Below are 72,089 nucleotides of genomic sequence, written 5' to 3'. Positions count from 1 at the left end.
AAAATGGCGCCCTCCAGCTTACCCCAGAGAGTAAGAAGGTCCTCGCATGCGCATGCGCAAAGAGGGAGGACCGCCTATTTTTTCCTATTGGCCAGAGCTGCTGTGGGCGGGATTCGCCCTGCCTCCGTCACGTGGTTTAACGTGACTCAATTTTTACACCATGGTTCAGCTGGATTTAAAGCTTTTGTTTGGGGATTGCTTATAGTGCGGTGATGGCTTTCATCAATATTTTTTAAAAATTTTTGCAGTCTAAAGGCTGTTGCAATTGCACTTTCTGTAAAGTTGAAAGGATGCAGCTCTCTTGCAACACGGAATGATGGGGAAAGCCTTTGGTTTTCCAGCATGTCCGCAAACTGCAAAAAATATAGATGTTTCTGTCAATGGAAGGAGTCAGAAAGTTTTAAAAAAATGCTTTTTAATTTATCATAGAAAATAAAATACAAAATTTTCAATTCTATTCCATTCCATTTCATATTTCCTATTCTATTCTACATTCTGTTCTATTCCATTCCATTCCATTCCATTTCATATCTCCTGTCCTTTCCTGTCCTGTTCCCTTCTGTTTCATATCTTCTATTCCATTCCATTTCATATCTCCTGTCCTGTTCTGTTCCGTTCCGTTCCGTATCTTCTATTCTATTCCATTCCATTCCATCCCATTCCTATTCCTATTCCATTTTATATCTTCTATTCCTATTCCTTTCTATTCTATTCTGTTCCATTCCATATCTTCTATTCTATTCTATTCTATTCTATTCTATTCTATTCTATTCCAATATTCAAATTAGTCTAGTTTAGTTAGTCCAGTCCATTCTATTCTTTATTCCATTCCATATTCCATTCCACTCAACTTCACTCCCTTCTAACAGGCATAGAACCAAAATCATATGAAGTATTAGTACTGCTTTATAAGGCCTTCGTAAGGCCACACCTGGAATACTGCATCCATTTTTAACCACCGCATTACAGAAAAGATGTTGAGACTTTGTAAAAAGTGCAGAAAAGAGCAACTAAGATGATCCAAGGCCTGGAGACTAAAACATAGGAAGAATGGCTGCAGGATTGGAGTATGGCTAGTCTAGAGAAAAGAAGGACCCAGGGTGACATGATTTGAGTATTTGAGGGGTTGCCACAAAGAGGAGGGGCTCAAATTATTCTCCAAAGCACTTGAAGGCAGGACAAGAAGCAACGGATAGCAACCAGCCAAGGAGAGAAGCAACCTAGAACTAAGAAGAAATTTCCAGACAGTGAGAACAATTAACCAGTGGAACAGCTTGCCACTGGACTTTGTGGGGGCTCCATCACTGGAGGCTTTCAAGAAGAGACTGGGCAGCCACTTGTCTGAAATGGTATAGGGCTGTGATGGCAAACCTATGGCACATGTGCCACAGGTGGCACGCGGAGCCATATTGGGTGGCATGCCAGCTGTTAGCTCCGGCAAGCATGCACACACCAGCCAGCTGATTTTTCACATTTCCAGAGGGCCTGGGGAGGCTGTTTTTCGCCTTCCCCAGCCTTCAGAAAAGCCTCCTGAGCCTGGGGAGGGTTTGCGTATACGCATGTGTGGGAGGAGGTCAAGCACGATTGCACAGTTGGGTGGGGAGATTGGGCACGCGCGGGTGCAATTTTGGCACACCATAAGAAAAAGGTTAGCCACCACTGGTATAGGTTCTCCTGCTTGAGGAGGGGTCTGGACTAGAAGACCTCCAAGCTCCCTTCCAGCTCTGTTCTGATTAATATTCTAAGGTTCTAAACTCCAGATGATAAACCTAAAGACGTGCATGGAGCACCGTGAATTCTAGCCAGGGGCTGATGCGATGTGCAAGTGATAGAAAAGACTTGGCACTTTCCAGGAAGAGGGTCATGAGAGACTTTTGTGAGATGGGTTTGGCTTGGTGCTGCAGGAGGCCTTTATGATGCGCTCAGAAGACATCATATTAAGGCCCTGTTCATGTTAAAAACAGCCCAGAGCCTATTCGGGGTTTCTCCCAAGATGGAGCTGTCAGCTCCATGTCTTGGGTGTTTGGCTCTTGAGAAGTATATTATACTTCTCGGCAAAAATGCCCCCTTGATCTTAGTCTTCTTTATTATCTGGAAGATCCTGAAAACATTCACAGTGGTACAGGTGACTTTCGGATGGCTCCAAAGAAGCTTGAGTTACCTCTTCAACCCCTTTAAATGGTTCTCCAAGGCAGAACCGGTAAGTTTTTTGTATCCCAGAGGGAACAAATCGTAGGGAGGGAAAATGGGACTTTCCTTTCTTTTTTTAAGCAAGGTTTTTATTAGGTAAACGTTAAAAATGTTGGACATAGTGCGACATTTCTGGCATAGTCATTTCCATAGAGGTTTTTTGATCTTACAACAAGAACAATTTATATTCGTTACATAGGTAGGTGTAATCAGTCAAATTACCTACCCATTAATTCCTTTCGTTATATAGTTACTATCAGTACATATAGTTATCCAATTCCTACCTATCGTACAATATTAACACCACATTTTCCAGTTCTTATCCGTGTTTTTCTGTCCCAAATTTTTTCCCTCGTCTCTAACCATCGGTATCATTTTGTCCCAGATTTCGTGGTATTCCGATGTGACTTTTCTTAATAAGGTGAATTCAAGACCTGAGCTTTGGGACATTAATTCAGTCTGATGAAGAAACTTGGTTTTTAACAGAAGAATAGAGTTGGAAGGGGCCTTAGAGGTCTTCTAGTCCAGCCCCCTGCTCAAGCAGGAGACCCAATATCAGTTCAGACAAATGGCTGCCCAGTCTCTTCTTAAAAGCCTTCAGTGATGGAGCACATACCACTTCTGAAGGAAAACCATTCTACTAGTCAATTAGCAGAGTAATGGAATAACAGAGTTATAAGGGGCCTTGGAGGTCTTCTAGTCCAACCCCCTGATCAAGCAGGAGACCCTATACCAATGGTTATCCAATCTCTTATTTAAAACTTCCAGTGTTGGTGCATTCACAACTTCTGTAGGCAACTTCTGTTCCACTGATTAATTGTTCTAACTGTCAGGAAGTTTCTCCTCAGTTCTAAGTTGCTTCTCTCCTTGATTAGTTTCCACCCATTGCTTCTTGTTCCACCCTCAGTTGCCTTGGAGAATAGCTTGACTCCCTCTTCTTTGTGGCAACCCCTGAGATATTGGAACACTGCTATCATGTCTCCCCTGGTCCTTCTTCTCATTAAACTAGCCATGCCTACTTCCTGCAACCGTTCTTTATATCTCACTTAGCAAAAGAAATTTTGGGCTCATTTGTGTCCGGAAGTCGAGGACTACCTCTACTTGACATATATGCCTAGCAAGAAAGATCTTAGAAAATGATTGTGAAGTTTGGAGGCCAGCTTGTCCAGCCGTCGGGGTCTGGATGGGGGACAACAGACTCAAACTCAACCCCTCCAAGACTGAGTGGCTGTGGCTACCGGCACCTCGGTTCAGTCAGCTAATTCCAACGCTGGCCATAGGGGGCGAGCAGCTGCCCCCTGTGGAACGGGCGCGCAATTTGGGCGTCCTCCTAGATGCCCGGCTGTCAATGGATGATCATGTGGCAGCCGTGGCAAGGGGGGCGTTCCACCAGGTTCGCCTGGTGCGCCAATTGCGCCCCCTCCTGGACCGGGATGCCCTACGCACGGTCACTCATGCACTGGTGACGTCTCGCCTGGACTACTGTAACGCTCTCTACATGGGGCTTCCCTTGGGACGCGCCCGAAGACTGCAGCTAGTCCAGAACGCAGCCGCGCGGGCGGTCATGGGGAGTACCAGGTACTCCCATGTGACACCGCTCCTGCGTGAGCTGCACTGGCTGCCTGTGGTCTTTCGGGTGCGTTTTAAGGTTTTGACCACCATCTTTAAAGCGCTCCATGGCATAGGGCCCAGTTACCTGCGGGATCGCATCCTCCCACATACATCCCTGCGGCCAATTCGCTCTCACAGAGAGGGGCTTCTCCTGGTGCCGTCCGCCAGGCAATGCCAGCGGGCGACGCCAAGGAGTAGGGCCTTCTCTGTGATGGGCCCAACCCTCTGGAATGACCTCCCCCCCGACATTAGAACCACCACCGACTTCCGCTCCTTCCGGCAGAAACTAAAGACTCACCTGTTTCGACTGGCTGGCCTGGCATAATTTCAACACCTATCTCCTGGCATTTATATTTTACTGGTTTTTAAGGGTATTATTCTATAGTCTTAATTTTATTGGGTATTGGGATCTTAATGTCTGTTTATTTTAATTATTTATTAGCAATACAGTCCTGCACATCTTTTATCCTCCTCTTATCCATCCATGCATTTTATATTTGTATATATATATTCCCCATGTAGTAATTTTAACTGTTTTAATTGTGTTCTTTGACATGGACTGTACACCGCCCCGAGTCCCTTTTGGGAGAGGGGGCGGTCTATAAGCGCTAATAAATTGAAATTGAATTGAAATTGAATGACATTGGGGGCCATAGCCATCTATTTAAATCATTAAAAATAAAAGATATAATACCATCTGATCAGAACAATACTGGATAGCTGGACTGCATTTATGTAGGGCAGAAACTTGGCCAATCTTCCTTGTGAAATAGGAAATGGTAGAAACTTGGAACATTCCATTAGCTTTGTTGTCCAGTGTATTGTATGAGCTTGGTAACGTTCTCCAGGATGAAGACAACCGCAGAGGCCTTTGGTGTGTGGCTGTTGTGAGAGACAAGTCAAAAGAGTATCAAATGAACATCACCTCTTGGACAAAAAATATTCCTTTTTCTTTTTTCTGTCTCTGCAGGTCCAGCAGAAAAGTGAGATCGGCTCACAGGAAACCATTAAAACCATTGGAAAAGGTTTTAAGTCTTTCCAAGCATTTAATCCACCAATTTGTACTTTTTCTGTCATCTACCTACCTACCTTCCTACCTACCTACCTACCTACCTACCTACCTACCCAATCTACTATCCAATCTACCTATTTATCTATCTACCTACCTACCTTATCTATCTATCTATCTATCTATCTATCTATCTATCTATCTATCTATCTATCTATCTAATCTAACTAACTAACTATATCTGTCTGTGTGGCTACCTCTCTAATCATCCTACCTACCTACCTACCTACCTTACCTATCTAACCTAATCTAATTTAATCTAATCTCTCTCTCCCTCTCCCTCTCCCTCTCCCTCTCCCTCCCTCTCTCTCTCTCTCTCTCTCTCTCTCTCTCTCTCTCTCTGTGTCTACCTACCTAATCTATCTATCTATATCTATCTATCTGTCTGTCTACTTCTCTAATCTACCTACCTACCTACCCCCACACACCAACACACCCATCAATCTAATCTAATCTAATCTAATCTAATCTAATCTAATCTAATCATATTATATCATATCATATCATATCATCTATCTATCTATCATCTATCTATCTATCTATCTATCTATCTATCATCTATCTATCTATCTATCTATCTATCTATCTATCTATCATCTATCTATCTATCTATCTATCTATCTATCTATCTATCTATCTATCTATCTATCTATCACCTATTGTATCTGTCATCTTTCTCTATCTATCAACAGTATATCATAGAAGTGAGTACACCCCCTCACATTTTGTAAATATTTAAGGATATCTTTTCGTGTGACAACAGTGAAGAAATGACACTTGGCTACAATGTTAAGTAGTGAGTAAACAGCTTGTAAATGTCCTGTCCCCTCAAAATAAGGCAACACACAGCCATTAATGTCTAAACTGCTGGCAACAAAAGTGAGTATACCCCTAAGTGATAATGTTCTGTTTCAGCCTACAGCGCTGCCCTGACAAATGAACGGTGCTAGATGAAATGAAACGACAGACAGACCAAGAAAGGCAATAATTTAATGGTCTTTTCCCAATGCAGACCATGGTGATTTCCATGGTTCCGATTTGCTGCCCTCCATTCATTCATTCATTCATTCATTCATTCATTCATTCATTTTCTATAGTCAATGACTCTGGGTAGCTTACAATTTTTGGTGATCTCTGGTTGGTTTTTTTCCTTACAGAGATTTCATGACCCAACTAGCTAATGTCATCAGTGCTAGAAGGGAGTGGGCTGTGTGTGGTGAGGAGGAAGGACTGTGGGGTTCTCGGTCCTCTTTGAACTTAGTTGTTTTCTTTTTTTAAAAGAGATTTTTTATTGTTTTTTCCATCTATGAAAACTTTCAATCATCACATTAACATTGTTGCATCATCATACCTATATATATATATCGATCTTATATCGCTTCCATATTTATATACATTCATTTACAGTTCTATAAATTTCTCTATTGCTTCTTGGCTAAATTAATTTTATTTCTGCTATACAACCATTTATGCCAATTATCCCAAATTTCATAGTATTCAGACTCTTTTTTTTGTCCTTTAATCTTAATGTTAGTTTATCCATTTCTGCGCAATCTAGAATTTTCTGAATCACTAATTCATCTGGGGGAATATTACTCTGTTTCCAACGTTGGGCAAACATTATTCTGGCTGCCGTCAACAAGTATATTAATATATATTTAGTTTTCTTTCTATGTTTCCCCTTAGTTATCCCCAGCAGAAAAAGTTCCGGTTTATATTCAATTGGTTGTTCTATAATTGGTTGTATCCATTTCCAAATTTTAATCCAATACTTTGGCTTGGTTGTTTTCTCACACACATTTCGTGACCCATCTAGGTAACATCACCAATGCTAGAAGGAGAAGGAGGTCTAATGTTAGAACGATTTTTCTCCTCTGCAGGGAGCACCGAAGATGCTGCCCACCAGATGGCCTACCAGCGTCTTTGTCAACTGCTCCGCAATGAATTATCCTGCCAGGCATGCAGGCGGGCCGCTCAGGAGGCCTGTCCGCTGGTTTATGGGCAGTGCGCAGAGGACGGTCGCTATGCCAAGCCCGGGTCCTTGCTTTCCTCACGGTCCTGCCAGGAAACCCAAGTCTCCACCGCCACATCAAGCGAAGACGAACAGGAGTCCTACGTCTGGACCTCCAGTGTGACTTCAGAATCCTTCAGCTCAGAGGACACTGAGTCCACCATCTCAAGTTGGTCATCCAGCACGTATGAGACCTCTTCCCTCAGTACCTGGACAGACTCTTCTAGCGACTCCTCCCTCGTCTTCAGCAGCTTGAAGAGCCACCGGTCCAAATACCAGAAGCAGAAGAGCAGCAGAGGCTCATCTGAGCGAGCTTCTCCTGAGGCTGCCAAGGTAGAGGAGATGTGCTTTCTGCCTGTGCCCGTCCCCTTCATGAAGGAAGCCATGATTCAGGGCTTAGAGTCTCACTGGGTAGCCAAGAGGCTCCAGCATCTTCTGGGGATGCCCTGGGTTCTTCTCAGGTTCCTCAAGAGCTTCATGCCCTCTGCTCCCGCTTCCACCTCAGACAGGCCCCTGGGGGTCACAGTTATGGTGAGGAGGCCTCGAGTCCTCGCCTTTATGGCCGCCGAGACCAAAAAGAAGCTGGAGCTTCACATGAAGAAGAGAGTCCAACTGAAACGTTGGCAGCTGCCCTGGAAGGTCCAAGAAGCTCTCAGACACATGAAGTCATCTCCTCCTCCTGCTGCTCCTGCTCCTGCTCCTCCTCCTCTGCCCAAGATTGAAACTTCTCTGGTGCAGAAACCGGAAAAGGCCAAAAGTTCAGTGGTCACAGGTCCACCGTTGCTCCAGAGATCTCTGCAGGCTTTTGCGCCAGTCCCTTCTGAGGCTCTGAGAAGTCAAGAGGCAAAGGACTGCCTGGAGTATCATGTGAGCCATCAGATCCGGGAACACACGTGGGGCCTTCCTCTACTGATCCAAGATTCGTTGAGAGCAATGGTCCCTCCACATCAGGTCCCTGTCGAAAAGGCCCACCGTGAACGTCGTGTGGGATTCCACCTGCGAGAGGGAGTTCATGCTTCCCATTCCAGAAGAGAAGGACCACCCTGGTCGACCTCATCCTGGAAAGAAGCCACCATCAAGCCGGTGAAGAACATCCACCAGAGGAAACCAGAGGCAAGATCTAGTTCCAGCTTCCCAGCGGCTGCCGTCAGATCCCCTGAGGTCAGGCTGCTTTCCTATATCCATACGTCCTGGAACCTTCTGGAGTTTCACGTCATCCAGAAGAAGATCCAGCATGCCTGGGGCCTGCCATCTGGCATCTTGAAATCTCTGGACATTTTTGCTCCCTTTCCACTCAACCTAGAGAAGCACACTGGAAGTAGACCCCAGAGGCTTCCTGGAGACAAGGCAGATGTGGAAACGAAGGCCCAGCAGCTTTGGTTCCTCGACACAAACATACGGCAACATCTGGAAAGCAGTGTGAAGACTATGGTCACAAAGCATAGATTGGAGATTCCAAAACGGATTCAACACCTGTTTCATCCATTCCCCCCTCCTCAGCCCTCTTCCCAGGTTCCAGAACGACTTCTCTGGTCTCGCAGGTATAGACGGCCTCAGGACACATCACTTGCTCCCCAAGTTTTGGCACCATTGCAAAAGGCAAAGCGCCATTTGGGGGCAATGGAGACACCCCAAAGAGCATTACAGGTTAAGGCAGGGGAGACTACTGAAACAATGAGGTTCTTTTGTCCCAAAATGATGCCCTCTTTCCTCCCTGTTGAGGAGAGGGATCTTCTGGAATTCCATATGCAACACAAGAAAATCCAGCCCGCGTGGGCTCTACCGTTGATGGTGCTTAGATCTCTCCATGTCTTTGCCCCGTATCTTCAAGCAGAGAGGATTCGTAGGATGACCAACTCTAGGAAACCCAGAAGGGAGACAAGGGACGTGCAAATCCTCACTCAAGACCTCATTTTCCTCAGCGCTGAGATGAAGGAACGCTTGAAGGCCCACCTGAGACATCGTACCTCAGAGCACAGATGGGGCCTTCCGGGAAGAATCCGGCGATCTCTGAGGGCCTTCCTGCCACCCGGATCTCCTTCTCATCCTGGGGTGACTGGATCCCACCCTCTTTTGCCTTTGCCACCCAAATCGTTGCCGACAACGGAAGACGTCTATGAACCGGTGATTTTTAAGCCCAAGCCCAAGCAGAAGACTTTTGTAAAATGGAGTGTTGGTGGTAAGAGACAGAGAGCAACAGGCAGATCTCAGCAAACTAAAGCTCAGACTTGCTCAGGGACCAAGACGGGACTCTCTTTCCCCCCAGAGGGCATCCAGAACATTCTGGAATTCCACATCCAGTGGAAAAGGATCCGGCACGCATGGGGTTTGCTGTCAACGGAGCTACAGTCATTGCAAGCTTTTGCCCACCATCTCTTTAAAGCTGAGAAGTGCACTAGAGGGATGATGGCCAAGGGTTCCCCATGGGATGGAGAAGTGCAAATCATTAGTCAAGACCTCGATTTCCTTAGCGTTGAGGAAAAGGAACGCTTGGAGGCCCACCCGAGACATCTTACATTGAAGCACCGATGGGGACTTCCCGAAAGGGTTCAGAAATCTCTGAGGGCCTTCCTGCCACCCATATTGCCTCCTCCTCCCTCTGAGATGACTGGATCCCTGCTGCTCTCACCCTATCGACCCACAGCCACCTACATGCAGCCTTTGTGGACTTCTAAGGAGACGGAAGATCCTCAAATCCTGCCACCTTCCTCTCCTTCTTTATACGCCACCAGGAATGATGTGTCGAATGTTGGTAAGCCTGAAAGGAGAGCCAGCTTCCAAAAAGTGACGTTTGCAAATGGAGGGACCACGCCGAGGGGGAAAAACAGGATGCCTCTTCCAGGCGTTAACGCAAAGATGGTCAGCTGGCAGATGGAAGACAGTTCTCCAAGGACAACCAAGCAGAGAGACACTCTAGAAGGACTGGATTCTCCTCCAAAACCTTCAGCGGCTACCAGGGAACTGAAAAGGTCTCCTAAGATACCCATCAGTCTCTCCTACCATTCACCAGCCCCAAAGAAAAGCTCCATGGCCTCGTCAAAATGGCCAGAGGAGAAGAAGAAAAAGAAGAAGGAGAAAGTCCGATGGAAGCTAGAGGTAGATCTGGTAGATGATTCCTCTCTGCTAGCAGAAGACAACGAAGCCCAGGATTCTTCTTGGTCCTCAGGAGACAACATGGAAGGGTCAGAAGGATCCTCAGGAGATGTCACGAGCAGTTCTTCTCTCCAAGAGCCAGAAGCTGCCAAGATGTCTTGCAGGCCTTGGGAGGGCCAACCATATCATGCTTCCATCCCTCAACAAACCTCCTATTTCTTCCCACACTGTGTTCATGTTCCCAATTCCTCCTACGAGGATGTTGTAACGAGACATTACGGACAAGTCAAGAGGGAGCATCATGCAACATGGAGCAGCAGGCTACAAAGGAGAGGAAGGAGGCTTATGTGGAACGAGTTCCTTGGTCACTCTCTGGGAGAAGCAACCAGGTGCCAAGCCTTTTGTAGGACCCAATTGCCAGAACAGTGGTCTTCTGAATGCGAGAGATTCCTCTGCCTGCCACATCCTTCATCCTCTAGACAAAGCAGGTCCCCCACGGGAGGCCATGATGTTCAATCTCCCAAGGAGAGTAGAAGGGGCCCACTTCAAAAGCAAGATGTTGAACTTCAGGTCCATCATGAAAGTTGTACCTTGACCCTGAAGACGGACAGTGAGGAAGAGGGGAGAAAGGAGAGTGTCACCTTTTCCATTGCTAAGGAGCAGAGCCTTTTGTCCCTGGAGACCAAGTCCCAAGGCGGCCCAGAAGGCATGAGGGGAGATGATTGGGACCAGGGGAGAAGGTCGGAGGTGAAGTGGGAAGACCAGAACAAGGAGGCAGGAGAGTCCCTCAGAGAAGAGATGGGCAGCTGGAGATGGGCTAACTCCTCAGCAACGAGACAACCCCCAAATTTAGCTGCCCTTTCCTTGGTGGCCCCCTTGGAAAAAACAAGTGATCAGATCTACAGCACAGTGGTGGGATCTGGAGATCATGGCATCCTAAAGCCAAGTGAGATTCCAGACCGTAAGGACAAGGTTCTCTGGCTGAAAAGACAGGCTCCAGTAGACCTTACGGAAGCAGGAGATATGGGGCAGGGCGGTGGGGCCCAACGTCCTCATCCTAGAGGGAGGAGGCCTATCGACCGTTCCCCAGGAAGGCCCCCAGAAGCTGGGAAGAAGAAACAGACGCCCCAGGAACAGAGGTCTCCAGAGAGCGAGAAGATGGCCACTTTAGGGAACATCCTGGAGAAGAAATTGAATCTCCAAGAGGGACTGTTCATTTGGAGGCAGAGCTCCAGACCTAAAGAAAAAGAAGGAAGGGGGCAAAAGAGAGACAAAAGGGAAGGAGGAGGAGGAGGAGGAGGAGGAGGAGGAGGAGGAGGAGGAGGAGGAGGAGGAGGAGGAGGAGGAGGAGGAAGAGGAGGAGGAGGAGGAGGACAGGCAGGGAGACTACCACAACCATTGTCGTCACCCATGGACAAGCAGAGCTCCGCCCTCTGCACCATCCTGCAGGGGAAGCTCCATCTCTGCAGAGAGATCCTGAAAGGAAAGCTTTGTTTCTGGAGGAAGAGCCAGGAAAAGCCAGGAGGGGTTCCCAAAACCAGGAGAACTGGGAAATCCGGTGGGGCGAATGGAATAAAATCAGGGGCGGTGAAGTAGGAGATCTGTATTCTGCAGTACCTTTTCACTAATAAATCTTCATTTTTGGCAGCGTTGTGTCCAGGGTCTGCCTGAAAGAACATAGAATAACAGGATTGGAAGAGACCTTGGAGATCTTCTAGTCCAACCTCTTAAGTAATTAAGCTCCCCATTAGAAGAGAGAGTATGCAGAGAAGCGTAATGAGAGTGATATGGAATAACACACACAAACCAGCATACAGAGACACTGAATAGTATAAAAATATAGTCGTTTATTATGTAGCAATATAGAGGTATTCAGAGTCCGGTTAACAGTCCAAGACATACACGGTTCAGTAATTCAGTTATCAAAATAGTCAGTCTAACACACAAAGTATAGCTAAACAGTAGCAAACCACAATACCTCAAAATACACCGATCAGCTTCTAACAAAACAGAGAGCTAACAGCCATTCTGACTCCCTCTTATGGCTGCTTGAGGTAACAAACCAAGTACATCTCTTTAGCATTTAAAGTAACAGTAAAGTAATCATAGCTTATATACATTGCCAAGCCTAGGGTTACATCCCTAACACACAGGCTAGCTGGTCTTCCGGTTTCTGGAGCTCCGGTGCGCATATGCACACATGCACATCAGGCGTGGCTTCCAGCAGAAGGAGATCTTATACCATTCTGGACAAACAGCTGTCCAGTTTGTTTTTGAAAGGCGAGCCATTCCACTGATTAATTAACAAAATAGCAGAATGGGAAGGGACCTTAGAGATCCTCTAGTCCAACTCCCAGCTCAAGCAAGAAACATGTATCATTCTGGAGAAATAGCTGTCCAGTTTCTTCTTGAAAACCTCCAGGGGTGGAGCATCCATGACTTCTCGAGGCAAGCTGTTCCCCTGATCAATTAACAGAACAGCGGGATTGGAATTGCCCCTAGAGGTCCTGTAGCCCAACCCCCTGTCTGAGCAGGAGACCTTATACCAATGATGGTGAACCTTTTCGGCAACAAGTGCCCAAACCAAAATACGTGTCCATGTGCACACGTCGGAGTGCCGGAAACCCTAAGACCAACTGGTCAGTGAACGCATGCCTGTTTTTTGGCCATTTTTGAGCCTTTTCCAGGCTGTTTTGGGGCTGTTTTGGGGGCATTTTCAGGCAGGTTTTCAGCTTGAAAACAGCCCAAAAAACACCCCCCAAAAGATCTGTTTTTTAAACCAGAAGAGCAGCTGGCGACAGAGAGTGCCCTGCGTGCCATAGGTTGACCCTCACAGCCTTATACCACCCTGGACCAAGGGCTGCCCAGTCTCCCCTTGAAAAGCCTCCAGAGAGGAGCAACTGGTCGCTCATCTGCTGCTCAAAAAAGGGAGGTCATTTTTTTTACCGCTGGTTGGGGCTGGTTTAGGTAGTCCTCGACTTACGATCACAACTGGGACCAGAATTTAGTTGCTAAGCAAGGTGGTTGTTTAGGGAATCATGTGGTCATTAAGCGAATTGGCTTTCCCCATTGACTTTGCTTGTCGGAATCTGGCTGGGATGTTTGCAAAAGGTGACCCCAGGATGTTGTGAGTCCATGGCGAAATCTGTGTGCCCAAATTTCACCCACATCCCTACCCCTTGTGCAGCCTCCATTCCTCCCTCTACCTCTTGAGCCTCTGGAGGCGCCTGTCCCTGTTCTCTAACTCCCCAACCCAGAAGCCACAGCCCACTACTGGGCCACGAGCTGTTCACAACCAGGCTGTCTGAAGCGACAGGCAAAGACGTGTGTGTTTCCCAAGAGCATGAAGCAAATTCCTTGTCCCGGCAAAAACTCCAAGTCTTTCGAGGGAGGATTTACAGTCACAGACCTTCTCCGGCTTGGAGAGCCACCAGGCTGATATCTGCAGAATTAGGCAAGGAGCCTCGGAAAGTCCCGAACCAATGAAGTGAACTCATGGTCTCCTGCAAACTCCACTCCCCTTTTGCTCCTCTTTTATTCCCTATGGGAGGGACCATTCATCGTCCTCCTGTGGCCTTACTCCCAAGTCGACCCCTGTTCTCTAGCTGTTCCCTTTGTCTGGCAACTCTGTGCATGCGCACACCGGGAACAGGCTCCAGCTGTTCTTCTGCCCCACTGATGTTTGACTCTGAAGGCAGCTGATAACTGGCATACGGCCCTGGCCCCCTCTCTTCCTCCGACACAGAGCCAGCGTGGAGCAACTGGACCAGAGATGTTCTCAAAATGTCTTCTTGGCTGATGATTGGACTCTGTTAGCCTGACTACTGGGGCTATTTTCAATTTGTCTTTTTCGTGTGCATTTGCTTCAGACCTTCCCTGACTTTTGCTGAATTCAGTTCTTTCTTAGTAAAAGCACCTTTTATCTGAATCTATGGAGTTCAGGGTTTTCATTCCTAGAAATTGATTGGAGGCAGCCCTGACACAGCCTCTCCACTCAGATCAGAGGCTACCTCTGCTAATAAAATCGAGATTTTCAGCCTGCCTTGAAAGGGAGTGGCAGATTCGTAAGGCTGATGTCAATCCCACTAGATCAGGGGTGCTAAACTCATGGGCCGGGGGCCAGATCCAGCCCACAGGGGGCCGGGGGCCACCCTGGAAGCAGCAAAGGACTGGCCCACGGTGCCTCTGCCAGTGAAAATGGAGCTTGGGAGGGTCACGTTGCCCCACAGCTCCGTTTTCACTAGCAGAGAGCTGCAGGAGGCCATCACGGCTAAAAAACTGGCTTGTGTGTGTGTGTGTGTGTGTGTGTGTGTGTGTGTGTGTGTGTGTGAGCACCCCTGAGTTCCATTTTTGCTGGCAGAGGGTTAGCAAAACAAACGAAAAACAAAACCGAAGGAGAAAGGTTTCCCCTTTTGCATTTGAGCATGCAAGAAGGGAGAGGAAGAAGGGAGAAAGGGAAAGAGGAAAGAGAACAAGGAAAAATAAGGAAATGGAGGAAGAAGAAAGGAGAATGAAGAGGAAAAGAAAAAGAAGGGAGGAAGGAAAGAAGGAAGGAGGGAATAACAATAGCACTTAGACTTATATCCTGCTTCACAGGGCTTTTACAGCCCTCTCTAAGCGGTTTACAGAGTCAACCTCTTGCCCTCAACAATCTGGGCCCTCATTTGACCCACCTCGGAAGGATGGAAGGCTGAGTCAACCTGGAGCCAGTGAGATTTGAACTGCCGAACTGCAGCTAGCAGTCAGCTGAAGTAGCCTTCAGTACTGCGCTCTAACCACTGCACCACCTAGGTAGGTAGGTAGGTAGGTAGTAGGTAGGAAGGAAGGAGATTATAATGAGAATGAGGGAGGGTCTGAGGGAAGTCCTGCCTTAGTACTTGGCAATCACAGGTGCCCCCGGCATGAGAGATATCAAGCTGGCTACACCCCCTCCCGAGGTCAAACACAATCCTGATGCAGCCCTCAATGAAATCGAGTTTGACACCCCTGCACTAGATAGATTCTACCGAAGGAGACCATCAACTGCAGGAGATCCAGAAACATTTCTTTATGGCGAATAACTGAAATAGCTCCGTCATGACCACTGGGCCAAAGTTTATTAAAACTGAGACGTCACCCAAGAAACTTCTATCAAAATGAAAATTTGGGAAGCCAAAAGGCATTGGAAAGAACCAACTCAAGCCATATAGACCGCAGGGGGTGTCTCCCCCCAAATTAAGACCGGCTACTATAGCAACATAACCTTGCAAATCTGATTGTGATGCATCTCTTCCTCCTCCTTACAGTCCAGTGAAATGTTACTCAATCTCAGCAACTTTTAAGATGTGGGGAACTTTCAGAATTCTGCAGCCGGCAAAGCTGGGAGTTGTAGTCCACACATTTTAAAGTTGCTGAGCTTAAGAAGCATCGATTCGAGTAATAATGGAGGAGTTTGCATGACCAGCCAGATGGAATTCCTTGACCGATGGAGTCCACACCATGCCCCTTCTGCTAGAAAGAGTGGGGCAGGCCGAGGCTGTTGGGGTGAGATGGCTCCTCATAATTTTGCCTAGTGTACCAGCTTCATTCCTATTGGTCCAAAAAACCTTGGCAAGAGTAACTTAACGGTTTGCGTGGCCCACAAGCTGGACTACTGCAATGTATTCTACATAGCAATAGACTTATCACTTTTCAATGCTTTACAGCCCTCTCTAAGCAGGGTCATCATATTGCCCCCAACTATTTGGGTTCCCATTTTAATGACCTTGGAAGGATGAAAAGCTGAGTCAACTTTGAGCCTGGTGAGATTCGAACTGCCAAATTTCAGGCAGCCAGCAGTAAGCAGAAGTAGCTTGCAATACTGCGCTCTAACCACCGTGCCACTGTGGCTCATAGGACAGTCTTTGGAGGTGACCCAGGAACTCTTCAGGAACTACCGAATTTTTCTGATTATAAGACGCACCTAAATTTAGAAGAGGAAAACAACAAAAAAAGGTTTTTGGCCTCTGTGAGCTGCATTTTCAGCCCTTTTTTGGGGGGGCTTTCTTTGTCCCCTTTCCACCCTTTTTTCCTACCCATTTTCAAGACTTTTGGGGGGCATTTTAAAGGCTCCTTTGGGCCATTTTTTCCAAAATAAACCAAGCCAAAAAAAGCCTCAAAATGGGCCAAAAATAGCCCTGAAAACAGTCCAAGAAAAGCCTTGAAAACAGTCCAAAAAAGCCTTTAAATAAGGTGACCAACTGTCCTCCTTTAGGGAGGACAGTCCTTCTTTTTTAAGTTCTGTCCTCCCTCGAAAAGTGTCCTCCTACATGTCCTCCTTTTCGATATTTGAAGACTAATCTGTTGCGCGTTATGTGACGTATTTGCATTTGACATGACAATTTGTCAAGACTCGGTATAGTGTGGTATAAGACGCGATTATGAGACGCATGCGCTCCGCACAGGAGACCTTGAGAGAGAGCGCCGCGTGCAAGTGGCTTTGTTTACTTCTTACCGAAACACAACACGGCACATACGCACGCAGTAGACTCATGGCACATCGGCAATTGAATGACTCACAGTAATTATTTCTTTCTCAGTGAATATTCAATTATACAGAGGTAAGTACAATTCACGTTTTATTAAACAGTTTTAATGGTGTTTTTTTACTTCATCACAAGTATATTGAACAGATATTGAATCTTGTGTTGAATTTTTATCTAAAGAAATGCTAGACATTAAAATAGACGACAATTATCTCTTTGAAGAAATTAGAAGACTGAATGTATATTTAAATTCTGAAAAATTAATACAATGGGAAAATCAACATGTTGAAATTGATAAAAGATGGGTGGATATTTTCAGCCATTTCAAAAATGAACATATTCCATGTGAACATTTATTTATACTTGTTCAATTTACGTTGCGCTGCCCTGGAACTAATGCAGCAATTGAAAGAGTTTTTTTCAATTGCCAATGATTTTTCGACAAGTGAGAAATAGAGATTGAATGTTGATACTCTAGCTGCAGCACTTGCCGTAAAATTCAATATGAAGGATATTTCTTGTTCAGATATTTCCAATATATTGTTAGAAGATGATACATTGACAAAACATATTAATTCAATGGAAAAGTACTCATTTAAATAATAATTAACAGGCATGTAAGCATAATTACAATATAAAATGTTACAAATGTTTTTATTATGCATATATCATATTTTAGTGTATTGTTGCAATGAATAAAATATTTCTTTTATTTACGATATTTTTTTCCAATTTATTTGTCCTCCTTTTCATTGTAAAAAAGTTGGTCACCTTACTTTAAAAGACCTGAAAAAGCCCCCCAAAAGCGTCAAAAACAGTCCAAAAAAAGCTCTGAAAACAGGCAGAAAAAAGCCTGAAAAACGGCCTGAAAAAAGCCCCGAAAATGGTTTGCAAACAGTCCTAAAAACAGGGCATGCAGAGGCCAAAAAATGTCTGGCAGGTGGGCGGGGCTTCAGCAATATTCGGTCTATAAGACACACAGCCATTTTCACCCCCTTTGAGGAGACAAAAAGGTGTGTCAATATAAGGTTGAAAATATTCATTTTAGTGGACAGCATAATTGACAGCCAGGCTGGAATTGATTAAATCATGCAAATAATAGCAAACAGGGAAAATCCCTTATAATACGAATTTCCCTGATTGTATGGATGTGGCACCCCAGAATACGCATATAGACACATACCAAAGAAAAGATATTTGCAAATCAAGCTAAGGGCATCCTACTGGAGCTACCTGTCCACCAAATTAAATATTGCAAAAGGCACATTTACGCACACCTCACCAAGGACCGTCGTTCTTATAAATATTCCCAACCTCTATACCCAAAATTGTTGCTACTCCAAGGGCTGTTTCTATGCTTTCAAATAACAGAATAGCAGAATTGGAAGGGCCCTTAGAGGTCTTCTAGTCCAACCCCCTTGCTCAAGCAGTCCTCTCAAGTCCGATGGAAGCTAGAGGAAGATCTGGTAGATGATTCCTCTCTGCTAGCAGAAGACAACGAAGCCCAGGATTCTTCTTGGTCCTCAGGAGACGACATGGAAGGGTCAGAAGGGTCCTCAGGAGATGTCACGAGCAGTTCTTCTCTCCAAAAGCCAGAAGCTGCCAAGATGTCTTGTAGACCTTGGGAGGGCCAACCATGAATGTCCATGAATGACATTGGGGGCCATAGCCATCTATTTAAATAATTAAAAATAAAAGATATAATACCATTTGATCAGAACAATACTGGATAGCTGGACTGTATTTATGTAGGGCAGAAACTTGGCCAATCTTCCTTGTGAAATAGGAAATTTCCGAGCTGGCCCAGAAAGATGTGAACACGGCCCCGGCCGCTCTTCGCCTCACCACCGGTCTCCCTAGGCATCGGGCACCCACTCCCATCATCCCCAGCCCGCAACTTCCCCCACTCACCGATCGCCATCGATGCCGGTGCGCAGCAACCAAAATGGCGCCCTCCAGCTTACCTCAGAGGGTAAGAAGGTTCCCGCATGCGCCACAACGCGCATGCGCAAAGAGGGAGGGCCGCCTATTTTTTCCAAATGGCCAGAGCTGCTGTGGGCGGGATTCGCCCTGCCTCCGTCACGTGGTTTAACGTGACTCAATTTTTACCCCATGGTTCAGCTGGATTTAAAGCTTTTGTTTGGGGATTGCATATAGTGCGGTGATGGCTTTCATAAGGTGACCAACTTTTTTACAATGAAAAGGAGGGCAAATAAATTGGAAAAAATATATCGTAAATAAAAGAAATATTTTATTCATTGCAACAATAATACACTAAAATATGATATATGCATAATAAAAACATTTGCAATATTTTATATTGTAATTATGCTTACATGCCTGTTAATTATTATTTAAATGAGTACTTTTCCATTGAATTAATATTTTTTGTCAATGTATCATCTTCTAACAATATATTGGAAATATCTGAACAAGAAATATCCTTCAAATTGAATTTTACGGCAAGTGTTGCAGCTAGAGTATCAACATTCAATCTCGATTTCTCACGTGTCCAAAAATCATTGGCAATTGAAAAAAACTCTTTCAACTGCTGCATTAGTTCCAGGGCAGCACAACGTAAATTGAACAAGTATAAATAAATGTTCACATGGAATATGTTCATTTTTGAAATGGCTGAAAATATCCACCCATCTTTTATCAATTTCAACATGTTGATTTTCCCATTGTATTAATTTTTCAGAATTTAAATATACATTCAGTCTTCTAATTTCTTCAAAGAGACAATTGTCGTCTATTTTAATGTCTAGCATTTCTTTAGATAAAAATTCAACACAAGATTCAATATCTGTTCAATATACTAGGGATGAAGTAAAAAAACACCATTAAAACTGTTTAATAAAATACGTCACATAACGCGCAATAGATTAGCCTTCAAATATCAAAAAGGAGGACATGTAGGAGGACACTTTTTGAGGGAGGACAGAACTTACAAAAGAAGGACTGTCCTCCCTAAAGGAGGACGGTTGGTCACCTTAATAACAGGACTAAGATATGTGGGACTTCCAGATGCCAAGTAGAGGCAATCTATTGAACATTGTGATTGCAGAAAAAAAGGAGTAATAGCTATAACAATGCCAAGCGACAAAAGTATCAGGAAGAAGTATGAAAAACTGGAGAAGTACCAAGGCCTGAAGGAGGAACTAGAGAGGATGTGGAAAATAAAGGCCAAAAAGGTCCCAGTGGTGGTAGGAACATTCGGGGCCATGACTCCTAAGATGGAAGAGTTGCTCCAATAGATCCCAGGACTGATATCGGAGCTCTCCATCTAGAAGAGTGCAGTGCTAGCAACTGCTCGGATACCGTGCAGAACCCTCAAATTACTAGGCCCCTAGCAGAGGCCTTGGAATTTGAGGAAGATACATATCACCCGTGGGGGAACTTTGCAGATTTTAGGACAGCTTCATATTTTTTTCTCTAGATTCTTTTCACTACCCTTAGTTAAAATGTATCATATGTAATTAATTAATATGTAATCTTTGGATGTTTTTAAATTACAACATTTCCCTTACGTCCATTTTAGAATAAAGGCAGCATTCCACGAAAAACATTTTTGGATGTCTTCTATTATTATGCAACGGAGGATGATCTATCTCTCCTGTCTTCTGCTGCTATGCTCTCTCCATAAGACAACTGTCAGAGGCAGATGAGCAGTGACCTTTTCCTTTCAGAATTTGCTCAGTTCCCACTGCTACCAATAATACCTCTAATTTCACAAATAGGTTTCCTGGTTGTTTAGGAGCTGCAGAAATGTATCATTTAACCCTCTTGGTTGGGAGTTTTGGAATTCACAGTCTCAGTACATCTGGAGCTTCTGATTTGCATGTGTGTGTTACTCTTGTGTGTTGCTGCCAGATAAATGGTGCATTTGCCTGTCTCTCAGTTAGGATCTATGGTACGGTGGGGGAAAGTTACTCAGTTAAGCAGAAAGATGATTTATCAACAGTGGAGGAAGTGGAAAATGGCTAGATGAGGCAGACAATTAAAATGCTTTGTTGTCTTGTCAACAAAATGAGAATTGGACACATGGGTTGTAGGCAATAGGCAAGGACCAGAAGTGCTGCTTGATTTATAAAGAAGACAAAGAACAGTTCATAAAGCCCTTTCTCTGAGTGGGATTGGTGCTGTCTAGAGAATTTTGGATTTCTACAGAAAGAGCTTCTGGCAAGAAATCAGCTGCACCTCACAAGGACTGGGAAGAATGTGTTTGAAAAACAACTGGCTCAGCTCATCCCAAGGACTTTAAGCTAAAAAGAGGAAAGTGATCAATCTTTCAGACAAAACCCTAAGCAAAAATCCCAATGCAACAAATCAGACAATGTGGAAAGGAATGGTAAGAAGGAAGAGAAGCTCAACTATAAATCAGGGGATGTAGGAAGCAAATGCAGGGTCAGCCATATGTAGGATGCCTATATACTTTGAAGAACAAACAAGGAGAACTTGAAGTCCTAGTACGTGAGGGCAGATGTGATATTGTTGACATTATTGAAATTTGGTGGAATGGAATCCATGACTAGAACATTGTCTTAAAAGGATATAGACTGTTTTTTAAAAATCGGACCCAATAAAAGGGGTGGGGGAATGCATTGTATGTAAGGAATTACTATACCTCTACAGAAATACACAATCCCAGGGATGAAAGCCCTCTTGAATCCATTATGGTGAATATTAAAGAAAAAAGAAATGGCATTGCTATAGATGTCAGTGGTGGGATTCAATTTTTTTTACTACCGGTTCTGTGGGTGTGGCTTGGTGGGCATGGTGTGGCTTGGTGGGCGTGGCAGGAGAAGGTTACTGCAAAATCCCCATTCCCTTCCGATCAGCAGGGACTCAGGAGGCAACGAATAGATGGGGGCGGGGCCAGTCAGACGTGGTATTTACTGGTTCTCCGAACGACTCAAAATTTCCACTACCAATTCTCCAAAACTGGTCAAAACCTGCTGAATACCACCTCTGATAGATATATTATATGCCACATAACCAGACAGAGGAAATAGTCAGCTAGAATGGACTTAATTCTTATCAATAGAGATGAAATGATAGAAATGATAGATATGCAAGATAATTCAACACCTTGCTTCTACTTGGCAAGACTTGCTGGGTGTTCCCAATGGGGTTTCCATTGGCATGGAAAACAGACTTGGAGAATTTGCCTGATTGCTGATAAACTGTCACTACCATTGTCTAGATGGGTAAATTAATCGAGGATCGTACCCTGCCTGAGCACTCCCCCTGAATTGTGCTTCACCCATGTGCCCAACTGTACTGCCCTTGCTCCCTGATGGTTCCAGATGAATTTCACCAGCTTATCAGAGGTCCAAATCCAGCCCTTCCAGGTCTCCCTTTTCCCTTGAAGCCGGGATTTCTGCAGACTCCAGAGCAGGGAGCTCCAGCATCAGAGGGAGTGAGGACAGTGCAACCAGCCAGGCTGGTGAAGCACAATCCCTTGGGATCGCTCAGGCAGGGTATAATCCTTGATTAATTATCCCATATAGGCAGCAGTGGCAGCTTATCAGCTCTGGCATCACTTCTCAGACCGCAGTGGGAGGGGATGGGGGTTCAGTGCTTTCCCACTGCTTCGGCATGGCCAGGACTCTTGGGGTGATCTGGTAGGGTATGGGGGAATTTCAAGGCAGAGATAGCCCTGGAGTCTCGGCAACCCCCCTCCCGGGACCCAATGCCTATGGGGTTGGGGGGTTTCTGTGGAAAAGAAGACCAAATGCTTCAAGCATATTTTCCATGCAAGTCTTGTCAGGAAAAGCAAGGAGTTGAATTATCCCACTGGATAATAATTATCCAATTATCCCATGGAATTCTCCTGTGGTGAATTTCCAATGGCGAGTTTTCTGTGATGAGTTGTCCTGTGACAAGTTGGCTGTGGTGACATGGCCATGGCGATATGGCCACAGCAAATTGTCTAGACACCCCTCCCCAAAAAGAGTGCAGAGAAGAGCAACAAAGGTGATTAAAAAGTCTAGAGGCTAAATCATATGATGAATGGTTAAGAGGATTAGGTATGTGTAACCTAGAGTTAGGGATGATATGATACCAGTCCTCTAGTACAGAGATCCCCAACACCTGGACCGCAGCCCACTACCAGGCTGCAGCCCATTCAGAACCGGACTGTACAAACACTGGGCAGGTGCACATGCGTGTGAAGCTCCACTTGTACAAGCAGCAGGCACTAAACAAATACCTGTCCTAGACTCTCCTATACCAAATTATACAGATTTTGGAAGAAGAGGGACTAAAAGATTGGAAGGTTTATTTAATCCAGAAGGGTCAATCTTTGGTGTCATGCATTCCCTCCTCTTTACTGGCTCTAGTGGAGCATGATGGTGAACCTTTTTTGGCTCGCGTGCCATAAGTGGGGGAAGCACAAGGGGGTCGTGCACGGGCATGCCACATCCATAATGCATGCACACATGAGAGGCACTCCCCCCATTTTTTGCATGCTTTTTTTGCCCTCCCCAGGCTCCAGAGGGTTTATAGGAGTCTGGAGAGGGCAAAAAGAGTCCCCCTGTCCCACCAGAAGCCCTCCGGAGGCTTCCCAGAACCTCCAGAGGGCTTAAACAGACCCTACGAGCAAACCGGACTTCCAGTTTGCTTGTAGGGCTGTTTTCAGTCCTCCAGAGGCTTCAGGGAAAGTCCTAAAGTCTCCAGAGGGCTTAAACCAACTCTACAAGCAAACCGGAAATGATTTCCAGTTTGCTCGTAGGGTTGTTTTTACTCCCCAGGCTCCAGAGGCTTTATAGGAGCCTGGGGAGGGCAAAAACCGACCCTACAAGCAAACCGGAAGTCCGTTCCTGAACTTCCGGTTTGCCCATAGAGTTGGGTTTTTGTGCTCTCGAGGGCTTCTGGGGGTGGTGGGGAGGCTCTTTTCGCCCTTCCCAGGCTCCTGTAAAGCCTCTGGAGCCCGAGAAGGGCAAAAAATGGGCCAGCTGACAGGGCAATGCCTCGTGTACCCTGACAAATGGCTCCGCGTGCCATCTGTGGCATACGTGCCGTAGGTTCGCCATCCCGGCTCTATCAAACTCTTCTATGGCAAACATCAAAGATCTTGGAATGTTCTGCCCATCTTTTACATTCAGCAGAACAGTCTTTCTTGCAGCTGGAATTTACCCAGCAGAGGAGAAATTAAAAAAACATGCTGTCATCGAGAAATCGATCTTTTGTATCCATGGAAACAGCATATCAAAATGGTTTAAGGGTATGGGTAAGGATGTGCACATGCAAATACATTTGTGTGCAAACTCACCAGCAGGCATCACAGAGACAGATGCAAAGAGGCTAGTTAAAATTCTGCCCACAATGAAGCTGTTTAAATGTCACTGAGGTACTGTGAGTTTCCCCCGTTTTGCTCAAGAAGCTCTTGATACACAAAACATAAACATAAAGTATAAACCAGGGACGTGCGGTCAGGGGAGGCAGGGGAGGCAGAGCCTCACCACTCTCATCATGAAAAAAAAAGGGGAAAGGGAAAAGGCGCTGAGGAGCCTTGGGGAATGGGACTGCGCGAGCTACGGTCCCCTTCATGTTGACTCAGGAAGGCGGGGAATGGGACCACATGTGCGGGACAGAGGGAGGTGCAGGAGGCTTCTCTAGCCTCAGCCTCCCTCCTGCACACGTGGTCCCATTCCCCGCCTTCTGTCGGGTTCTGACGCTGGAGCTCATGTTCCAGGGCGAATGCACATGCGCGAGCAGCTCCCTTCCTCGCACTGAGCAATGGCAGGTTTACGGGAAGTTGCTCGCGAAAGCAGAAAGTGCGACGGAGTTTTCGGACTGTCGGCTACTGTTTCCCTGCCAGCTCACTCACGAAAGGACCCTGGAAACCGAGTTGTAGCCAGTGCCTTGTTAAGAATTTCCCACCTTTCTGATGACGTCACCAGCCTCACCAGCCATAAACCTCACCACACGTCACTGGTATAAACTATCTTCCAGACAGAAAGCTCATGCAACTTATTATTAGATGTCATTCTCATAGGATGGGCCCCATTATAGACAAGGCCCTCCTTTGGGCCAGTGATTGGCAAATTGCAGTATCAGCAGCAGCTCCTCCTTGAAGATGTTTTGCAGTTGCTCTTCAAGGTAATCTGACCCTGAATTGTTCAGACGTTCTACATACTAATGTAAGAATAAGAAAATTTTAGCATGATTGTGGAGGTTTTCATGGTTTGAACTCTTATTTCATGAAATACATGAAATGGTATCCCCAGTAGATTGAGGTGATTGTGTGTGGGGGGGGGGGTGAAATTTTGGTGAATTTTTCTGTTTTTGAGTTACTGCCAACATGAAAGGCCTGCAACTCCAGCAGGGGAAAAAGAACCTATAGGTTATGCTGGACGTGAGGGCAATTGGCTCTATAGCACCTGACACACCATTAATTAATTGCCAGGGTTGATTCAGCTGATTTGGTAGCACTCATGGATTTTTTAAAGGCAGGCACAATCAGCATGCAGATTGCCAAGTCATGCTTTGTTGAATTGTGGTTTGTTGAATAAGCCCCAAATTACTGGGTTTACACATCATCTAATTCATCCACTGTTAACTAACAATCACAATGCAGTTGTGTTCAAAAATATCAAAATAAACAGTGTTCCAAGCATATATATATATAAATCAGGTTGTCTTCCTAAATATTAACAAACTAAATAATGGGGAAGAATGCTGAAGGACATTTTGAGTCATCTAGTTGAAAGTGATCAGAACAAAGCTGCATCTGAAGATCAAATTTCAGTCTGTGGAGGGAAAAACCTAAACCCAGGCATTTCCTACTCAGTGAGTTGTTGCCAGATCTATAGTAAGCTCTTGGCACCACCTTTGTTTCATGCAGTCTAGTCCTTTATAACTCTGGCATAAAAAGACAACAGGACTTGTCAATAATTAAAGTAAATTGCAGAAGAGCAACAGCCTCAGCCTGTTGCTGCAAGAATTATAGTCCCTTCCCTTCTCATTTAACCAGCAAATTTCTAATTGCATACATTTTGGATGTAAAATATTGTCTTCAACTAATAGAGAGTGCAGAAGAAAACTGCAGTATTGGCAATCTATAAAGACAAAGGAATAAGATAACTGAAATTTGGGAGATCTTGGTATTTGGAATTTTGAAAGAAAAGCTGCTTAATAAGCACGTTATATCTGGTTAATAGTTGGAAATATCAAGAATAGATTACATCAAGCAAGTGATAAAAACAACTTAAGGGCAGCAACAGCAAGCCACTTCTGTACTGTTGGTCAAAGAATCCTTGATATCATTGGACCTGGAGTCCCACTCAAAAGAGAATTTAACTATTTAAAACAGGGATGTCAAATTTGCAGCCTGCAAGCTGGATGCATTATGCATTTACCACACCCACCCCAGTTTAGTAAAGGGGGGAGTTGCGATACATCACATGACGACAACATGACAACACAAGTTTGACACCCCTGATTTAAAACAATAGAAAGGATATTTTTACATTGGGACTACACATGTGCCTGAAATGTTGAAAGTGAAGAGTAGTGGAGAAAGTTTTACTCCTTTGATTCTTGTATGTAATTAAATACATAAGAATATTGGCAATTTATAACTCATTAAGATGTCTGAGGAACAAAAAGGTTTTGTTACACAGCTACACAGCCAAAGGGCAAAGGAAAATAAAAAGTAAGAAGTAAGAAAATAGCTGGTTCCTTTCTTCCTATTTTTCACACTGATACTCCAGAAAGACAAGGAACCATTCAACCAGCCTTTCAAAACTGATGCCTTTAAGAAGAGCAGTGACCATCCTGCTTGGTAGCAATCCCAACACTTTGGAAGGGGACCAACTTGGAAAAGAATGGACTACATATCTTACATACCAGCTATTTTACCTCCTCACAGGCTTGCCCAAAGAACAAAACAACCCTCTCAATAGAGTTGTTTCCATTCACTAAGCAGGAATACTTTTGTGTGGAAATTATCATCCACAATACAAAGAATGCCATCTTAGTACCCATGAATTTATAACTCACAAACTTGGGCTAAAGTTCCTAGGAATCCTATTCCAGATAAACTCACAACATACTGAACTATAAATGCTGCTCTTTCACCTATTGTGTTTATTCAGATCAACCATGGTGCAAAAAATCCACACTTTTGAAATAAACACTGGTTGAATATTATGTGCAATCTGCACTTCCTGCAGATTGCTCAACGTCTGCCTCAACCAGATATCTCACAACTTCAACATGGAAAACCATCTTGTTATTTTGCCTTGAAATGGGGACCAACCAGGGACATCTGTGGAAGGTAAGAAAAGTCAAGATTGAAATAGGAGCCACATAACTGAAGCCTTGCCCCTTTTGCATGTGTTGCATCCAAGATGCACATAAAAGACCAGTGTCAGGGCAAAGCATCCCTGACTTGCTCTCAAATTGCCAACCAGTTGGCTTTGTGCATATAATGGTAGACACTACTCTAATGGGAAGTAGGAATAATCTTGAAGACTGAGAGGAAGAGCCACAACCAGACAACAATCAAATAATCTGTAATATGAATCTGGGGCAGAAATGTAATTTGAGAAAGTAATCTCAGACTTTACCCCCTTAAGTTCTCATGAAGATAAAAGAAACAAAAGAGGAAGAAGCATTTTTAGACTTGCAAGATTCTGTTACTGTAGCCATGCAATAAAAAAAGTACCAGCATCCATAACTTGGTTTTCTAATCTGGTCAACCTTGAAGAGCTCAGCCCTTCTATTCTGCCCACCCTCTCCAGTGGATGCTTTTGAGACTGCTCTGCCAAAGCACAGTGCTTTTTTTTAATGTCTGAAGCTTCTGAGCTTATATCCTTTGAGCTGCAAAGTGTGCAGCAGGGCCAATCTTTACTTCCAAAAGGACGTGATATTTTATGGTTTTCTCAGTCCTTTGATGAAGCGAAGCGCCCTTTTAAAATTCCACACAACTCTTAATATGTTGGGAAATAGGCATATTGTTGCAGAAAATCAGGAGACTCGGATTGCGAGATCAAGAAAAGCTTTATTTGGCCAAATGGCTCAGACAGTGTAAACCGACATTTGATGTCTGGGCAAGGTTCTTAGGGAGAAGCGTGTTCTTATAACTTCCTCGAAACAGCTAACACGAAAATGTGCTAAATCATTTCTATTGGCTAAATTCCTTATTTCTAACCAAAGAAGCAGATTATACCGTATTGCCCTTTCATGTCTAGGCTGCAGTTGGCATGCAGGAAGCACTAGTTACATACTGACATGGGGTTAAGCTATAACGTTTGACTCGCAAGCGAGACCTCCAACTGACCCAATCTACTTACACAGATGTTGTGGTTTGACATTCAAGTTTCCTGAGTTGAAACTTCCTGTTTTACTTCAAGACTCAGTAAATGTATAACAAAATAGAAGGGATAGACGCCCCCCTCCCAGGAGATCTTATAGTCTAACCCCTTTTCATGTTATGTCCAAATCTCGCTTTATGTCCTTAATATGGTTGTTTAAGCCTCAAACAGTTATCAAGAAGCATGATAAGCCCCATTAGAAGAACACAGGTAGACTTGGGTTAAGGTTGCATTTGACATTGGAATTGCAATAGCTAGTCATACATGTCTGAATGATGTCCAAACACTGATACAATAATACAATACAATAGTAGAGTTGGAAGGGACCTTGGAGGTCTTCTAGTCCAACCCCCTGCCTAGGCAGGAAACCCTATACCGTTTCAGACAAATAGCTATCCAACATCTTCTTAAAGACTTCCAGTGTTGGGGCATTCACAACTTCTGGAGGCAAGCTGTTCCACTGATTAATTGTTCTCACTGTCAGGAAATTTCTCCTCATTTCTAAGTTGCTTCTCTCCTTGATTAGTTTCCACCCATTGCTTCTTGTTCTACCCTCAGGTGCTTTGGAGAATAGTTTGACTCCCTCTTCTTTGTGGCAACCTCTGAGATATTGGAATAATGCTATCATGTCTCCCCTAGTCCTTCTTTCTCTTAAGCTAAACATACCCAGTTCCTGCAACCGTTCTTCATATGTTTTAGTCTCCAGTCCCCTAATCATCTTTGTTGCTCTTCTCTGCACTCTTTCTAGAGTCTCCACATCTTTTTTACATCGTGGCGACCAGAACTGAATGCAGTATTCCAAGTGTGGCCTTACCAAGGCATTATAAAGTGGTATTAACACTTCACGTGATCTTGATTCTATCCCTCTGTTGATGCAGCCTAGAACTGTGTTGGCTTTTTTGGCAGCTGCTGCACACTGCTGGCTCATATTTAAATGGTTGTCCACTAGGACTCCAAGATCCCTTTCACAGTTACTACTACTGAGTAAGGTATCACCTATACTGTACCTGTGCATTCCGTTTTTGTTGCCTAAATGTAGAACCTTACTCTTTTCACCATTGAATTTCATTTTATTAGATAGTGCCCAATGTTCAAGTTTGTCAAGATCCTTCTGTATCTTAAGCCTATCTTCTGGAGTGTTGGCTATTCCTGCCAGCTTGGTATCATCTGCAAATTTGATGAGTTCCCCATTTATTCCCTCATCCAAATCATTGATGAAGATGTTGAAGAGTACTGGGCCTAAAACAGAGCCTTGGGGTACTCCACTGCATACTTCCCTCCATGTAGATGCAGTTCCATTGAGAACTACACGTTGAGTGCGGTTGGTCAGCCAGTTACCAATCCATCTGGTGGTGGTGCTGTCTAACCCACATTCTTCTACTTTATCTAGTAGTAGGTTATGGTCTACCTTATCAAAAGCCTTACTGAAGTCCAAGTAAACTATATCAACGGCATTCCTCTGGTCCACTAATTTTGTCACATTATCAAAGAATGCAATAAGATTAGTCTGGCATGATCTGTTTTTGACAAATCCATGTTGGCTTTTGGCTATTACTTTGTTTGCTTCTAGGTGTTCGCAAATTCGTTGCTTGATTATTTTTTCCAGAATCTTTCCTGGTATTGAGGTTAGGCTGATAGGTCTGTAGTTTCCTGGATCTAATTTTTTCCCTTTTTTGAAGATGGGAACCACATCAGCTCTTTTCCAGTCCTCTGGTAGTTCCCCGGTGTTCCAGGATCTCTGAAAGATATAATTCAGTGGTTCTGAGATCTCGTCTGCTAGTTCCTTCAGAACTCTGGGGTGTAATCCATCCGGTCCTGGTGATTTGAACTCATCTAGGGTAGACAGGTGCTCACTTACCATTTTCTTCCCTATTTCAATTTGTGTTCCTAATTTTGTGGTGCTGCTTTTGATAGGTTGGACTGTTTTATCCCTTTGTGTAAAGACAGATGCAAAACATGAGTTAAATAGTTCTGCTTTCTCCCTGTTGCTTGTCACCTTCTTGCCACTTTCTCCTAGCAATGGACCAATTGTTTCCTTAACTTTTTTCTTGTTTTTAACATGTTGGAAGAAGCTTTTTTTGTTAATTTTTACTTTTGTGGCAAGCCTTTCTTCATTGTGAGCCTTAGCTTTCCTCACTTCATCTTTACAGGCTCGGGCTATTTGCTGATATTCTGCACATAATGTGCAATGTCATGTGACTGCATCCCTTAGTTCTGGCAATTCCAGCAGTCTTGGTTGCTATTGTTAAGTGAGGTCAATGCAGATCATTAAGTGAGGATCTCACGTGATTGTGACTTCCAACTTCCGGCCAGCTTCTACATTGACTTTGCTTGTGAAAGCCAGCAGGGAATGTTAGAAATCTCAGTGACATCATATGGGGATACTGCCACAGCCAGAATTCTGAGGGTCAGCCATAAGTCTCTCTCATTCATCATGGTCGCTAGTTTGAATGGTTGTTGAACAGTTGTATAACCTGAGGACTGCTATCCTGTAACAAACCCAAGTGCCAACTCTCATGTTGGATCTAATAACACCATCGCATCACTGACTTTGGATATACTTACTTACTTACATACAGTATTTCCCAGTAAGATGTGCCACCACCTAGCATTGTTGTTGTTTTTTCTTTTCTATATTGGCAAACAACGGATCAAAATAACATTAATCTGACCTAAAATGGCAACTCTCAAAAACTAGAAGGGAGCTATTCAGTATTTTAGAAAAATCCCTTACAACCTTCCACTGTGGATATTCTAGAATTAAGAAATACCAAAGGGAGATTCAGACAAAAGATTGTCACAAGTTAATATGTTCAAATATGTCCTCACCAGTGATTGGTAGTATCATCAGACATCAAATATTATCTTCATTACTATTATCAGCACAGGAATAGTTGGGTGATATTATACATTGTAAATTAATACAAAACATTAATAGTGAAACCGTCATTTTTAATATACAAAAAGAGGCTTCACTACTTTTGTGATACAGAGGTACTCGTCACTTTAGGTATTCTGATCATTTCTATGTGGTTTACTTGACTCTGCTTGCCTTTTAAGTTTTTATCTCATGGTAGCCCATTGCCTTTTTAAAAAAAACAAAACATTTTTTTACCGATGTGATCAATGTATCAAGAAAGATACATTGTATCCAAAAAATATAATTCCAGAGCTGTTGCTGCAAGTGTCAGGAAATTGAAATATCGTACAAGTAAAAACATATCATAGTGTAAAATTTCATATACCATGTCTATTCCTGAGTGTGACACAGATATTCTTGTATCAGTGAACAAATTCACACATGGAACAAACTGTGAAGTTTCTTCAATCTGCAAGAAATGGTTCTAAATCTGGTAATGTAGTTATTTTTGTGGTTCTGGTTGATTTAAAGGCAGCAATCAAATATCCTGAAGATTTTATTTTTATTAGAAAGTTGGCATTTAAAACTTGTCCCATTCACTCTTTTGAATAGCCAATGTGTCACATATAAAATATAATGTCATCCCAGGGGGAATTTCATGTTTACAAATAGAATTGTTTCTCACTGAGGCAGAGATCCCAGCAAATCCACCCAAGTTTACCAATAATATTTCTGCTACCACTATACTATAATGGAAATGAGGAAGTTTTATTTTCCTGACAAAGTGGGTAAAATTATAAAATTCAGCACACATAGAAGCTGAAATAGATTGACAGTATTTCTGCTATAAGGTTTATTCCTATGTCTGCAGTCATTAGAGGCTTTATGAATGCTATGTAGTGAGTGCGATGTATGAGTGCTAAAGATTCTGTGTCTGTTAGAGCCACAGCAACGTTGTACTTTGTTATAATTATTTTCTCAGTGCAAGTAATCTCATTGAACTGTTTGGATATCTTTAAAACAGGGTTTCAGCTAGGTGAAATTAGATTAAAAAGTATAAGAAATAAGATGCTAATATTTTCAGATGTGTATGTAGCTTCTCATTTATTGTGCACCACAGCAAGAGCCCTCAATCTCTCAAAAAGTTTGGGTCACGTTTAAGTCATGTGACTGGGCCCCTGGGAAACTCCAAATGCAATTCAAACCTGGTAGCATCAGTTGCTAGTCCAGGATCATCTACACAAATAACATCTCCTCAAGACGTCCCCTGGTCCAGCTCATGATTCTCTTTGGAACAGGCCTTACATTTTGCAAGTCTGGTTTATCACCACAGATGTCTCCATTGGCAGCATGAGGGAAATATTTAGTAAATTAACCCATAAAAACTGCAAGCTCCACATGGTGATAATACACAGCATTTGCAAACATGCACTCTCTCTCTCTCTCTCTCTCTCTCTCTCTCTCTCTCTCTCTCTCTCTCTCACACACACACACACACACACACACACACACACCTCTGTTTTAGAAAGCTGTTCAGAAAAAAGTCTGTTTTGTGCACCTGAGGGGAAAAAACTGTGTACCATCTTCACAGATATATAAACAGCAGGATTTTAAAGAGTCTTGCTGCTTGCTAGGATAAAGCACCTGGAAACTCAAAATAATGTTATTGAAACATAGAACATAGTACAATAAAAGAAAATAAGATCCTGTCTTATTTTCAGGGAAACATGGTAGCTGTGATCTGAATTTGCGGCCCATTAGCAACTCTGCTGGACTACGGTTTGTGGTGGCGTTAGGAGTGATATACTGCACTAGAAGGAATTTGTCGAGTTTGGCTTGCATCTTCCCTGGTCCCAATTTTTGGCTACAGCCTCTTTGGTTGACTGCATCATCCATTCCACCTGACCATTTGCCATTGGTGCTATCATTTGGGGATCTAGAGTCCATTTCACATCACCCCACTTTACACAGCTTCATTAAGGTAGCAACCAACTTAAAACTTCCAGTGGTGCATAGTTATCCCACCTGAGACTTGCCCAAGGTCCTGCAGGCACTCTCCATGGATCCCTTCGAGTCATTATGTACAGCTAGCCTGTGTTTCCTCATGTGCAAGGTAGCCTTCCTTGTGGCCATTACCTTGGCTAGACAAATTTCGGCATTGGCGGCCCTTTCCATAAGGAGAGACCTGTGTGTATTCCATTCAAACAGGGTGGTTCTGCGGCTGGATCCCTCTTCCTGCCCAAGGTCAATTCCTTGTTCCACAGAGTACAGGAAATCATTTTGTTAGACTTCTGTCCAGGGCCGACTCATGCTCTAGAAAAGAAGTGGCATATCTTGGACATCAGGAGGGCCTTCCGCATCTACATCAAAAGAACACTTCCTTTCAGGAAAACAGAATCTCTATTCATGTCATTCCAATCTTCTACAATGGGCAACAAGGTCACGACATCGACAGTGGGTCGGTGGATAAGGGCAAGCATTGCCAAAGCATATCGGCTTCATGCTCTTCCATTGCCCTGGCAAGTGACTGCCCACTCTACCAGGAACGTGGCCACCATGGCAACATGGGTGACACAGGCATCCCTTGAAGAGGTCTGTAGGGGAGCGACTTGGTCATCTCCATCCCCATTCATCAGACACATGGACACCTTCACCTTGCTGAAGCGGCCTTCGGTAGATGGGTGCTCCAAAAGGTACACTCAGACCTGGAGACTTGTGACCAGACCACAGACCACCCTTAGGACAAGCCAGCTTTGGTATGTCCCACGCTTGGATTCTCTTCTCAGCATACTGGAGAAGGACCGTTGGCCTTACCTGATACTCCTTCTCGGTGTGCTGAGAGAGAATCCAACCCTACCCTGGTGACCGTCTGGTCAAGAGTTCAGGAGTGGATAACAAGATCAGTAATGCGTCAACCACTACGCCTTCGTCAAAACTGGGATGCAGCTAAGAGAGGCCTGTTGTGTTGGTGATAAACCTAGGCTGAGTTTTTATTGTCAGCTGTAGATGCTCACCAATTAATTGCTTAATAGTAGGAGAGCTTGGTGTGTGAACGTAATAAGTTTAAAGTAGTTGTCTAATCTTACAGTTACTGTGAGGATTTTGTATCTTACAAAATAGAATCAGAAGCATCATAAGGACTGCTATATACTATAATTTAGATTGCCAAGCACTGGTGTGAAAGCTCCAAAATTCACAATGTTTCCGTCTTTATTTTTCTGGCATTCACCTATTCTCCAAAAATGCTTGAAGATTTCAGCTGTTCTGAAATCTCCTTGAATATCTTGGTATATAATCTAATTGGGTTGGAGGTTTGATTCTTTTAATCTCTCCAGTGATTTTTATTTGCAATATGACACTTTGTCACTAAATCACTTCAGTGTTTTGGTCCATCAGTTTTTCCTAAATCTCACCTGGCTCTAATGTCTACATTTAATGAAAATATCAATCCTCTAGGGACCTCTCTGGGGAAAAAACATTAGAATGTTAAGGAAGGAAAATTGTACAGAATTCCTCTATGTGCAGAAAGCCCCAGTGGCAATTGTCAGTATTTTCAGGAAGGGCTGGAATACTAAGTAATTAGTATTCTAAGCAAATACACATAAAATGGCAGCCCTCCTTTATGCACTTCTTCTGAGCTCTGAGTTTATTCCCCAAGGAAGCCTGGAAACCTGAAAGGCTGCTACCAGTTGACCCGGTAGATGGAATAATGGCCAGACTCAGTGGCCGATTGGTTTGTGCACTATGTGTGGATGCAGATAAGTATGGCCTCGTGTAGCTTTGCATATCAAAATTAGCTGCAGTTTGTCATTATAGGTAAACCATTGTTTATGATTTAGTGTTAATGCACGAACCGCATCTCTATAGCTTGCTGAACCGATCATGATATGTGAATTCAGCCACCATAAAGTCATGCTTTACATATAGTTCCTAAATTCAACTGGTAAAACCTGTATCTGATTCCTTGGAGACGAACAATCAGGGGTGAAATTCAGCAGGTTTTGACTTGTTCTGGAGAACTGGTAGCGGAAATTTTGAGTAGTTCGGAGAACTGGCAAGTACATCTGGCTGGCCCCAGAGTGGGGTGGGAATGGAGGTTTTGCAATATCCTTCCCCCAGGAGTGGGGATGGAATGGGGATCTCGCAGTATCCTTTCCCTGCATGCCCACCAAGCCACGCCCACAGAACCGGTGGTGAAAAAATGTGCATTTCACCACTGCCAACAATGCAACTTTACAATTACCAATCCCAGGATCAATGCAGCTTGCTGTGCTCCTGATCTGTTCTGAAAGAAAAAAAGATGATAGTGACGGTATTGTGAAAAACAGCAAGAAGACAAGGATGTTGAATAGTGATAAATTACTACCATCACAGAAAAGATGCTGGAAAATGAGAGTGCAAGAATATAGACTTATTATTCTATGCATGCTTCCTTGGGGAATAAACTCAGAGCTCAGAAGAAGTGCATAAAGGAGGGTTGCCATTTTATGCGTATTTGCTTAGAAGTTTGACTCATTCAACACGGAGAGTCTCGTCTAAAAACACGCGCATTAAATCTGGTTGTACAACTGCGATGCTACGTGCGATTTTACTTGGGAATGACTCCATTATGCTCAGGGGAACTATGGAAAAAACAAGCACGCGCTTCACTTTGTTTCTGCAGGGCACTCCCAACCCTACTAGTCTCCGCCTCGTTTCCTGAACAAGGAGATGGTGGGCGTATTGGATCCACTGACGAAAAGTCAGGCGGGCAAGTCTTTCTAGGTGGAGCCATCGATTCTGTTTGCCATTCCGCGTTTTCCAACTCAGCATACTACATTAGATCCAGCTAGCGTTAACTTCCAGCTCCAGGTTTTGCAGGCGGCCTGCAGCTGTTAGCTCATCTGGTCCGCCGCGCCTTCTCCTCTTCCTCTTCCTCTTCCTCCTCCTAGTGTAGGCACACCACTAGCTGCTAGTGCTCAAGAAGCTGCCATGTCCGGAGAAGAAACTGTCGGAGAAGATGCGGGAGCCCCTCAAACCAGCACCGTTGCTCCTCCCGCAGAGCAGCAGCAGAACGAAGGAGCAGTGGCGGAGGCAACAGCGACTGGCGAGGAGGGAAAGGCTGCTGAAGGGACATCGGAGGAGGCTCCCGCCGTTTCTACCAGTACCACTGCTTCTGGTCGCCCGTATAGAGCACTGGTGCTCACCGGCTTTGGTGGTTACGAGAAGGTGAAGGTGCAGATTCGGCAGCTGCCTCAAGCGGAACCCAGTCCTGGCGCAGGCCAAGTTTGCGTGCAGGTCCGGGCCTGCGGGCTCAACTTTGCTGACCTGCTGGCTCGCCAAGGCCTATACGAGAGGCTTCCCTCGCCGCCCGTTAGCCCTGGCATGGAGGCGGCGGGAATCGTCCTGGCCGTGGGCGAGGGCGTCTCCAGCCCAAAGGTGGGTAAAGAGCTCTCGGCAGACAACGGACGGAGGCCGCCACGCCCTGGCCAGCGCGTCTGCAGGTTTCAGACGCGGGGAGTGGTTGGCAGCAATTTTTTGCGCCGCGGCTGCGAATAACGGACTGCCCATACTAATCGGAAATGACTGGGAGGCAGAAAAATGGATGGTGGGCGTAGTCACTATCCCGATATTTAGGTGCAAGAAAATGGGTGGGGCACCTCGAGGCGGTCGGGAAACGGCCTGCAGTGCTGGGAAAACCCAGACTTGTGGGTCTAAAGGATGTGTGTGTGAGAGAGAGAGGGACAAAATCTAAATGTGAGTTGTAGAAGAAAGAAAATGTGTAAAACTGACTAAGGGTCCCACCCTGTGGATCAAGAGGTGGGTCGAAGGATAGAAGTATCCCACCCACCCCCCAACTGGCAGAAAAGTGGGTATGGATTTGCTTGCTAAAACAATGAGATGTCAGACTCCTCAGCCAGCCAGCATAATCTGTCTTGGCTCCTTGCTAAACTAGGGCCATCCGGAAGTGAGGGAAGAGATTCAGAAGAGGAAATTCTAGGATCTCTCTTGCTAAATGCTGGGAAGTGGGTGATGGTTACTATGGGAGACAGGGCTTTAAGACATTTTTGGAAACTGACCAATCTTTGATGACCACCAGGACATTTTGCTCCCTCAAGGGGATGCGGTTTTTGTCCCTAGCTTCCCTTGGCCTCTAGCTTAATCCTTTGAAGGTACTTGGGGGCCCTAGGGATATTGGGTGGAGAAGACTTATGTCATTACTCATCTCAGCCACTGAATTGAAGGTGGGTGGGGCTTATTCTAGAAAGGGATTCAGAAGCTTTCTGAAATACAAATCCATCTGAAGCCCTGCTGCAACAGTGACCTTTTGCCCAACCCACTCCAAAGCCTGGAGCTCTCAGCCTTGCCCAAAAGGGTGGGATGTAGTGGGCAGAGCCGTCGATCCTTGACTTAAGAGAGCCCCTCTCAGCCTGGTTAGAGAACAGGAAACGGCCTGCCAGTGGGATCAGGATGCAGGTTTTCACATTACTTATTTGTAGAATTTTGTATTTCTAGCATCAATATCTTTTCTTTCTCGGTTTGCTCGCAAGCTATATGGTATAGTGATGCTTTTTCTTCCCAAGAGTTTAATCTCTGGATTGTTTTTCAGTGCCTCTGTTCAACCTGAAACACAAGGAAATATTGACACCCAGATTCACTCACTCTCTCACTCATTAGAAATTGCATAGAGTATTCTACTCTGGGAGGTTCCCCCTTGTTCACTCTGGGAGAAATTCAAGGATTACAACTGTATCTACATCTGCTCCCCCCTCCTTTTCTTTTGGGGGCATCCCCAGTTATTAAGCTGAAGCACAATGTGCTTTCACTGTACTTCTTATCTGAGTTCATAAATCATGTGTTGTAAAACAAGCTTGAAGCATATCTAATCTGCTTTAAATGGGGGTGGGTGGAGTAAAGAAAACTGGACTTGGCCCCTCTTTCTGCTTTAACCCAAGGGCAATTGCAAAGATTCTAAGTGTTTTTTTAAGCCACTGATTAACTAAATAAAATGGTGTGGCAGTGGGGAATGGGAGAGGCAATGGGCCTCTCTTCTTAGTCATTTTTGTCTCTTTGCCTTTGATGAGTCTGGATATGCCAAAAATACCGTATTTTTCAGAGTATAAGATGCACCTTTTTTCCTCAAAAAAGAGGCTGAAAATCTGGGTGCGTCTTATATACCGAATACAGCATTTTTGCCTCTTAAAGCTCCGCCCCTTCACCAAAATGGCCATGCATTGCCTTATAGAGGCTTTCAGAGAGTTCCTGGGGGCTGGGGAGGGCAGAAATGAATTAAAAATGGGCCATTTTTTGCCCCCCCCAGCCCCCAGCAACACTCTATAAGCCTCCATATGGCTATGCATGCAATTTTTTTTGATGAAAAACAGGTCATTTTTGTTCATTTTTGCCCCTCCCCCAGGAGCACTCTGCAAGCCCCTCCAAGGCTATTCATGCCTTTTTTGGGGGGGGAAATGGGCCCGTTTTCGTGAAAAACAGGCCGTTTTTGGGAGGTTTGCAGAGTGCAAAAACTTATTTTTTTTCCTTTTGGAAAGCTCTATAACTGATTGATGAGAATTACATTGATCAAGTGCTGTACCAGCAGAAACACTTATCTATCTATTGTATTTCTCTCTCTTTCTCCCTCTACCTACCTACATACACATTCTCTCTCCCTACCTACCTACTGTATTTCTCTCTCTCTCTATTTCTCTCTCTCTATCCCTCTAGCTACCTACCTACCTACTCTCTCTCTCTCTCTCTGCTCCCTGTCTTCTGTATTTATCTCTCTCTATCTCTTTCTATTTCTCTCTATATCCCTCTACCTACCATCCTACCTACACACTATCTCTCTCACTACCTACCTACTTTATTTCTCTCTCTATTTCTCTCTCTCTCTCGCCCTTTATCTACCTACCTACCTAACTGCTCTCTCTCTCTCTCTCTCTCTCTCTCTCTCTCTCCCTACCTACCTACCTACCTACCTACCTACCTACCTACCTACCTACTGTATTTCTCTCTCTCCCTCTCTATCCCTTTATCTACCTACCTACTTTTTAAAATTTGCTTCTTCAAAACCTTTTACATCTTATACTTGTGTGTGTTATACTTTGAAAAATACAGTAATACCTGGACAGATACATTACTCTGATAGGTACAAGATCAATTGTGAACTGGTGTTCCTAGTTCTTGTCTAATTGCTATATTTTCATATTGGGCAAATGTAGATCATGCTAAGAAATTTCACAACTGTATTACCTTCCTCCTATCAATGTTTGAAACATACCCTGAATGTCTCTTTAAACACAAATATATTTCCTTTCATTAATTTTTGAAGCTTGACTTTCTAAACAGTTTGATTTACTTGTTAAGAACCTGGCAATGCATGCATTTATTGGTGTAGACTTGTTCCCAGGCAGAGTCAAATAGCCAATTAAAAATTAGATCTAGTTTTGAAGAATTAAGACTGCTTTTATTTGCAAACCAGTGTTAATAAAATTTAACAATTGCTTTATATAGATTATGTACAGAATGATCAACGAACTGTTTAAGAAGGACTGGATTTCACGAGAGGCGGGTTTTTTTGCCACCTACAGGAAGACATTTCATGAGCAGCTATTTTCTTTGCAGTTAACTAAGATCTGATATCAATCTTACCCTTCAAATAGGAAAATTATTTTGGTGGCTTCTGTTCAGAACTTGAAAAACTTCAATCTATCTCACAACTATTTAATTGGCAGGGATTCTACGCAGTCCTCAAAGGTCCTGTCTCACGCTATTGTTCTCTATTGAGCAGGATATCAAGGGAGATTTGTAAGAAGAAGATGTGGCATTTCAGCCTATTTGGTAGAACGAGACAGGCACAGAACAAAGGCTGGACGTATCAATATGACACACCTAGATATCTTTCAAATTACTTACTAATGATAATCCTGATTGGGACTAAGATTTATAATTGAATAAATCTGGAAATGCCAGTTTGGGGAATTTCTAAAGTGTTTGATCTGTCTGTTTTTTTAAAAATGGCAAGGTTTTAAAATTTTGTTTCACTTACAAGAGAAGGGAACAATCCCATGGAATATTCCAATCAAACTAAATTCAGAGGTGGGTTCTGGCCAGTGTTACTGTGTGTTCACTTGTGCACACACTGGATGTGTGCTGTGCGCACACACTCAGCTCAATAGAAATTGTTCTGCGCTTGGGCAGAACTCAAAAACAAGATGGCGGTGGTAATGGTGGCGACTAGGGAACCGGTTCAGAGGCGTGTCCAGCCTGCTGGTTCAGCGACCCAGGCTCGCATACCACTGCAGGTTCAGCCGAACCGGGTCAAACTAGTAGGAACCCACCTCTGACTAAATTGGATCAGAATGTTAAAATATTAGTGAAGCTAACTTGTTTGAGGTGGCAACCTGTAATGGTGTGAAGGGCACAATTCAGCCTAACAACCTGTTGAAAGACTATAGTGATGCTTCTGGTAATGGAATGGTATTGCACTGAAAAAAAATTCAGATTTTTTTTCATGGCTTGAAGATGGCTAGAACAACAGCAGGAAAATGCCTGTCATTTCTGTCCTTCACCACCTCCATGCTCTCCAAAATGGTCTAAAATATATTGCTAATATTAATCCATTTTGCTGCTAAAATATGGCAGTGTAATTTTAGTGTGTATGTGTTTTTCTAAACTAAGGATGTACTTAAGAGTGGAGAAGGGAGTATTTTACCTTTCAGGGGCCTCATGCTCCCATTATAACTCTTTTCAAAAGAAAAGAAAATTCCTTAATGATTTTTGCGGCCAAATTTCATATAGTGTGTAATCTTCAGGGGGAGGAGGTTGTGGGACAGGATTAAGAGTTGAAATGAGAGTGATTGGCTTGCCATTTCTGTCCTCATTAAAAAAAATAAGTACAAATTTCAAAAAGAAAATTAAGTTGCATTGTCACCAGATTTTAGCAGTACAATCCTAGGATGTTTAGAAGCTGTGTCTTGCTTTTTAGTTACTTACTATACATTCTGAAATCTTTGGCAATCTAATTTATTTCCTAGACATATGTGTATTTGTATGTATGTAGACATCATGAAATTAAGGTAACTAGAAGCTTTTCAATAAAAGTATTAGTTGCATCAAGTTAAAGTATAAATGCCTCCAGTTAAATGCATCATATTAAATGTAGGATCAGTCTTTATCCTGCTGCCTTTTTGCTGTGCGGGATTTCAGGTTTGCACCCTCCAAACCCTGCCTGTCTGTTAGGCTATGGAGTTCTATAGATCAAACACAGAGAGATTATTGGAATATGTAGGAAGAGTCACATAATACATCAATTTTTGAAAGCCATCATATCTTTTTCTGGAATCATACAACCACTTCCTTAATCTCTCATTGCAGCAGAATTGAAGAAGGTGACCATGGCAAGTTTAAGCAGCTGCTAACGGGATATGTATACTATGTATGCTTTGAAGCACTTTTTCTTCTTCTCTAAAATGCTACATAACCCTAATGTTGCCCTTATCATCCCAGTCAAAACTACAAAACAGACTTGTATATTGGGATGGATTGTCCAATGAAGAACACACTTTTCAGGAAGCTCAGAGCTTAATAGAAATGGGGGGGGGGGAGGTATTTTATACATTCCCTCTCTTATGTGCCTAATTTTTTACCACACGCTGTTCTTATTAGGCATAGGATAAATAACACCCGGGGGGGGGGTTAGTTTAGATTTAACCTAGTCTAAATCACCATTTGACTCTGGAAATAAATATGAATGGAAAACAGTCTTTGAGTTCCTACTTTCCTTCATCCCTGGCAAGATTGTGAAAATGAAATTATAAACTTCTAATTTAGATTGGTGAGATATGGTGGTCTGAATGTAGAAATGTGGTCAGTATAACTATACTTGGTGAAAGCAAAAAGATAAAGGTTTCCTATAAGTCATGTCCGACTGTAGGGCACATTGCTCATCTCTGTTTCTTGGCAAGGGGAGCCAGCATTGTCCAAAGACAATTTTGTGATCATGTGGAGAGTATGGTTATACACCAGTGATGGCTAACCTTTTCCGGACTTAGTGCCCAAAGCACGCACGAATGCACGCACCCCTGAACCCTGAAAATATAATGCACATGTAGCCCCCATATAAGTGCCCCGCCCCCATGCATGTATGAGTATCTCCTGCACTCCCCATGCACATGCACAGCAGAGACTTGAAGACCAGCTGGCTGATGGGAGGCGTGCGCACACGTGCAGCAGAACTGAACTGGGGTGACGACTCACGTGCCCACAGAAAGGGTGCTGCATGCCAACTCTGGCATCTGTGCCGTAGGTTCACATCACTGCTATACACAAAAGATGCATGGAACCCTATTATCTTCCCACCAAAGTGGTACCTATTAATCTACTTGCATTTGCATGCTTTCAAACAGCTATGTGGGCATTTATATTGAAAGCAAATATAATCATAATTTACTGAATTGTTAGCAGAGTTTATATAGGGATAAGAGCTACTCCTCACATCCATGTTCAATTATTTATTAAATTTATAGCAGCCCATTTTATCACAGACAGTGGTAAGATGGGTGGCCAATAATATAACACAGCATCTTAACATGTACTATTCTAGCCTAGACCGTCTGGTTCTCATGTGGGAAAAGTATTGATGGAATCAACTGGCTGTGAGGTGTCACTAACCTTGGCATGTCCACAGCATCCTATGGTGATGATATGGTGTGATAGCCTTGTGGCAGAAAAAGAATACAAAGCCACAGAGAGTTGAAGATGAATTTAGGCGCATCCCTATGTTGAAGCGAGATAAGACAAAAGCAATGGTATGTAGAGATATTGTTTAAAAATGTTTGGTGGTCTATCTTCATACTGCAGGTAAATGATAGCAAAGAGATATAACATTCAAGGATCACCTATTTTCCAAAGCACGAGAAGGCAAGACAAGAAATAATGGATGGAATGGAAACTAATCAAGGAGAGTTCCAACTAGAACTAAGGATAAATTTCCTAACAGTGAGAACAATTAACCAGTGCAACAGCTTGTCTTCAGATATTGAGAGTGCTCTGTCATTCAAGGCTTTTAAAAAAAGGCCCCTTGTCTGAAATGGTAAGGTTTCCCGCTTGAGCAGGTGGTTGGACTAGAAGACCTTGAAGCTCCCTTCCAATTTTGTTATTCTGTTCTGTTAACCTACATCCCAGATAGTGTCAACATTTTCAACTTTCAATGTCCAAACATTAGGGATGCTCAAACATTGTGAGCCTTGGGGATTTTAAAGTTATTTTGATTACTTTAATATAATGTAGGTGTGCTTGATAAGTAACTAGATAAATATAACTTTTTAACATTTTGTTTGTTTCATATACCACAGAAATAATTATTTCTGAAGTTCCTCCCAAACCGATCTGCTGCTTGCTGTGATAGTGAAGGGGGTTAAGAGAAAGAATAACATGGAGCCTGAGGATTCCCTAAAAGCATCTTTGTATCAGTATGTGTAATTTTAATGTAGCAAAGCCTTTTGAGAATTAAATTAATGTATTCGTTGTTATGAGCTGTGGAAAGAAATGCTAAACTACATTTAGTGTTAACAATGACTAATGAACTTTGCCACAGCCTGCAGATGCAGAAGAAGCTAATGCTAACAATGATTAATCATTGTTTTCCCAATTAGCCAAGTTTTATGGACTTGCACAATGCACCGAACCATAAGCTAATCACACCAATTGTATTTGCACACATCCCTATATTAATTGGTTCTTTTCTAGCTTGATGTTTGCAGATAGGTTATACAGCCCAAATGCCACAGCAAAACATGGCCATCAGTGTATGTTCAAATCCTCCCTTTCCAGGTGACATTTGCAGTAGCCTCGCCGTATCTTATTTTCAATTAACTTTTCTATTTATGGGGCAAAAATACACTTGTTTATGGTCTGATTCATATGGGAGCCACTATCCACAAGGAAAGGCTAATTCTTTTATGAGCATCTTATTTTCCAAATAGACAACACTTATCCCAAAGAAAAAGTGACAAAGAATCCGAATAAGTAAACACTAGTAAATATTTATCACTATTTCTGCTTTATTCCTAGAGGCCAGAAGGAGAAGTAATTACTGGGTTATTTGCTGTAGCTGTGACTTGCAGGCAGTATCATGGCTAAAAGAAATTAAGATTTCAGAAGGCTCTACACTTTAATATCTATATTTCACATTTAGCTGATATGTCAAGGAAAGCCATAAACTTGCTTAGCATATTGTAAGAATGTATCTAAAATTATGCTTTAGGATGAAGGTCTCCTAGCACTACCAGTCTCTGGCTTCTTGAAATGAATTTTATGTGGCAATGTGGATATCCTAAATTGTTTTTCTGTAGTTAGGAGAATGGTCACATGTAAAAAAGTAACAAACATAAGGCCATGTTTTCTAGACCACCTATAAAATGTGATTGAGGCAAGGGCAATTGCACAATGAAATCCTCATCTGGATATATGCAATAGCAACTGCAATTCAATCCAAATGTAATAAATGTGTTGTATTTTGGATTCTCACAGAAGGAAGGAAAGTCTCTGTTAAAATGCCTGGAATATTAATAAATTTCTCCTGAGTTCTTAGTTGCTTCTCTCCTTGATTAGTTTCCACCCATTTCTTCTTGTTCTGCCCTCAGGTGCTTTGAATAATAGTTTGACTCCTCTTCTTTGTGGCAACCCCTGAGATATTGGAACACTGCTATCATGTCTCCCCTAGTCCTTTTCATTAAACGAGACATACCCAGTTGCTGCAACCGTTCTTCGTATGTTTTAGTCTCCAGTCCCCTAATCATCTTTGTTGCTCTTCTCTACACTCTTTCTAGAGTCTCCATATCTTTTCTACATTGTGGCGACCAAAACTGAATGCAGTATTCCAAGTGTGGCCTTACCAAGGCATTATAAAGTGATATTAACACTTCACATGATCTTGATTCTATCCCTCTGTTGATGCAGCCTAGAGCTGTGTTGGCTTTTTTGGCAGCTGCTGCACACTGCTGGCTCATATTTAAACGGTTGTCCACTAGGACTCCAAGATCCCTCTCACAGTTACTATTATTGAGCAAGGTGCCACCTATACACTACCTGTGCATTTCATTTTTCTTACCTAAATGTAGAACCTTACTTTTTTCACCATTGAATTTCATTTTATTAGATAGTGCCCAATGTTCAAGTTTGTCAAGATCCTTCTGTATCTTAAGCCTATCTTCCGGAGTGTTGGCTATTCCTGCCAGCTTGGTGCCATCTGCAAATTTGATGAGTTCCCCATTTATTCCCTCATCCAAATCATTGATGAAGATGTTGAAGAGTACTGGGCCTAAAACAGGGCCTTGGGGTACTCCACTCCATACTTCCCTCCATGTAAATGGAGTTCCATTGAGGACTACACGTTGAGTGCGGTTGGTCAGCCAGTTACGAATCCACCTGGTGGTGATGCTGTCCAACCCACATTCTTCTACTTTATCTAGTAGTAGGTTACTTTATGGTCTACTTTATCAAATGCCTTGCTGAAGTCCAAGTAAATTATATCAACGCCATTCCTCTGGTCCACTAATTTTGTCACTTTATCAAAAAATGCATAAAATTAGTCTAGCAAATTGGCATCATGCTGGAAAAACAGATAGCAGATCTCAGACAAAGTTCCTTGGCATTTAATAATTATTTCTGCCGCTTTTTTAAAGGGTAGGGCATTGTCTTAATCTGGTCTTCAGAGGAAGAAGAATGGACAGATTCATTCTGGTGTATGTTTTATTGTCTTCTCTGTGCTTGCAGTCACTAATCACATTGCAAATAGGCCTTGCAACAAAACATTGCAATATAGAAATAGCTTGTTCAAATTTTCAGTCATTGTTTCATTCCCCATCCCTTGATTTTCCATTTCTCTCTTATCTTAATTCGTCCTTGACACTGAATTTTGATATTTTATTTTTTTTCAGCATTATGTTCTTATAGAACTACTGATTCTTCCTTTCCACCTATCAAGACCAGTCCTAGAAACTGATATTGTTTTATTATATTAAAGTTAGGTTGGAAATGTTTTGAAAGAAATGTAGTGTATCTGAGAAGTCATAGAGAGATAAATTCTTCCAAGGCATACTAAATCCATTTTTTGAATCTGATTTTATGGCTTGTAAGCAGTGGTGAAATGCAGCCGGTTCTATCCAGTTCAAGCGAACTGGTAGTGGTGGCAGGAGGCTCCGCCCACCCACCTGGACGTCATCACGTCCCGGCAGGAGGCTCCGCCCACCCACCTGGACGTCATCACGTCCCATTTTTGACACTCTGCACATGTGCAGAATGTCCTGCGAATGTACGGAAGATGGTGTGAGAGAGCAAAGTGAGAGCATACGCACTCACAATTTGCAAACCAGTAGTGAAGGTAAATTGATTTCACCCCTGCTTGTAAGTCTTTAAAAGTTATAGACTTGCAAGTTTGTAAGTCAAGTGGCAAATTGTTAAGAGAAAAAAGTAATAAGTTTGCTAGTGTATTTACAGGAGATAATTCTGATATTGCTTCCCAAATAATTACATTAAAATTAAAAATAATAAAGGAGATACTAGGTATGTTTATGTAGTAGGAAATACTTTTCACAAGTTGTATTCTTCCTAGGAAAAACATCATGTAAATAATATTTTGAACAAATGAATGCAGAAAATCTTTTAAAAGAAATCAATGAACAGGAAAAGAAATATTGGTATCTACAGCAATAAATAGCTGTAGAAAAGTGCCCCATTAACCAGAAGGAAATACAACTGAATAAGGATTGAGTGCTGTTTTTCCAAATGCCTTGCCTTTGCTGTGTTTAATAAATCAAGTTCACAAAGTTCTTGAAAAATAGGCTTTTAAATAATGCTCATCATTTCAGCAATGACGCTATCATTTGAACTCTGTTTTCTTTCTATTTCAGCAGTGCTCTGTACCGTAGCTTGAGGAAAAACTATATTTGTAGTAATAGTTCTTATTGCTACCTTCCAGATACATTGGAACTTTAATTCCCAAATGACCAGAATAGTTGGAAATTCTGGAAATTGTCATTCTAATTTATCTGGAGGAACATTGACATATATGACTGAAGCATATATTTTCCTTTCATAAATGTAGCAGGCCCAAACACTTTTTTCCACACTCAGTTGGAAACAAGATCATATTCTAACTAAGGGTGGGAAGTCTGCAGCTCTTCAAATGTTGAATTACAACTCCTGACTGATCTAGAGAGAAATGGAGGGAGTTATTATTCACTGATACCTTGAAAACCAACTTCTCAGATCTTCACCTTCATTGAAAAGCTAGCAGAACCAGCACATGGAGCTGCTCCTGGTAACTAACACAGCTCTTGAAGTAGAGCTGTTACATGGGTGCACTGATACTGAGCTTGTTGCTTCCAAATGCTCTTCAACAGCAGGCCAATGCAGAGTGCATTGCAGTAAACCTCTCGAGAGTTGACAGGGGCTTTACGAAATGCAGCCTTACATCAATAAATTCTGACAAACTCCAAACACTGTTACTTTCATAAATTTACATAGCTATCTTCTAAACAGAGTATATCTAGCTCTGGAGTCCAACTTTTCTTTATTTGGTCAAGGGTGAAATTTGCTATTTGAAGACAGCAGTTCATGAGAAGGTGAAGGATGCAGGGCCTCAGTCTTACTCTTTTTCCTGATACCAGAGCCAAATAAACACAGGATTTCCTCTCAGCAGAGGAAACGGTGGTGTTTTTTTTCGATGGTGAGCTGGCGGAAATCTGGAAATGTTGCCAGAAAGATGTATTGTTTGCACAGTCACCTCCAGAAACCCTTGCACCCTGCCATTGTTAGGTAGCATGAGCAAGAAGCAAAGAACTTATACATGCTCGCATTCAAGCTAGATGCTTGATTGGTTTTAAACTGGGAAACTCTGGGAGTTGTGTCCACGTATCTTTTAAGTTGCCAATGTTGAGAAGCACTGTTTTAAATCTATCTAGTTAAAAATTGCAGACTTGTTTTCAAATATTAGTTGATCACATGGTTCTAGTTTAAAATACAGCAGGACCTTTTAATGGAAGAATTGTAAGCTAATTTTATGATGCCTCTTTAGATAACACATCACCCAAGAGCGGACAGTTGCTTCTCTTGAGGAAATGTACAAGGAGTCAACCAAATATTCAAGGAGTTTTCAGGAGAAAAAGTGGATTTCCTACAAATTAAGGTCTTTTTGAAAAAAATTCCAGTGAGAAACCTCAGGTCAAGTTTACTCACATGAACCTTATATATGCTTTTTCGTAATATTTAGTATAGACCTAGCCAAGAATTGTTCTAAAATTTGCCATCTAGTGTACAAGCATATGCCTAACATGAAGCAGATTCTTGCACTGTAAATGGGATGGCATTCTGTTCATGGAGAAGTCTCACCGTAAGAGTATAAAAAACATGGGGCAAACTTTGCATTTATAAAGGTTGCCTGGAGCTCTGCAGTGGGTAGCTTGAGATCTATTTTCAAATTTAGCCTTTCATAATCCTGAATTTGTGTTGGGTGTCCTAGTTTTCACAATTATCTTTTTTTTTTTTTTGCTAGGTTGGTGATAAGGTGATGATTATGGCCCGGTCAGGTCTCTGGCAAGAAATTGTGACAGTCCAAGCCAATCAGACTTTTCCCATGCCGGAAGGCATGAGCTTTGAGGAAGCAGCTGCCTTTCTGGTCAATTACATCACTGCCTACATGGTTCTCTTTGATTTTGGCAATCTGCGCTCTGGCCAGAGTGTCCTTGTCCACATGGCAGCAGGTAACAAAATCTGTCCTACTGTTTTTGCAGTGTATTGCTAATCTGCTTGAGGCAAAACATGGACCTTGAAGTCTTCTCCTGCTCTACAATACTAATGTATTTACACTCATGTGTTAGATTTATAGGTAGCCCTCGACTTAACAACAGATTGATTAGTGAGCGTTTGGAGTTACAACAGCACTGAAAAAAGTGACTTGTGACCATTTTTCCCACTTATGACTGTTGCAGCATCTCCGTGGTCATGTGATCAAAATTCAAATGCTTGACTCATATTTAAGATGGTTTTGGTGTCCTGGGGTCATGTGATAATCTTTTGTGATCTTCTGACAAGCAAAATCAAAGCCAGAATCACTTAACAACTGTGTTACTAACTTAACAGTTATAGTGATTTATTTAACAACTGGGTCAAGAAAAGTCATAAGATGGGGCAAAATTCACTTAACAACTGCCTTGTTTAGCAATATAAATTTTGAGCTCTATTGTGGTCATAAGTCAAGGATTACCTGTACTGTATATCCTACCTTTCAGAGTGCTTGCGTGGTGACGATTTTTACCTCTGTTATTTTAATTGATTATTCTGTTGGGACATTTTACTTTTTTACTTTTTTGTGCATCTTTTTGAGAGATTTTTAGATAAAAGGTACCCTGTTTCCCCAAAAATAAAACCTCCCCAGATAATAAGCCCAATCAGGCTTTTGAGCTCATGCACTAAAATAAGCCCTCCCTTGAAAATAAGCCCTCCCCAAAAAATATTGCATCACAACAGCAGCCATGAGGTGACCATGCTCGCTTGCCTTCTGCACCTCAAAAATAATAAGACCTCCCTGAAAATAAAGCCAAGCGCTTATTTCGGGGGTCAAAAGAAAATAAGATCCTGTCTTATTTTCGGGGGGAAATCTTAGATACGAGTGAAATAAGTCACATTATGAAAACGTATCTGGCATAAGTTCATATAAGTTGGATTTATGCATTTGTGCTACCAAAGTAACTTTATTTTTGATTCACGAGAATTCAGTTTTGGTGGTTTTTAAATTATGGTTTATGACTTAGAATGCTCTATGAATCAGCTACTTATGACTTATTCACTAAACATTGTTTAAAAATCAAGAGTGTGCATAATATACAAATAGTCCTTGACTTAAAACTATTCATTTAGTGACTGAGGTTATAAGGGCATTGAAAAAATGTGACTTACAATCATGTCTTGCACTTATGACTATTGCAGCATCAATGGTAATGTGATCAAAATTTGGATGCTCGGCATACAGCATGTATTTATGACAGTTGCAGCATCCTCTGGATTATGTCACCTTCATTTGTGACCTCCCCAGCCGGCTTCTGATAAACCCGGTTAATGGGGGAAGCTGAAGTCATACATTGGGTTCATAATGGTGTTACATTGGATGGGCAATCTTGAATCCCCATAGCAATTTCCCCCTAAACATTCTCTCTTTGTGATTATAAAGGGTAAAAACTGATGGCAAAGTTTCATCCCATTTTGAGATGGAAACATATATAAACACTGATATCCATCTTACAAAGGTCATTTAATAGTTAAAAAAACTCTATATACCTAGCATCACTCTTACGTGTACTTATGTGTACTGTCAAAGAATGTGGCATATGGCCCTTGGTCACAGAGACATTGCTACCTCATTCTGAGGCTTAGTTTCTTTTAACTTTGGCTTGTTGAACATATTGTAATGGCCTGTTTCTATATAATGTTATGGGGAATTTTTTTTAATAAGGCGCAATCATTGGATTTATAATATTGCATAGTTGGATAGTTTGGGGTTAGCCCATAGCCATCATGGTTACCATACTTAACAATTCAGTGTATTGTGAGAACCTGGCTATTGGGTTACCGGTAATTAAGCAAATCATGGCATAGAGATAAGCTGTTTGGTACCTTTTCTTGGTGTACATTAGGCCCCCTGATTTGGACTAATTTTTAAATAAAGCTTCCCTTATTATTTTTAATGGAATCTGATATATTGCAAAGAAAAACACTAGCCACAGTGTTTAAGCTTAATGTATTATGATTGGCTAAGCCTAACATAAGCAGCTATTTATGAGTGGACCTGAGGCATTTTAAAGTTCCAGGTATGTTACCAGCCCCCAAAGTTGCCTCTTCTTGCTTTAATTTGTTGTGCAAATACAGCTACCCTGTTCAGTTTATGTTATATAAGAGTGTAGCATGTAGTATGTTATATGTAACATGTGATATGCACCAGAAACTGACCTTTCTGGCTAAAGGTCAGAAATGAAATGGAATTGATCCAATAGCAGCTGGATGCCTGTTCTTGTTCAAAAAAGTTCTGCTCACACGCAATCTATCCAGCTCTCAGGGATTATGGTGGGGAGATAGTCAGGACTATTAAACAGTATCAAATACCTTTCCTTGTGTTAACACCATTTTATGGTACTACTGAGAACATCTTCCACTAATTAAACTTTGACTAAATTACATGAAACATGTAAGTTTAGTGAGGATAACCCATGTTGACTCTTAATGAATGGAAAACTTCGCATTTGGGTGGGTGGGGGGGAGGCCTTCCGGGCCTTCTTCATTACTCACTTGACGCATTTTCCTCTCTCTCTAGGTGGTGTGGGAACTGCAGCCGTCCAACTCTGCAAAACCATGGAAAACATCACCATTTTTGGCACAGCATCTGCTTCCAAGCATGAGGCCCTGAAAGAGAATGGGGTGACCCACCCTATTGATTACCGGGCAGCCGATTATGTGGCTGAAGTCCGGAAAATTTCTCCCAAAGGTTAGTAGAGGCTGAAGAAAGGGATGGGGTGGACAATCTGAAATTTCCTTCATTTTCTGTGCTCCTGCTTGGGATGCTCAGGAGCTGGAAAAAATGGTGCCTGCTGAACTGGCATAATTTCAGTGATTTATTATTTAGAGTTTTAAGTTTAACTTGCAGAGCATGACTAATCATATGAATTGAAATGAAACAAATCAGCTGAAACGTGCAGAAAAATGTCAAACAGAACATATGGTCAGGGTGGTGATGGTGATGATGGGGTTGATGTGTCACTTCAAGTTCTTAAAAAAGACTCTATCTCTCTCTCTCCTTTAGGGAAATGTTGCTCTCCAAAGTTGTCAGCCCCACATGTTGTTTTATGTACTTTTATTATAACTGCAGCCCAGCTTAATCAGGGCCACCTTTTAAATCAGGTTAAATAAATAACTTGAGTTGGTGGTGCTTTGTAGAGCTATCAATCTAAATTAATTTTTCAAGAATGGAGATTAGTGGATTCATTTCGAAATCTGCTCAGGCCATACCATTATCAGGACTAACAAAAATATATCAAACTGGGAGCAAACTTTAAGATCCAAGTGTTACTAGATTTGTTCCCTCTGTGTAAGAATAGTTAACTAAACTGCGTGAATATGCTTTGATGTCTAGAATGACTTTATATCTAATCTTAGGTACAATTCAGTCTTATTTGAAAACACTTTTTGGATTACAATTCTATTCATGGAGTTGTGGCAAATCTGGGTTATAGAGTTTATATTTCAATCTGATATGTAGTCTGCCCTATACATTATTTATAGTATTTTTTTTTGAAAAAGTTTTATTGGTTTTTACACATTTTTTAAAGGGAAAAGGCTAAAAAAAAGGTATAGAAAATTTTGACAGCTACATCATGCGGGGAAGGTAATCCCTCTAAGTCTCTCAACTTTTACAAAGAGAAATAGAAAAACATCAACATTTGAATAAACATTGGCAGTTTTTGATTTTACATTAGATCCTCAGTATATTCAATCATTTTTGTATCACTTCCAAAAATTACATTATAACAACAATTGCAATAATGTTTCAATTCATTTTTGTGACCTGAGTCTTTTCAGTGTTGGATCCTCCCCCCTGTCTTCTGGCAGAGCCTCGGCCCCTCCCTCCTTCATATCTTGTGTACTGTCCCCTGTTTCGTCTAGGAGGGCATTGTGTTTTTTAATGAAGGCCTCCGCCTCCACAACTGTATTAATTCTAATTCTGCTGCCCTCCCAGAAAATCAGCATACCTTCTGGCAATAACCATCTGAACCAGACTCCTTTATTATATAATTTCTTTGCTAAAGAGGAATATTTCTTCCTCTTATCTCTTACTTTCTTTGGAATCTGTTTAAGAATGGTTATTTCTTTGTCTTTATATTTTAGTGCTCCCACCCTATTTATAGTATTTTTCTATTGTATGTTTACATATAGCTTTTCTTTTTCCTGTCATGATTTCAGTTTTGTTACGTATTTTTACATTTCAGTAGGGACATGTTTTAGCTAGAAATGGCATATAAAATTTCTTACATTACTGTTAAGTTCTTAATGGTGCATTACAATATATTAGCCATACGAATTATTCCATTTTTATTTAGTTTTATCCATATTTTAATGCTTATATTGATTTTCCCTTCATTTAATTTCTATACGCTTTTAAATCAACATTTATATCAGCATTATTTGTTTTCCTTTTTTCTTGAAATTATTATAATGAAAGAAAAAAGGGGTAATCGAAATCATAGGCAGCACATGTAGATTTATTGGTAGATGTATAGTAAAAATAAAGAGAGTATGAAAAAATGTCAATACATCCCTCACCACCAGATGGATTCTTAACTGGCTGTCCAACCGCACTCAACGTGTAGTCCTCAATGGAACTGCGTCTACATGGAGGGAAGTATGCAGTGGAGTACCCCAAGGCTCTGTTTTAGGCCCAGTATTCTTCAACATCTTCATCAATGATTTGGATGAGGGAATAAATGGGGAACTCCTCAAATTTGCAGATGACACCAAGCTGGCAGGAATAGCCAACACTCCAGAAGATAGGCTTAAGATTCAGAAGGATCTTGACAAACTTAAACATTGGGCACTATCTAATAAAATGAAATTCAATGGTGAAAGAGTAAGGTTCTACATTTAGGTAAGAAAAACGGAATGCACAGGTACAGTATATGTGGTACCTTGCTCAATAATAGTAACTGTGAGAGGGATCTTGGAGTCCTAGTGGACAACCATTTAAATATGAGCCGGCAGTATGCAGCAGCTGCCAAAAAAGCCAACACAGTTCTAGGCTGCATAAACGGATAGAATCAATATCATGTGAAGTGTTAATATCACTTTATAATGCCTTGGTAAGGCCACACTTGGAATAATGCATTCAGTTTTGGTCACCACGATGTAAAAAAGATGTGGAGACTCTAGAAAGAGTGCAGAGAAGAGCAACAAAGATGATTAGGGGACTGGAGACTAAAACATATGAAGAACGGTTGCAGGAACTGGGTATGTTTAGTTTAATGAAAAGAAAGACTAGGGGAGACATGATAGCAGTGTTCCAATATCTCAGGGGTTGCCACAAAGAAGAGGGAGTCAAACTATTTTCCAAGGCACCTGAGGGTAGAACAAGAAGCAATGGGTGGAAACTAATCAAGGAGAGAAGCAACTTAGAACTGAAAAGAAATTTCCTGATGGTTAGAACAATTAATCAGTGGAACAGCTTGCCTCCAGAAATTGTGAATGCCCCAACACTGGAAGTCTTTAAGTAAGATGTTGGATAGCCATTTGTCTGAAACTGTATAGGGTTTCCTACCTAGGCAGGGGGTTGGACTAGACTCCAAGGTCCCTTCCAACTCTGCTATTGTATTGTATGTTATGGACATTCTGCCTACAGATTTATGGTTGACTGAATAATAGATTTCAATAAATTATTAGTTTGTATTTGAGACTGATTACATTTTTTAAACCAAAACTTAACAATAAAATTAAAAGTAACTGAAATTAAAATTATTGAAACCTGGTTAAGCTGAAAATGTCATGTGGGGAAATTTATTTCCTTTCAATTGAAATTTTCCATTAAATAATTTCTGTTTTCTTTCCCCCCTTTTCTTTTTTAGGTGTAGATGTTGTTTTGGACCCCTTAGGAGGTTCAGATACCACAAAAGGGTTTCACCTCCTGAAACCAATGGGCAAGCTGGTCAGTTATGGTGAGTCAGAAAATATTCCATCAAAGGATGGTGGAATTCATCAGAAGTTGAGTCTCGGAATCTCCTAAATCTCAAATATTAGATCTGGAATTTGAGAATAAGTGTGCCAAAATGAGATCATTTTGCAATATCACTAATCATTCTCTGAAATTCAAACAAAAAGTAATGATACAAGAGGTCTGGTTTTCTGGATCAAGTCAAAGCTCTAATAGTGGTTGGCTGGATGCTTTAATGAAATTTGTTCTTTTGATATTCTTTTTTATTCTGCCTTTATTATTTTTATAAATCACTCAAGATGCTGAACTTATCCAACATAGCTTCCTCCTTCTGCTTGCTCCACAACAACAACCCTGTGTGGTGAGATGGGCTATAAAGCAATTATCCAAAGGCCACCCTGCTGGCTTTCGTGCCTAAGGTGGGACTAGAACTCACAGTGCCCTGGTTTCTAACCCAGTTCCTTAACCATTTTAAAAAGTGTGTGTGTGTGTGTATTTGTGTGCATTTTGGGAAAGGAAAATCTTTCCCCAAATCCCATCCTTGCAAGGTATTATTCTGCCGTTGAGATAGAATTAGACTTTCCTCTGCTTATATAGAAGGTAGGGGTAGATTGAGTTGGACTGACATATATTGGTGTAGCCCAGAATGTCCTCATCTTCTTACAGATACTTTATTAAATTAAATTATAAGGGCCATACATTCATGATAGAAGAATACAGTTTTGGAATGAGAATTGTAGCTTGCTCCTGTGCAACAGTATTTTGCATTTAAAGAAAAAGCCATTTTGGTTTTCAAGGCATAGTTGCCAGAGTTATTATATTTATGGATCTCAAACAGGGTATTTCTCAATTTTGTAGGTGTAGCCAACTTGCTAACAGGGCAGAGGAAGAACCTAATGGCTATGGCAAAGACCTGGTGGAATCAGTTTAGCATCAATGCCTTGCAGCTGATTCATCTCAACAAAGCAGTTTGTGGCTACCACCTGGGCTACCTTGAGGAGGAAGTGGAGGTATTAGCTGCTGTGGTGACCAAGCTAACTGCTCTCTACAATCAGGGCAAAATCAAACCAAAGGTGGATTCTGTTTGGCCCTTTGAACAGGTGAGAATGCTTGGTCACCCAATGAGTTATTTTGTGTTCCACAATAAAAAAAATGTTGCCTTTAGCTTAATTTATTCCCCTCCAAAGAACTGACATCATTACAGACATGAACCCTAGCAATTATCCCCAAAACCTTTGAGTGATTTCAGAATGTGAAATGTCTATTGGCCATCTGCCATACTCTTATAATAGTGTCAGTTGAATGTCCAGAATATAGATCACATTAATTTGGTTGGCTTTTTAAATGCTTGAGGGAAGGCAGATTCATAAAAAAAAATTTCTGGCAGACTTTTCAAGGGCAAAGACCACGAAAAGAAAGTATAAAAGGCAAAGTTGTGTTAAAGTTTGTGTAAAGCCTTTGACTGGTTTTATATTTGGCCTTCTGATGACAGGAAGTATTTTAAAAAGTGAGTAACCAAGTAAGTAAGTGGCTGAATCATTTGATCAACACTCCTTCTCTCACATGCACATGCTTCTCTTTCAAGGCAGATACTACCAAAACAAACTCCATGCCATGTGTGACTTTAGTGAACAGTGAGTATGTATTAAAAAGAGAATAAGGAGTATAGCTAGTTTAGAATGCACCAATTTGGGAAAGTCTGACATATGTCCTTGGATGCATTCTCCTTGGCCATATTTCTTGAGGCAGAAAGAATGAAATGGTCTGGTCCTTCTTCTGATGCAGGTGGTTGATGCCATGAAGCAGATGCAAGAGAAGAAGAATGTTGGGAAAGTTGTCTTGGTCCCTGAAGCTCCACCGAAGGATGAAAACAAGAAAACAGAGAATTAAAGCAAGGGGCATGGGTGAACTATTTGACCTCAGGTTGATTTTGGGGGACTTTTTTTAACTGCCTCCTCTCCCCCCACATCTGACCCTTGAGGGAAGTAGGAATGGACAGGTCTCTCACTACTGTTAATGGAATAAGGGACTGAAGGGAAAAAAGTATTTTCTTGTGGTTAGTTGACCATTTAAAGTTGAGGCAAGCTTCTAAGTTTCATAAAATCTTTACAGAGTGGAACTTAAAAGATTGCCACATCCCAATGAAATTATTGGTTGGTTTAGTTTAAAAAAGAAATCCAGCACTTCTTTTGCAATCTTGATATTTTGCTCTTAAAGGAACCATATAGAGAATTATCTGAAGTGAAAAGCATACAAGGCCAAACCTATCAATTGGCAATGTCTTTGATTTCTTGACCTTAAACTTTTGAGCACACTGTTAAAAATGCCTAGCTATTGTTTGTTTCTATGACATCTTCTCTCCTTAGCCATCCTTAGCTCACCTCTAAATACTTAATGATTAGTAAGTTTAGAGAGTGCAAAACACCCATTGTTTTAGAAGCTATTGACAATTGACAATTTCCATAGAAACAAATCTTTAAATCTGCTACTTTGGAAGGGCACATTTAACAAACAAAACATACTAGATATCTTTGCAGCTGGGGGGAGATGTGAGGAAGGGAAATTTGTCTTGGGTATTCATTTACCTTGGTGCAACAAAGCTACCACTGCTTCCTGCTATATGAAAATCCTCTGTGCTATCTAGGTAAAGCTCATATATCATATTTTTTTTGTCAAAATCTACTACAGAGAATGCAAGTATGGAAAATCAAGGAATTACCAATGAAGGCAAGACTCCAAGTATGGCTTCTTTTGGAGAGAAACACTGACGGTTTCTATTTAATGAATTATGTAGACAGACATATATTTAACAGTACTAAACAGCTGACTAGCCTGTAATCTCAAAATAGTTATATCATGTTTGCCATCTCTGGCTTGTGGCTTTATATGAGGCTGCTCTAAGGATTAACTGTAAAAACAGCAGAGATGTTCTCAATCAAAGATTGGAGAAATAATTCAATAACCTTATTTCCTCTTACAATTCTTGTTTAACTTCGAGACCCAAAATATCTAGATGTGCATCTGTGCCTGTGATTTGCAAGTTACATCAAGGATGAACCTAGTTTATGCTTAAGACTCACTGCAGATTAAATATTATCTTAATATTTTTATGCTATAGAGTAAGGGAAACAGGACCAATTCTGTATAAGAAACAAATTGGGCAGGAAATAGTAACAGATTTTAAATTTGTAAGATTCTGTCTTGACTTGAAAAAAAATCAGTTGGTCACTGTGAATGTATCTGGAACTATTTCTGCTGAATACCTTTTTTGTTGAATAGGTTAAGTCTAATCCTATTTCATTCACTACTATTTCTGAAAGCTCTTCCTCGAAAATCTTCAGAGGGTTTTTGTGTATGTATGTCACTAAATATTTTTCCTATTTTAGGAATTTGATTCTCAGAGTATTTCTCAGCACTTTGAATTATCCATTTTTAAAGTTCCTCCTATTTCCAGGAATGTTGCCAATCTACTTTGGGTGAGGCTATTATCCTTCTTCATATTCCAGTAAACAAAATATCGAAGAAAAGACAAAGGTCCCAAGTTGCTTCCTTAGATTTTTCTTTTGATTCTCACAGTTATGGCAGAAAAATCCTAAATATAATGTTCTGTCTTTTATTGGCCTAGGAAAAAATATTTTCATTAGATTGTATTAGCTAAGCATTTTTCTTTCTGGCAATTCTTTTTCTTTCACCCATCTGAAAGCCATCTAGGAAAATGTTGAGACCAACCCTCAATCCTCACAAAAATATATATATTTGTGAAGGGGTCCTTGGTGCTCTCTGAACTTGCTTGTTTACTTGCAGATGTTTCATTACCCTACCTAGGTAAGTTAGCACTGATGATGTTACCAAGGAATTCTCATTTCAATCCTGAGCTACAAATACTTTATTGATATATTTGTGAGAATTGAAACCATCTTTGACATCCTTTTGGCCCATCAGCCCTTGATTGTTCATGTTATTTAGGAGGATCCTCAGCTTATAATCTTTTGCAGAACTATGTTTATTTAGCATGTCTGTTTTTTGAATAGAACATTTTCACAATTCTTGCACAATGCCACAGCTTTTCAATCTTTAATACTGGATCTCATTCCTGATACTTAATTGGGGGTAGTGGGGAGAGAGACTCATTTTCTTTTTTAAAAAAAACCTGAAATGGAACCTCACACCTTCAATGTAATGTAAACATTTTCTCTTCCTTCTCAAACATCCAATTGCTGAAATCATTGCCCTCTTGTGATTATGGAAACCATAAGACAATATATTTGCAAAACTCCAACTTGAGAAGGCTATTTTAAGACAGTTGTCTTCCTTATACAATCCTGTTAACCATTATGGTGAGTAACATAAGAAAGGAGGCATATAGTTCAACATCCATTAGATAGTCCTAAGCAAAAGATGGAAGTTCTGGAAGTGGTTTTTCTTGCTGTGCATTATTCCTTTCATTATTTTGTATATATTAATGTTTTGAGATTGGTGAGTACATTATTTCTAGAGGCTCAAACAAAGGCTACCAAGCATTTTTAAACATTATTTAATCTGCCATGTTCTTACTGAAAGATAATACAGTACAGAATACCAATTAACTCATGAGATCCTGGAACTGGGAGGAACCAAAAGACCAGTTGCTTGAAGCAGCCGATGCTCAAGCATGTGATTTTTGTGAAGGTAATTCCAAACCCAAGCCATGCTAGATAAAGTTAGGACAGTTGGCGAAAATGTTGGCCCAAGAACTTCCAATGGTTTAATGTAGTATAAGGCAGATTCCTAGAATATCATACCTTATGGAAGAACAGCTGGTTAGTCACTTGACTCACTTAAGTCAAATGAAACATTTCCATTTTGAAGGCCTTCAGAGATATTGAACTTCAACTTTCAGCATTTCCAGCCAAGGGAATTTCAAGGCTACATATCTAAAGGGCATCTGGAGGGGGAAATGCAGAGATCTGATATGCAAAGGAGATTCAATAGATATTGGAGACTAACCTAGAGCATGAGGCTGTAGCTCTGATTATCTGATGTGGCCTTTCTTCTACCTATTTTATAAATATATCCTCATACCTCTTGATATTTTTACCATTTCCCAGGACCTACCAAGGTACAATTTTTAGCTTCTGGATTTAAGATTATAGGCCAACAGCAGTTTACAGATCCCAACTGTATGATCAATAGAGAAAATGACTTCCCAATTTTCTGTTATTTTAAGCACAACAGGGGGGGGAAAAGTATTGCACATCAGCTGTGGTCTCCCAAGCTTTTAAGAAATAATGGGGGAAAGGATGGGATGGGGAGAGAATCTATTGTAAAACTTCATGGGTTTAATTGTTGGGGTTTTTTCCTCATGCCTGCCTTCTTGCTGCTGCCTGGTGCCTTACTTGGGATGGCATTCCAAAACATTTCTAACCTCATCGTTGTAAAACTGCAAGGAATAGCCTTGCCTTTAAAAGAACTTATATGCTGCATTGTTATTCCCAATTTATTGTGCCTTGTTCCAAACAGTGAGTAAGGTCTAATTCTAGAAGCCTTTGCCAATGTTGACTTGTTAAAAAAGAAAGCCCCATCCTAAGGAAACAGTTTGAAATGTACCTATGGCTTCTGTTCCTTAATCAATGAGGATACTTACATAATAGGATGAATTGTTATAGAAATGCATAAATTTTGATGCTATTAATAGATACAATGAATTCTCCTAGATACGTTCATCCTTCCTTATGAGAGCCATCAGATAATTTTTGCATAATACTGTGAAAGTGTGGTTTTAAGTCTCCTGACCACTACTTCTGAACCTTATTGGCTGGAAGCTATTTTTAAATTGAGTAGATGTATGGCTTAATAAACCTCTGCCACATGATAAATATGGAGAATCTGAATTCTGTTAATAGTATAATTTGTGGAACTTCCCATTGATTGAGAGAGAACCAATTCTTTCCTGTAGGCCTTTGGGAAAACATGGGCCAAGTATAGCTTTCCATGTATTTCCAAAGGCACCACAAAGGGAAAACTGTTTTTAACCTAAAGCAGCAGCAACAGATGTCTTGTTCCCTTCCTGCAACCTTGCTCTCTCATGCTGGAATCTGACAGTTTTTAAATGTTCTTCCTAAACAGAAGAGATCTTTATCTTTGTGCTAAAGTGGATTTGTCTTATTACTACTCAGCTGTAGTTCTTTTATACAGAAAACATCAAATTTTAAAGCACTATAACCATACTCTTTGTTGCCTTGCTAATTAATACTGTAATCTTGAACTTTTTATCATCTCTCTTATTTTGCAGCTTGATTTCGTGTGTCTGTGTGAAGTGCACAGACACATGTATGTATGTATGCATGTATGTATGTATGTATTTCAGACAATGATTTTATGGGCCATTTGTAATAATAAAGCCTTTTGATCAACTCTCCCCCACTTTAAAATTAAAATCACTCCTCTTAACTAGTTAAAACAATGTGCTTACTTCAAAGTTAAAAATGTGTGGGGTGGGGTGAGAGGAGAAATAGGATATTTTCTATTGTAATAAATGTTGTCCATAAAACAAATTACAACATTTATCACAAGAAATCTTTATTGATACATGTTCTTGCAGAGTTCAAGATAGTTCAAGATTTTAGCATAAAACTCCAAAATGATGCTGCCTAGATTGCCATGGGTGTAGGGCTGATAGAGCAGTTTAATTGAAAAAAAAGTGCCATATTTCCTGCTCAGTGAGCAACACATAGCCTGAACATCATTGAAGGCCTAAACAGTATATTTTGAAAAGCCTGTTTCTTAGGGCTGAAGTGGGTCCTCAGTGGTAGGAACTAACAGCAGCCCTTTTACACAACAGCTCCCACAACTTGATCTAGTAATTAATACCAGCTCACCTTATTTAGGGACCTTCTCAAATAAAGAAATGAAAGAGGCAAAGCTCCCTCAGGGAAATGATTTGCAATGTGCCAAAGTTAACATCGGAGCTGTTTTTAGAGAGATTTAAAAATATTTCTTGAATGAATGAAATCTCTCTCTAATTTTTATAACGTTATCAATTATAGGTAGCATAGTATGTGGTGGTGGTGGATGGAAAGTCACTCAGAGATGTCTATGGAGATTCTCAGTCATCCAGGTCAGGGTTATCCCAAAGGTGATTTTTTCCCAAAACACAACTGGACTTTCTTCTTGTTGTTTTTCTTTGAAAATGTTTCACTTCTCATCCTAGAAACCCAGAAAATCAGTTACTTTTTGGGGAAAAGCACCTTTGGGTCCCAGAGAGTAAAATACCCAGAATGTAAAATAAGCTTTACACTCCTTTTGTAGACCCATTCTTTGTCTTTGATTATTGGGATGACTGAGTTCAACTGAGTTTAAGCATTTCTGAATTCTGAGTTCAGAAGTAAACAAATGCTTTAAAATCTGCTTCCCCTTTTTTAGTTTTAAGTCTCTGAAGTAAAAACATTTAAAATATTTTCTCTCCATTATCATCAATTAGATTTTCCTTTTGTTTTCAAAGTGGCATTTTGCATTTTGCTAGGCTTGGCTCTCCAAATCCCAAAAAGAATATTTAATTACCACTGGGAGAGATGTTAGTAATGTAAGGCTAAAGCCAAGGTAATTGTGGGTTTTTCAGAGGCAGGAAAAAGCTCTCCTTTTGTCAAGGCAGGCCTGTTTTATTTGCATGATTGTTTTAGTGTGATGTAAGCTTGAATGACAAGCAGTGGATATCCTGGCCCTGCACAGCCAGCTGTGGAATCACCACTGTTGCCAAATAGATTCCCCCATGCTAGGGAGATACTGATGATGAAAGGCTGTTGGCAGTGAGGGCAGGCTGCTCAGTCCCTTCACACCTGGTGACAGCACCTGCCCAACCCCTCTGCTTTGGTTGGTCCACTAACAGCTTTTGTGTCTTTATGGTTCAAGATGCTTTTTCAAGTCTTTTATGGTGTTTGAAAAGAAGTCCTCTTCTGCTTGCGCCTGCGTGTGTGCCTGCGTGTACGTGTGTATCAACAAAGCAAATGTGCTGATGCTGTTTACAGATTCAGACATGAAATTTCTAGTCTGCCTACTGTTACCATATGCCTTATGTGTTTCTTGGGTGTTCCATTAAAAGCATAACAAAAATGAAAAAAATGTCCTGTGATTCTCCTATTCTTTCAATAGTTTGTGTGTGCGACTTTCCCAGCGCATGGGAGAGCAATTTCATTGTTAGGATTTTCTGGATTTAGCTTCCAAGAGACCTAGGATGAAGAAGGAAATTGATATAGCTGCCTGGAATAGTTTAAAGGTTTCCGATCACCCCAGTTTAAACAAAGGGGAAATTAAAATGACAAGTGCTATGTAAGAACAACTACATGTGAAGAAAAGCCTATAAGAACTGAGGAACCTGGCTTCTAAATCCGTCCATAGCGATCATGCTATTGGTAGGTGTAGAGGTTTAGTTTAGCAATATCTTGAGTGGCTACAAATTTCCTGCCACTGACTTTGTGTGATTTGGTTTACATAACTATTTCCTGAAAAGGTTAAGGAGAAATACAGCTACTGTTTGGAAGAGAAAAGGACATAACCTATTTGCCTTTGCATTCTGAACAAATCAATCCAACCTGGAACTTTCTAAATGCTAGATAATGTTGCAGTAGGAAGTTAAGGTGCTCCTTTATTTTATTAAAATAAAATCTCTGCAACATTTGTTACTCAATACCAGCAGAAAATGGAAAAGGTTCTGAATAAAGTGACAAGTTTTGCACAGAAGCAGAAACTTATTTGCAACTCCTGGAAGTTCAGAGATAGTAGCAAGGATAACTGGAGAGAGAAATGAAGGATACTTTCTTCTTTCTTCTCCTCTGGGAATCAGTGTCTCAAAATGTAAAATGATTCTGCTTGCGTCAGCTGCATCCAACATCACAATGTGATTTCAAGCATGATACCAGATCAGATGCACAAATGTTTCCTGTTTCTACTTGTCCTTTAAAGTAATATCTGCACTGGGGCATGATATTTTGATTTAGAAGAAAAGCTGCTATCTTTCCCTTTTGCATAATTGCTTATGTCTACAGTTTTCAGCACCATATCCATAGGCAATTGTAGAAGTAAATTTTAACTGAAAAAAAAGTGGAGGAAGCTCCCTTAGACTTTGACAAATATTATGAGGAATGTAATGATATAAATAACTAAAACACCACATGATGTTAACAAGGCAACTTTAACCATATGTTACAATCCTCTCATGTGATTCTTTTAAACTCTTGTGATGTCTATATGTACTTGGCTTCTCTGGAGCAGCAGTCACATCAAAAATGTTTTTTTCTGAAAACATACTTCCTGATCTATCAATTATTTGCAGAGAGATAGATAGATAGAGAGGGATGTATTTTAAAAGAGAGCCATGCAAGTACCTGTAGGTGCTGTTTAGATGGTAGAAAGCAGGGAAAATACTAGACCTACAGAGAGAAATATAGCTCTGAAAGTTGGGAAATTAAAAATCCTGTCCCCATGTGTAGAAAGCACTAATTGTTAAAATTAAGGCTTGAGTAGATAGACCAGTTTAAAGAAAAAGTCAATGTTGGATGAATTATACTTTTAATTGCCAAAACCATTGCTGCAAAACAAAAAAGGGAGGTGGCACTTACTTCATTCTGATGCAACTTTATTAGTTGGCCAAGTAATGCTCAGTGTTACATCGAAATCTTGCTGGATATCAATAAAGGATTAAAGGTCAAGATATTCTATACCCAGAGATAGCAATGGTGCAACTTTCCATTTGTTTTTGGATAAGGACATGGGTTGAAAATGAGGCACCGATATCTATGAAGGGCAGCATTTTTAGAAACTGAAGAAATGACAATATCTGACTTCATTCTTCACATAAAATGTTGTGTAAGGAATACTGTATTAGGGTATCTCCCCCCCCTCTCTGTTTATGCGATGAATAAAAAATATTTTTCTCCAGATACAGTGAAATTATGTAAGCAAAAATCATCACATCTAGAAGATTTCAGATTTCAGAAATCTAAAATACATTTACAGAACAAGATATGCATATTAAAGCCACCTATTGTAAATTAGAAATTGAAAAAACCCTTTCACATGGGCAGTCTCAAACTTTTAGACCCATTGGCATTATACAAAGCAAGTCTGTTGCTAGTGACTATTAAAACTCTGTTCATTGTCTTCTCTAGCGTATAAGATTTTGGCAGGTTTTTTCTACCTCAAATATTGCAAATTATAACTCCTAGTGGCCTGTCACCATTTTGGCAAGCCATTGCTGACAGCTGGTTCATCAACTGAAGAACCAGTTTCCCCAGTTTAAGTCTAAAGTATAATATATATTCATCATTTTTACTCAATGCATTTCATTATTTCTATTCAATAACAAAATTCTTGGAACAATTTCAAAGTCAAGGAGGTTACAGCATAAAGTCATGAAAGCTAAAACAATTATCCTCAACGACAGCTTAATTCTCACACAACCTTTTTTGTGTCGTTTCCCCCCCCCCCCAACATTTTCACGGAACTGAGGTGTATATGTATTTGGCAATGGGCAAATATGATGGTTTCTCTCAAATCAATTGTATAAATTAATACTACTGTGAAATATATTGTCCTTCCTTCGATGAAACACATAACATCTATTTTTCCAGAATCTACTGGTGGCTAGCAACTAGGATTTCAATAATTTCTGCTTTCTTTTCTGCAAAAAATATTTGCAATGGACATAGTATACTTGGATTTCAGTAAAGCATTTGACAAACTAGACCACAACCTCTTTAGTAAGGTAGAAAAATGTGGGATAAACAGTATCACTGGATGGATTTGTAACTGGCTGACAAACCATACTCAATGACTAGTCCTTAAGGGGAATAAAATTCATCTGGATCTTGATAGACCTGAATACTGGACCCTATTTAACAAAATGAAATTCAGTGTAGAGAAAAGTAAGGTCTTACATTTAAGAAAGAAAAACCAAAAGTACAGCTGCATATTGTGTGAAATAGGCTTAATACCAGTAACTGTGAGAGAGAGATCTTAGAGTCCTAGTGGGCAATCATTTAAATATGAGCCAGCAGTATGTGGTAGCAGCCAAAAATGCCAATGCAATCCTAGATGCATTAACACAGGCATAGAATCAAAATCACGTGAAGTATTAGTACCACTTTACAAAGTCTTAGTAAGACCACACCTGGAATACTGCATCCAGTTTTGTTCACTACTTTATAAAAAAGATGTTGAGATTTTGGAAATAGTGCAGAGAAGAGCAACAGATGATTATGGATTTGAGTCTAAAACATGATGAACTATTACAGGAATTGGGTATGGCTAGTCCAATAAAAAGAAGGACCAGGGAAAACATGACAACAGTGTTCCAATATTTATGGGGCTACCACGAAGAAAAGAGGGTCAATCTATTTTTTCCAAAGCAGCCAAAGGCAAGGCAAGAAAAAAAGAGATGGAAACTAATCAAAGAGAGATCCAACCTAGAACTAAGGAAAACATTCTGACAGTGTGAACAATCAACCAGGAGAACGGCTTGCCTTCAGAAGTTGTGGGTGCCCCATCACTGGAGGCTTTTAAAAAGAGAATGGACAGCTACTTGTTTGAAATGATTGCCCAGAGGACTAGAGCATTGGTCACCAACAGGTAGTCCATGGATCGCTGGAGGTCTGTGGAAAATGTTTGGTGGTCTGCAGAAAAATTTGCATTTTTAAATATTGCACTAAATCAGGAGTCCCCAAACTACAGCTCCTGGGCCAGATACATGCAATTAATGCTTCTGTTGCTGCAGAGTGTCTTCCCCCTTTGGGGTCTTTGTGTGGGTCAGAGGGGGGTAGAAATTCTGACTTGGGGTCTGCTTCGGCCTCCTGGTGTGGGGCTTTGGGCAAAGGCTGGAGGGAAGTGCCGCTGGTGGCAAAGAGCCGGAGTGCCTTGTTCCAGTGGGACTGCATTATGGCTTGGAACTAGTTGACTATCTCAGCCCACTGATCTTCCAGGCACCGGTACCTGGCCCTACACTCCTGCAGGTCTTCCCCCTGCTTGGAAAGCCTATGCTCATAGTCCTGAGCCTCCTTCTCGGTCATATCCAATTTGAACTGAGCCAGTTGTTTTGCCAAGTCTTTCTGGTGGTGGCTGAGGAGCCCGGGCGGGCAGGTGAGGAGTGGCTGGCAGGTGAGGGGCGAATAGAGGCCAGTGAGATGCTCCTCGATGTGAGTGACATTGAGTTGGCCATGCCCACTCAGTCACATGACCACCTAGCCACTCCCACTCAGCTGGTCATTAGGCAGATCATATTAGTGGTCTGCGGGATTTAAAATTATGAATTTAGTGATCCCTGAGGTCTGAAAGGTTGGGGACCCTTGGAGTAGAAGATCTCCAAGGTCCCTTCCAATTCTGGTTATTCTAATTCTATTATAGTTGCTTCTTTTGAAAAGTCTCTGAGGTTACAGTAGGCCCTGTTTGTTCAACAAGCTTTGTTGGGTTATATAACAAGCTTAAGTGGGCTGGGATGGAGATGTATATGATTGGGTTTGGTATGTTATGGAAACAGCTCAACTTAATCTGTCCTGGGGTTAGAAGTAGCTGTCTTTAACTGGAAATAGTTCAGGCAGAATTGGAATAAAATCACTTTCTCCTTGGCAGCTGTAATGGATGAAAAGTGGTTCTACTGTTGACAGAGAAAAGAAATCATATTAAATCTTCCTTTTATTTTTCTGCTCCTTGGGAAAGAAAAGAAGCATAATTATGAAATCTATAAAGACATCCAAGATGAAAACAGATATAAAACTAGGAAAGTTTTTTGAAGAAGATCTGAATTCATAAGAAGGTTTCAACCTCATACTGCTTTGCTAAAAATCCAATGGATAGATAGCAACTGATTCAGAAAAGATCAAAGGAATATACTCAAATTATGTCTAGCAGAGATGTCAATACCAAAACTTTAAAAAATGGTTCAGCATTCCTATCATTACCAAGTGAGAAAACTATAGGAATTAATGGACTCTCTATAGAAATATGACAAGCAACAAAAGAAGAATCCGTAAAAACAATTTCAGCAAAAATAGAGAATGAAATAGTTGCTAATGGACTGAAAGAAGTCAATTTACATGTCAGTACAAGGAATGAAAGCTTAATAGAATATGCAAACTATTGCATTTTATCCTTAATTTAATTTGCTAGGAGAATAATAATATCATTTAATGCTGATTAGAGCCCAGGAAAATGTTCAAGTTGGCTTTAGAAAAGACTAATGAGCAATAGATTTTATTCAGTGTTGCATATTGAATAATTGAGAAAGCCAAAAAATATCAAACATAAGTCAATATGGGCATCACTGGATTATAGAATAATATTTGATTGTATTAACCATGCCACGCTGAGAGAATCCCAAGGAAAATGGGAATTTCATTGTCCTCAAACAAAATCAATACACAAGTCAGGAAACCCAGTTTGGATGGAAGGTAGTGAAACAGACAGGGTCCATGTCAGCAAAAGAGTAAGACAAACCTACACGTTCTCCACTTATTCATTCAAACAACATTAGCATTAGATCCTCCCATGGCAGGGCTCCTCAACCTCCAGTCTGTGGACTGGCAGTGGTCTGTGGCATGCCAGTAACTGGGCTACATAAACAAGTGAAGCCCGAGCTGCAGGATGCAGGCACTACACAAAAGCATGCCCCATCCAGCCTGTGGAAAAAACCTCTCTGGTGCCTAAAAGGTTGGGGGCCGATTCTATGTAGCATATCAAGCAGCAAGGAGCCTCTAACATTTTTGGTCTTGGGCAAGGACTTCAGTATCTTTTCGTGTGATATTTAGAGTCTGTAAGTGCTCCGCGAATAATCTTCACTATGTATTTCAAGGGTGTTCTGTTGGTCATTTGGAGTGGGTGGTGGTGATTCAATTTCTTTGCCATCTTGGAGATTTGATTGTTCTCCATGCAAAGAATATGATCTGCAAGTTGGAGTTTTTTGCATGCGACAATGTTATGTTTACAGAAGAAACTCTTTTGGGGCACATCTAGTAATATGGCCAAAATAGTGAATCTTTAAGATTCAGTGAATGCATCTTTGTTGGTCTTTTGTTAATACTTGCTGACACGTTCCAAGTCAAACACTGGAGCAAAAAGTATTAACTTGTGCTACATTGATGACACAATTCTGATAGACAAAAATGCAAATGATTTGCAACTTCTAGTAATTAGGGTCAAGAGACACAGTGAACAAAATGGGACTAAACAAAAATATAAAGAAGATTAAATTAACTGCCAAAGTTATAGCAACAAGCCATACAATTAACAATGAAGATACTGAACTGATGGATGGCTTCTGCTTTTTAGGATCAACTATCAACAGTAAAGGAACTAGTAATCCAGAAGCATCCTGCAGAGCTGGTACAGTCCGGTAATTTTCCAAGGCATTGGAATAGATATTCTGATTCTGAGAAGTATCTGTACAAAGATCAGAATCATGCAGGCAAATGTTTCCCCTGCACAGTAGCTTCATGGAAGCAAAAAATAGACTTTGAAAGAGCAGAATAGATTAAAGTGTATTTACATTTTTGAAAATTTATGAGAATATCATGGACAGCCAAGAAAACAAACAAAAAGTTCATAAAGCAAATCAGAGTATTCACTAGGCACAAGTTATCAGCTCAAATGATCATATTTTGGAATTTATTTATTTATTTATCAAATAAATTTAGAAACTGTCCATCTCCCCCACACACACACACAGAGATGATATGAAGACCTAGCTTTCTGATAAAGTCTATGATGCTGAGACAAGGAGAAGTGGAGAAAAAAAGAGAGAAGAAGAGGATGATCAGCAAATAGAAGGCCTCAAATATAGCAGTAATTGGAAAATTTGAAGGGCAATTTTGAAGATAGGCCATTCTGGAGAAATATGTCTCAACACCAACTTAATGTTCTAGCATCCTCCTCCTCCTCTAACCATCATACGTAGCCATAAATATTCATTGCTAATCCTAATGACTATGTATCTCATGATATCACGCAAGTTTTCTCTCTTGTGGTTATGTTATGAGGTTGCAATGTAGCATGCTAGTATACAAAGAGGCAAGCTTTGTCAATGTCCCTGTCTGTCCAAGAGTGTTCATGTGGAGAAATGTGCATCATCATATCCAGCTTGTGCGTGCATGCACAATTCTATAAAAATGCTTCAGCACATGTGCAGAAGCCAAAAACAAGATGGCAGCGCCTATAGCCCTGCCAGGAGAACCTGTTTGGGGGTGTGGCAGGCCTGGGTCACTGCTGGTTCCAGTGACCCAGGCCGCCAAACCACTACAGGTTTGGCTGAACCAGTCTGAACCGGTAGGACCCCGCCACTGATCATATCACAATGCAGAGGCCACTCTTTATAGACCTGCGTGCAATATTATAATGCAAATACAAAAGGGAGGTTGTATCAATATGTCACAATCTTTATTTCTCATGTTGGTGTCATCTTGGCTAACTAATGATGATTCTGGACATTATTGTTTTTACTTTCTCTTCAGTTTCCTATGCAATTACAAGTACGAAAGATCAAACTTAGATAAAGGTGTTCACAGCAGCTGTAAATCTCATTGAGTGAAAGAATATGAGAGCCTAGGAACAATACAATTCAATACAATAGTAGAATTGGAAGAGACCTTGGAGGTCTTCTAGTCCAACCCCCTGCCTGGGCAGGAAACCCTATACTGTTTCAGACAAATAGCTATCCAGCATCTTAAAGACTTCCAGTGTTGGGGCATTCACAACTTCTGGAGGCAAGCTGTTCCACTGATTAATTGTTCTGTCAGGAAGTTTCTCCTCAGTTCTAAGTTGCTTCTCTCCTTGATTAGTTTCCACCCATTGCTTCTTGTTCTACCCTCAGGTGCTTTGAAGAATAGTTTGACTCCCTCTTCTTTGTGGCAACCCCTGAGATAATGGAACAATGCTATCATGTCTCCCCTAGTCCTTCTTTCTCTTAAGCTAAACATACAATCTTAATTCAGAAGCTGGTGTTCCACACAAACAAACTCAAGAACAAGGAATCAGGGTTGAGGAGAACCTTGTACCAGTCCAGAGGTCAGCCAATAGTTTTAAAAAGTTAGATCCAAAGGTGGAAAGATGTTCAACTAAGAGAACTTTGATCCCTTTTTAAAGAGTCCTGACCCAAGCATACTTTTCTCTTTCAAGCAACCTCATTTAACTTCTCTGTTCTACTCACTTGATCTTTCTGTGTATGCAAAGGGTGAGGATCTTTCCTGTCCAATCCCTGAGACAGCCGACTCAGCCTACTATTATGGTTCCTGTGACAGGTGGCTTATTATCTGACTGCTCCAGATCTGCAAGCTCATCCTTCAACAGGCTCCATGACTGCTAAGCCTCCTATGCAGACACCTGAAAGTCTGTTGAGCCTTGTATTGCAAGATCAAAACCTAGCCTGACCTGCTCCTCTAATTCAAAGTTTAATTTGTAACAGGTATCTGTATAACAAGTAAGGCAATTACTACATACAACTAACAATTGTAAGGATCTGAAAAGTGGCAAATATGAATTGCACTTGAAAAGGGAAATAGATTAGGGGGGTTAGATTGATTTACATTTGCCAAGATATAGATAAATCTGAGAAGTTGCCAAGCTTCCCATTTAAGAATCTTTGTAAAGGATGCTTGATTGTTGCAAATGATTTTTACATTATTGCAACAACAACAAAAAAAGGTTTATTTTTGTTGCAATTTCAATCTTCAAAAATACAATGTAACTGATTTAGAAATTAATTGGCTCAGCTGATGAAACCAGGTAAGACAGTAGCACACAGTTCTGGACTGATACTGGAGCAGTGCAGTGTGGAAGTGGCTATGCACATTACACAACAATATCTCCAAGCAACAAAACACATTTTACCAAACACATGAAAACTTCCAGTCAACATATATCACTGAACAGCAACTATCCTACCTTTCTTCACAGTTTAGCACAGGGGTGGGTTTCTGCCAGCGTTACTGCTAGTTTGGTGCATGCGTGACTTGCGCGCTATTTACAGGCAACTGTGTGTGCATAGTTGCCTTTAAATAAGTCTGTCCATACAATGTCAAAAAAAATGCTGTGGTGACCAGGGAACCGGTTCAGGTGTGTGGCAAGCCTGCCATCCCTACCAGTTCAGTGACTGAGTTGCAATTTCCACTACTAGTTCACTCGAACTGGTGCAAACTGGTAGCAACCCACCTCTAGTTTAGCAGCGAAAACTGTCTGGTTGTTGTTGTTTCTGCAATCAGGTTAGATAGCTAGAGAGCAAAGTATCATTTTCATTTTAACCGCATTGGTTATTCTTCCTTTGTATGGTTGCCTCTGGGTCCACGTGGGTGCAAAGACATCCTGGAGAAATCAAAGGAAGAAAGCAAGACTGCTGAAGCTCAGTCTCTTCCCATCAAACTAAGAGGGAGAGTTTTAAGAATGAGTAGAAACCAGGGCATTATTAGTATCCCTGGATATACCTGAGACAGCAGGATCTGTTGTAGATACTTCCATAGTAATAAAGCTGAACACTGAATATTGAGATATTTACCTGCTTTTGCCTCCCTCCATGGAGGTTTTGTGGGAAATAGAATAGAATAGAATAGAAATTTAATTTGTTAGCCGCACCCTCTCCACAAGGGACTCGGGGCGGTGTACAATAAAATATACATACATACATATAAACATAAAAATACACACATATACATACATATACATACATGCATGGAGGAGGTAATGATTAAA

General features: G+C 41.4%; 1 protein-coding gene across 1 annotated transcript; it reads left to right on the top strand.

The window, feature by feature from the left end:
* The first annotated feature begins 35,313 nt into the window (after window positions 1-35,313).
* VAT1 (vesicle amine transport 1) lies at window positions 35,314-62,486 on the top strand. Its single transcript, XM_081970084.1, has 6 exons — window positions 35,314-36,079; window positions 48,198-48,405; window positions 51,009-51,179; window positions 54,304-54,393; window positions 55,248-55,489; window positions 56,175-62,486. The coding sequence occupies exons 1-6, from the start codon at window positions 35,633-35,635 to the stop codon at window positions 56,277-56,279; spliced, it is 1,263 nt and encodes a 420-aa protein (XP_081826210.1). The 5' UTR covers window positions 35,314-35,632; the 3' UTR covers window positions 56,280-62,486.
* Window positions 62,487-72,089: the final 9,603 nt, after the last annotated feature.

Source organism: Natrix helvetica (assembly GCF_964273705.1).
Source record: "Natrix helvetica genome assembly, chromosome: Z".
Taxonomy (NCBI): Eukaryota; Metazoa; Chordata; class Lepidosauria; order Squamata; family Natricidae; genus Natrix; species Natrix helvetica.
The sequence above is the reverse complement of the archived record's forward strand: the minus strand, read 5'-3'. Positions and strand labels throughout refer to the sequence as shown.

Coding starts and splice junctions, on each gene's coding strand:
- VAT1 (XM_081970084.1), top strand. CDS start 35,633: ATGTCCGGAGAAGAAACTGTCGGAGAAGATGCGGGAGCCCCTCAAACC. Junction 48,406..51,008: donor CCTTGTCCACATGGCAGCAG/GTAACAAAATCT, acceptor CTCTCTCTCTAG/GTGGTGTGGGAACTGCAGCC. Junction 51,180..54,303: donor CCGGAAAATTTCTCCCAAAG/GTTAGTAGAGGC, acceptor TTTCTTTTTTAG/GTGTAGATGTTGTTTTGGAC.